The sequence below is a fragment of the Heliconius melpomene genome, chromosome 10, assembly GCF_056956725.1.
Source record: "Heliconius melpomene rosina isolate 202511_hmr_F chromosome 10, ASM5695672v1, whole genome shotgun sequence".
Lineage (NCBI taxonomy): Eukaryota > Metazoa > Arthropoda > Insecta > Lepidoptera > Nymphalidae > Heliconius > Heliconius melpomene.
Window position 1 is genome coordinate 12,717,062 of NC_140398.1, and position 68,944 is coordinate 12,786,005.

Sequence of the window (68,944 nt, forward strand, 5' to 3'; positions counted from 1 at the left end):
CCAATTTTGGCTCGTAGGTAAGATACGAATAAGTATACTTTGTATACAATTTTGCGTAGGTTGCGGATGTAATATAAAATATTTTAAGATTCACACTTCAAACTAAACATGAACGATTAATACCAAATATAAGTAGGCCCAGGATAGATTAGTTATATCAAAATTTTATTAAATATCGTTAAATACTAATATCTGTCTACTTAATTCTAAAATTTTAAGCATACTAAAGTAGTCTGGGTACCAAAGTGCCCGGATATGGTTTACATAGACCTTTCGGGTTTCGTCAAATCGATTTTTTGACGAATGTCTTACATTCGTAATTAGATTGTGTTGCAATAACATACATAACATTACTTTCCATCTTTTTTCTAACTTGCTTATAGGACAAAATAGACATAGGGCACTGTCATCATACTCGGAGGTTTTTCTATGGAAAACATCCCCGTTTATTTTGATGAGTAACATAATCTAACATTATTCAGCAGTATAAATATTCTATATTCTAAATAACTAAAATCAAAAACACCAAAATTACACAATATTGAGTTGGCTTTAACAGTAGCTAACACAAACTCTATCTAGGTACTTCATGAAATTTTGTTTTAATTTATTAAATTAAGCTGCTATTCAAAAAACGTAGTTCATAGAATATATTCAGGTAAATGTACCTACTACTTATTTTATACAAAGCCTGGCATTCATGAAATGAAAACCTTCTAACTTTGGAGAGAAAATGTGAACTCAAAGTTATTTGCTCAATTAATTTCTGCAGGGTTATATTTATATGTAAATGTTCTATGGCACAGGGTTAAAAATCAAGGGTTAAGTAAATGCCTTTAAACCATTTTTCATTTGTTTTTTTTCTGTTTTTTGTTTAAGTTAATTTATGTTTGTTTTTTCGTTTTATGTTTTAGTTAATTAATATCAATTATGGTGTAATAAAGTATTAAATAAATAAATAAATAAATGATTAATTGAATGTTCTGTATCGACATTTGGAATACATTAGAAACATATAGACGATATGTGTTCTCTAAAATGTTTGCGACAGTTAATTATAAGATAAGTTACACTATTATAAATTGTTTTTAAAAATGCTATTATGATTTTAATACTTGTAATAATTTTGTATCTTTGTCTAATTTTTTTCTTAAAGACACCTACTATTCATTAAAAATGAGTGATTGCATTTTTTATGTTATATAATTTTATAGTTTTTACGTGTAAACTATTGGCTTTTATTATCAACCTAACGAGGTACAACTAAGTAGCATTACAGCATTTAGTTTACTCCGCCCCACCGGAGTTCATCTTGCATCAACATCTCAAAATGAACTCTGGACTCCAACATTCAGAATGCAGGTAACGTCAACCATTTACAGAAACAATGTTTTAATTCGTACATTAAACACATGGTGTGCATGACACTAGCGGGTGACGTAATCGTCACGATTGTGAGTTTGGGCTCATTCGATTCTTCTTAACATATTTTGTTAATTTCTCTTTAAAACGAGGATCTCACAATGGACTGGAAGGTGGCTGACGGAACCTTGAACTGCCTTCTAATAAACATATGGAGTTTGGGCTCATTCGGTTCGTATCTAAGGTATCTAATTTAACCATCTTCCAAAGATTGTAGCGTCATGAAAATTGACAGCTATATATATAGTTCTGATGACAATATAATTAAATATTGTCTTCTTGTACTTCATAATAGAACATCGTACCATAGGCGCGTTTGGACTTATTAAAAAAGTCTTATATAAGTATATTAAAAAAGTCTTATATAAGTATACTAGCGGACCCGGACGCGGCTACGCCTGCTTGAAATATAAGAATATAATTTCTATAGAAATTTAATTTCAATCTAGATGAAATGCTAAAAGTGACTATTATATTTATTTTCATAAGGATGAATATCAAAATGACGCGGTAACGAACGCGGTCGCGTAGCGACGACGGTTGTTATTAACATAATAACTTGCATGTCAAATTAGAAAGTATTTTAATTTATTAGTATATATGTGTAATGTAATATTATATAGCCTATAGCACTTCTGAAGAATGCAGCTTTCATACAAAACAAAAACAAAGTAAATCGATCCAGTAGATCCAGAGATCTTAGCGTTCAAACAAACAAACAAACAAACAAACAAACAAACTCTTCCGCTTTATTATATTAGTATAGATAGTATAGATAAGTATAAAGAACTTTGACCACGATTAGATTTCAAGATCTTATGATGAAGCCGGAAGACAGGAACTGGCATTCCATGATAGAATATCGTATAATAGTCGTGTTTGCATTTGTGAGAAAGATCATGTAATGGACTTTGAATACGATCAGGTTTCAACGTTATAACAAACCTATTATTATACAAACCTATTATACAAACCTATTATTATATATATTGACTTGTAAATATTAAGTGTAAACAGTATAAATATTGACATAGATGAGTAAATAAAATGTATATAGACCTATACATGGACAGTGAAAAATAGTATAATATTGATATATTTATATACGAAATAGATTGACATGTAAATAAGGTAGTAGGTTGTTAAAGATCCCTTCCAAGCCAAGGTGAGAAACGTGCCGAGGGCTGAAAGGCATGCATGGCAGGGTGGTTTATAATAACATGTCGCTAGCATCACCTCAGGGAATCGGGCGAAACCCTATTGTAAGTAGCCTTGCCCCTCTACACGGTCCTCTGGGTGGGGTCGACCGTTTAATTGTTCACTACTCATGAGAATAATATGGAAAAAACTAAAAAATAAATTAATAGTTAAAGTAACACTAGACACACACACTATGGATCGTTCGGGCTAGTCTCCAAAGGGTTACAAAGGGAACTAAAGATATCTCGTCCTCGAACAAGAACTACATTTTTCCACTGTTGACGCATTATCCTGACGCATGACGCATAGCCGAAAAGAATAGGCGTTTAAAATGTGGGTGAATGTCTCCTAGCTGCTTGCGCACGTTTTGTCTGAGTTGAACAAACTGGTACTTTGAACAGACTGTTGTTGTTTTCTGCAACTCCAGTTAGAGTGCCTTAACTTCATTTCTCAGCAAGTTATACAAAAAATCTTTCCTGTTGAACATCTTATTTTTCATTTTATAGGCTAGGTGGTAATGGTACCTACCACTTAAATTATAATTCAGTACAATAACTATAACTTAAAGTAAAACCATAGATCTTTACATTCATCATCGAAAATTAACCATAACAGGTAGGTTGATACCTACCTGTTATGCCTATTATGTTATTCCTTGACTTATACACATTTAAGATAAGCCCATACGATTAATTCAACAACATTAGCATCATCGTCACCATCACCGTCAACATCGCAAGGATTTCACTTTAGCACCAAAGGAATTCCAGCTGTTATAATTGGATGTCCTATACAAAGAAAAGCAGAGAATTCCACAGCACACCGACGATGAAGAAACATTAACTGAAAATTATGAGGAACAACAAAGGATGACAGCGATGGATTCAATGTAATGATGAATTTATTTTTGACGACGACGACGCTGCGCGTGTCCGCTAGTATTAAATATATACAAATTTTTTTTTGTTTTTTTATAAAGATTTGATAAGTATTTTTAGATTTATACATTAAAAAAATATCAATCATAAAAAACTTGTTTAATATTTTAATTTAGACTAAACTGTAAAAAATCCAACTAACCAAAGAAAACAGCGACGCCAAAGAGTACATAACCTTTGTGTGCGAGTAGGGATAGAACCTAATCTGTATTTTTTAAGTTAAGGCTTATTACACAGTTTTACTTAATTTTTAAATATAACAAAAATAATACTACAATTACAATCTTCACCATCTTTCTCCACCTTCCAATCCTCTTTGCACGGCAGCGATTTTTATCGAACTTGAGGTTAATACTGCTATGTGTGTGTGTGTTATGGGGAGAAAAGGGTGCTTTGTCCCTGAAAAAGTGCAAACACTACGCTACGTGGCTGATAGAAGAATATATCGTTCGCTGCTGAGGCGTCACTTACGGAACTCGAACTTAGCATTGCGGCCTTCAATCGGGCTGGATTTTTTTTTGTAAAGTTTCAAAGATATCTAAGTATATGAATCTTCAATAGTGTGTTTTAGACATACGCCTATTTCGGCACAGCGATATCTAATAATAAAATTCGGAAACATTATGGCCCAGGCCTGGCGTATCTCGCGTAAACTTCCAAATTACATGCTATAAAAGGCAAAGCTTAACTTAAATTTTTTTGATGATAGAATAACTTTTGCTCCTAAGTTTCAATATGCCAAAAAAGGCCAAAATATCAGTTTGTCACAAGATTCCTTATTGTGGACTTATAAGAGACATATACGGTGTCGCCAACTTTTTTTAGAATTAATATAATAATATTGAATGTTTCTGTAATTTAATATTTTTGCAGCACACGCGGTTAAAGCAATTCAATGGCGTTAATTATTACTGTATTTCGTTATTTAAGGCTAGCTAAGAACTACACTGTGACGTTATATAGCCTATAGCACTCCTGAGCATGTCGCTTTTAATTTAAAAAAATGTAAACCCAACAAGTAGTTCAAGAGATCTTAGCGTTTAAACAAACTAACAAATAAACTCTTCTGCTTAGTATATTAATATAGATTAGTATATTAACATATAGCATACTAAATATATGCTTAATTAAAGCTTTGAGTATTTTGATGTTTTTGTTAACTTATTTTATATCGCGAAGCATGTGGGTGACATTGAGAGCAGGTAAGTTGATGCAATCTTAGCTGCCAACGATATTGTATACATATTACCTAAGAACGACTTGTAGTAAATCGCAGATAAAGCTTAACAGCTCAAGCGACAACTCGTTCGAAACTGTAATAGTTTATTTTTAAACTACTTTGTTTAGTATTTTTTATATGAAAATGTTTTTACGATTGACAATTGTCTTAGGCTTAACGGCTGCCTGTTTAGGGTCTGTGGACGTCGGTAAGTTGTACTATTTACATATTTTTCTTAATTTAAATTGAACGGTTATCAATATTGTCTCCATTAAATAAAAAAATCTTAAAATATATCATTATAATTATTTTTTTCATTAGATACCAATATTTAAATCGTTTGATAATATTAGATTTCCATAAATAAGATTTTTTTAATAGATTTACTATTTACTAAATACCTACTTTTAATTCTTAATTTATTTTTTTGGGACAAATTTTACGACAAGAAAAGATGTAATTTTTACTAGTTTAATATATTGAGGTTAGTAGTGGCGCAGGAGCACAAGTGTGATTGTAAACGAGCCTGGATGTGGGTTCGAGGAATATTTATGTAGATTCCCTCTGCCTACCTTGCTGCATCCCTTGTTCTCTCTGCTTACAAGGCCAAGGAAATGAAGATATACATGTCGCGTATACAATCGCATGCTTGTGCCTCTACGCCCCGACTGGTATCGTAGTAGGTGGCTGCATTCAAATGTGAATTAAATCAGAAAAAATAATTAAGCCCATAATTTATTGATGTCAGTATTATATTAATAATTATTATTTATTTTTCAGAAAACTATTTGAAAGTTTGTCATAGGAACTCTCCCGACGTAAACGACTGTCTCGTGGAAGCTGTCCAAAGCGGTATTGCTGCTATGGCCGACGGTATACAAGAACTCGGTGTACCGCCAATTGATCCTTACTTACAAAAAGAACAACGTTTTGATTATAAGAATAACCAGGTAAGTAGGTTTTTATAAGTTAGAATGTGGACGGTCTCTAAGAAGCGCGGGTTCATATCTCGCGTCATATAATAGTTTAAGGTAGAGTGTATTTATCAATCGATGAAACTCAATCCAATCAATTTTTACATGGTGAGTATAATATTGTTAACAAAAAAATTTAGGAATGACCTATGAAATAAATAAAAAATAGATATAAATTATAAAGTTACTTTTTCATACATATTATTTAAAAATAATACTAAGTATATTTAGTAATTTAGTTGAATATTTAATTTAAAGAAATCCTTGTAATATAACATTGCATTCTCGCCTTATCACCCAGTTTGAGGTCACACGCGTTGAATACTAGAAAAAAGATATAGACATTGCCTCAAATTGTATCGAACCTATTGTACACCATAGTCAGACACTTACCGATATTTGGACTGCACCATGATGGTGTCGGTAACTAAGTAAAAGTCTTATATCTTGATTCATCTTTTATTTTATTTAAATCAATTGAAGTTTAAATTCATATTTTTATTTTGTTTTTCTCCAATGCAAATAGAAAGGTTTTATAAGTTTGACGTGTGTATATGTGTATCTGTGGCATGGCAGCCCCCAAAGGGAATAACCGATTTTGATCTAGTTAAAAAAATCCAAGCCAAACAAATATTGCAGACAGAATGTAGTCGGTGCATAATAAAATATATAAAAACGTACGTAGCTACTTGTGTAATGGTAATATGAGAAATAGAATATAATCTATTAAGCGTAGGTTCATGTATATAAATTATACAGTAGTAACAGTATAAGGTTGTAACGTGTGATGATTGACTTACATTCATATATATGTACACCTTTCATATACTATCAAGCTTCATTTTTCCTGTGACTTTACGCTCGTGGTCAAATGGGAATAGCCTAGAGATGCGTATGTCTTATGAGTCTCTCGAGTGACATCGAAGTGATTGCCGTGATGTAATATGGCTTTACGCCTCCCTCAGCAAATGGACATTATAAAGTCATTTTGTCAATTCGGAGTACTAGTTTCTAAGGTTAGAGCGTTCAATCAAACAAACTCATAAGCTTTATAATCTTAGTGTAGTGTAGTGTGATGATATTTAATATTATTGTTAACCATTCATATTTAAAATATGAACTCTCCACTTTAAATATTGTATTAGGATATAAGGAAAATTATGTGTTTTATTTGCAAATATTTCACAGCCTTGAAATATTGAATATAATATTTGTTGTACTATGTATATTAAGATTTTTGTAATGACCAATACAAGCGCAGGATAATTTATAATCTAACGAAACTTTTAACTTTCTGCCTAATTTTCAATATATTTCTTATAATAAATATAACTCATTTCCACTGGTTCTAATCACACCCACAGCCATTGTGTATTACGTTATATAGAATTACTAGCGGACGCGCGCAGCTTCGCTTACTTATTTAGGGGTGAATTCTAAGAAACCACGAAACATGTGTTCAATGAAATATTTTTAAGAGTCTAAATTTCAAATTTTATAATAATCGGTGGCATTTTTAAGATTTTTCCATACAAACTTTCAACCCCTTATTTGCACTCTTAGGGGAAGAATTCTAGAAAACTATGAAATAGGTATTCAATTAAATAATTAAAAAAATCTAAATTTCAAATTTTATAAATATCGGTGCTGATTTAAAAAAAATTCCATACAAACTTTCAACCCCTATTTCACCCCTTTAGGGTTAAAATTTTTCAAAATCCCTTCTTAGTGGATGTCCAGATTACGAAAGTAAACTTTTGTCCAAATTTGACGTTTCTACCATCAGCGGTTACGGCTGTGCGTGCGTCTTACCTCAGTCAGTGAGGACAAGTCCTTTTATATATATAGATAGATTATTAAATTTTTATTAACCTTTTTAAATTATATCTAATGATTATTACATAAAAAATTGTCATTCATTTGATAATTTGGCATCAATTACTAAGTTTATTAAGAGTGACTTAATTTATTTTTCAATGCCTGTGGAGGTAAACTAGTTAATAAATATATTATTATCACAAATTCTTATTGTTACAAATAATTTGAGTCAATTGTGAAATGTGTTGTTTCATATCCGGTAAGTTTTCCCGTTGGCTCGGACTCATTAATGCTATAGAATTAAAAATTCTCTTGTCATATCACTGATTATTAGTTAGGAAGCTACTTGATTTTTTTTATACTTTCAAAGACTTTTGTTGTATAAACTAAAAGCGACGGTTGTAGAATCAATCACTTAATACTTAAAATATAAAAAAAAAATAAAAATCAGCTTCACGCTGTATCCCGCACACAGCAGGGTAGGCAGAGGAAACCTAGTGTTAAGTTCCCCACTTTCCGCCGAATTCTGGAGGCATTGCGTGTTGAGTGGCGGAACTCATCGCCGCACGTTTCCTCGTTACCAGAGCGAAGAAACAGAAATATAAATTTAAATAAATATTTAATTTCTCCGAGTTGGGATCGAACCCACAACCGAGTGGCCTTAAAACTGACCTTGGAAAGTTGGAACTTTAAATATTTCATACCTAAATATGCATTTAGAGTGCATTGATTTCGTCTCTCAAAAAGTAATATTTTGAAGTTGAAAAGAAGAAGAATGAAATATATTAACACTAGATTCCGCCTAAATTTCAATTCGACTGGAATTTAAAACAATATTAATTTTATAAAATTAACAAGTACTTATACGTTACCAAGTGCAAAAAATTTATAGCACTCAATCTACAGTATTTTTTTAATAGTAATTTTTATAATTTGACGGATTTCTGGTGTCCATGTATAATTATTTCCGCTAATAATTAAAAGTTTAACTGCTTATATGAAAAAAATAATTGTTAGGTACTTATTAAAGTATACTTCATTCTTATGTACGAAACTTCTTACATTGATTTTTTTTTAATTACGTAATTCTTTTGTATAAATATAATTAAGTTTACTCAGGTAGTAAAAAAACCAAGGTTATTTTACCTTTTTATTCGTTATATAGCTAACTAGGAAAAATCATAAGCCATAAGTCAAGATATATTTTTCAATTACAGAATAAGTCAATATAATAACCACTTTTAACCTTAGAAATCTACCTTAGAAACCGTACCCTTGACTTGCGACTTGTACTCGAAGATATCATCTTTCAAATAGAGCAAACTGCATACGTTAAATATAATTGAGTAAATAAATTATGATCATTAAAAGAACGGCAACGTTTAAATTCTTGATAAAAATAGGTACTTACTAGAGGTTAGAGACAGAAGTTCCTGCAAACCTAGTGTTAAAACACTATCGTTTCTCACTTTCCGTCGAATTCTTGAGGAATTGGCGTGTTGATTGGCGGCACTCAAAGCCGCGCTTTGCCTCGCTACCAGAACGAGATGATGAAATTGAGGCCACCGTGGCGCAGCGGGCACAAGGCTGTGACGCTGATTTAATTTGCGTGAAGCTGATTTAAACGTAAATAAATATTTTACTTCCTCGATTGGGGATTTGGGGACGAACCCACAACCGTCGAGTTACAGTCACACCCTTGTGCCGCTACGCCACGATTGCCTCACGACGGCCTAGTTTTAGTTACCTCTATCTTTGAAATTAACATAATACATTTTTTTTACAGATACAAGCTAAGATGGTGGCCAGAGATATTCTCGTAAGTGGTTTGAAAAAAGCTACTGTTCGTGATGCAAGGTATCCCACAGAGAATATACTTACTAAGTGAACATTAAAATAATATTCACTTATATACATATTTTTATTAGTTTCTATATTTATATAATTATGTAAATTGAATGCAACCGTTGTATATTCTATGTAAAATAAACTTTAATTATTCGCCTATTTAGGTACATCTCTATTATTGCTTTATATATAAATAAAAGCTTTTATTTCTTTTAACGCTTTATAAAAATATATTTGCAACATTTTACAGTTTGATAAGGGATAATGATTATTTCAGACGCAGAAATATAAAATAATAGTCTGTTTATTTGTTAGATTGCGGGCTGACGAAGATAACTTTCACTTAGAAGTGGATATGTTTAGTCCTGGCATTCTAGTTACTGGTAAATACGAAGGTAGTGGTGGTTACAACTCTTTGAACATCTCTGCGCATGGAACATTCGTTACAAATATGAGTAAGTTGGACTTTACACGAAATTTCCTTATTACAACATAAATAGAGGCCAGTCACAAGAGTGCAATTGTAATTGCGTCACGATGTGGGTTCGATTCCCACTCGAGGAAATGAAATATTTAATATTATCATTTCCTTGCACTGGTAACGAGGCAACGACGCGGTGTTGAGTTCCCTACTCGACACACAACGCCTCCAAACACGCGTCCTCCAAAAATAATTAACACTAGAATAACTTTTTACTTTGTAACTTTTATAGCTGATCTTGTATACACTTGGAAATTGAGCGGAAAGCCAGAGATAATTAATGACGAAGAATTTATAAGAATTAAATCTTTCTACATGAGACCTGATGTTAGCAATATGCAAATTCGTCTCACTAACGAATCAGATGATAGCAAAAGCTTAAGTAAGTGTATAAAAAAAATATTTTTTATGAACACATTTTGTGCTATAGATATTTATTCTATTAAATACGTTTATTTATTGCAAACATTACAATTATTATCACCATTTTTTTTTAACAATATAACTAAACATGGTTAAGCTAGCAGTCAATAAGACACCTAATTTTATATTGCTTACTTACATAAATGTGAATCGACTATAATTTAATGATAATTAAATTGCTATTTTATTTAATTTTTCAGCTGATCTTGGAGTAAAAATTGTGAATGACAATTGGAGGCTGTTATATAAAGAATTGTTACCTATTGCCCAGGCGAATTGGAACAAAATTGGTACTAAAGTAGCCAACAAAGTGTTTCTGAAAGTGCCTTACCACAAATTATTCCCTGTTTAAAGATTTTCTTAAAATAAGTATAAATACAAAACACAAAAAACATATTACCTACGTAAATTGTAGACATGTTTGATTATTATCATTGTAGGTATTTTGGGAAATGAGTTAAAGCATTGTTTTGTTAAAAATATATATTATGTACCCTAGTCAATTTACAATAAAATTTGAAAAATTAATAAGATATTTCAATTTCATCCCTATAAATAAGTACATTTTGCTAAAAGTTATATATGAAGGTTTTTTATACACGACAACCTTACTAGTATATTCATTTTAGTTAAATTGTAAGCTCTTCATTTTTTTAGCTTCATGCAATTCCACATATAGCAGAATAAGGTACCCTAAAGGAGGAAACCTAATGTTATGACTTAGGACACACTGTCTTAAAATTCTACTCTAAAAATTGTAATACTACAGTAAAAGCCATAAAATAAATATAGACTCGATGTAATCGATTTACACAAACACAAAAACTTAACACAGTTTTTTAGAATAAAACACTAAAATATACTCTAAGCTTTATAATTAAAATAATAAATCGGACTGGAGAATTTATAATGTATAAAAATAAATGTTTTTTTTTTCATTCAAATACGAGTTAAGTTTTAAAAATATTGTGGTAGCGCTAAACCCTTGACATGACATGTTTTTGCCTTAAAAGGCGTCTTGTCATATGTAACCATAGATAATAAATACTATAGTCTATAATTATGTGTGTATTCAATATAGTATACTCTGTAGTTTTACGTCTTGTCTTTAATTTGTCAAATTGTTTAAACTATCATAAAAATGTGTATTTACATTTTACATGTATTCTTCGAATTATACTCAAAGTAGAAAAATATGTATATATGTGTTATGTGTTTTTAAGTAGATGTAATTTATGCATTTGGAAATGGCGTTAATACTAAGATATTTTATAGCTGGTTTAGTGAGATACTGGCTTATGCATACTGATTACTGGTATACGATAGCAAATAGAGTTGAAATAGCAACGCCGCTTAATTCCTGGAAGAGATTAATTGAGGGAATCTATTTGTACGATCATGGGATAAATCCTTACGAAGGAGATTCCTTTCATGAGTCTCCTATCATGCTTATCTTATTTTATTTTCTGTTAAAAAAAGTACCATTTTTGTTACCAGTATTATTTACTTGCGTAGATGTTCTTACTGCACATATACTTTACAAAACCTCAAAGGCATTTATTAATATATTTAAAGAAACTCAAGATAAGAACAAAGAAATATCTGAAGAATCAAAAACATTGATTTTAAATGAATGTCAGTTGAATGAAGTGCCAGATTATGTGTTATCAATTTATTTATTCAATCCATACTCAGTTTTAAATTGTGTTGGGATGACTAGCACAGTAATTCAAAATTTGTTACTAGCTATGTCTTTATGGGGAGCATCAAATGGAAAAAGAATACTTGGTTGTGTTTTTATTGCCCTTGCCACCCACCAAGCATTATACCCTATCCTGATGGTTGTACCAATGTCCATATTATTAGCAAATGTGAACAAGGGATGTAACAAATGTTCTTACATTAAAACACTTCTAGTTTTTGTGTTATGCTGGGGGTTTTTAATATACATATCTGCATATATTATGGAAGGTTCCTACAATTATATCTATAACACATATGGATTTATGTAAGTGAAAAGACACAATGTAGTAAATTTACAATTTTTATTAAATTTTTCTATATTTATAAGCATCCAACAGTAAATATAATGGATATATCAATCCTTACTCAAGAGAAGGAATTATTTTTATTTTCCACTTCAGGTAAAGATAATGTGTAGTTGAGTTCTGCTGTTCAATACATCCATGGAATTCTTGACACCAGATTTTCTGCCTATGTTGCTACATGTGGGATACAGCTCAAGTTCTATCCCACATATAGCAGGCACTTTCATAAATGATAAAAATTACATTATAATAGTTTTTCTTTTGTTACAGATTGACGGTGCCAGATTTAAAGCCAAACATTGGCCTATTTTGGTATTTCTTTACAGAAATGTTTGAACATTTCCGATTACTCTTTGTCTGTGCATTTCAAATAAATGCTTTAGCTCTTTATGTGGTGCCACTAACTCTGCGATTCCATAAAGAACCAATATTACTAGCTACTGTTTTAATTGCACTTTCTACAATATTCCGATCATATCCTTGTGTGGGTGATGTGGGGTTTTATTTAGCCCTCCTACCTATGTGGAAACATTTATTTTCATGTATGTATTTATTTTGTATATTATATTGTTTCTCATATACTTTATTGTACCATTTATTATTTCAGTGACTTACATATACAAATTGTTTATCTACAATTACAATTAGCATCTAATTGTATATACAATGGTTGTGGATTTGATTCCTACCTTACCCCCTGGGTAATTAATTATTTTTAGTTCTTCTTTCTGGTAACAAGAAATACCATAGTGCTGAATTCGTCCACTCAACTCACAATGTTGTGTAATAAATATAATATATAAATAGAAATAGGAAAGTTTCCCTTACCTGGCTATTTGTGGAGTAGGCAGAAAAAATATATGGATATATTTACAGACATTAATATTACTAAATTTGTTTTTATTTTCAGTTATGCAACAGAAGTTTATAGTGGGATGTGCTTTTATTATAACATCGGCTCTTGGACCAACTGTTTGGCATCTTTGGATATATTCTGGTTCGGCAAATGCTAATTTCTTCTTTGGTGTTACTTTGTCTTTTGCAACGGCACAAATATTCCTTATAACTGATCTTTTATTTGCATATATAAAAAGGGAATTCACTTTGAAACATGGATCATCACGTCAGATTGATGGAAAACCTGCTAAGTTAGTGTTAAGATAATTGAATTTTAGTGAAATGCAAATATCTTAACACTAATTATTAGTTAATTATTTAATAATTTTGTGTGTATAAATTATGTTTCTTTCTATAAAAAATAATGTAAAAGTATTTTTTATATATATGGAATTAATAATGTATATTTAAATTAAAGATGTTACTGTAGGATACTTTTAAAAATTTTGTAAGTTACTGGGTTGTATTTTGAAAAAAAAATCTATTCTATTCTAAAATTATTATTAAAATAATTTTACGAACTGTACATGTAAATATGTAATGAATTAAAACTGCTTAATTTAATTGCCTATGTTTAATATATTATATAACATGCATTTGCCTATATTTAATAACATGCATTTGTACTTTGTCATTTCAAGTAAATGTAGTGAATATTTTATTTTCATTTATATATGTGTAAGCTTTGTTATATACATATACCAAAGTAACAAAACAAAAAAACAAAAATGATTTTATTGGATTAAGAGTCAGTCTGTGTTGGGTTACATGAACAAATTAGTCATATGAAATGAAAGCACCAAAAACTAGCATTTCTTATTCCTTTGTAAAAAATTAACTATGCTAGATTTTGTGTATAATTTTAATAAATAAATAAATTGTTTATATTTTTTTATTTAATTACCTATTTTTCATAGCATGTACCTGTTAATCATTGAGCACTATCGCCCTACTTGCACAGTGAACCACTATCTTATCACCACTGATTGCAGAGTGTGTCGTACACACCCTAACGTGAAACAAGTTATTTTGATATTGTCATAATGTAACAATAATAATTTAAAGGATGAAGAAAATGCTTTTAGTAGTGTTATTATTTACAGTATTTACTTGTGAGTTTGTCAATGTTATGTTTTTTAAAATATAAGTTGTCAATTGAAATACAATCTGTGCGCTCAGTATAATTAAATAATTATTGAGTTGTTATATTTTTTGTTCACAGCAGTAAAAAAAGTCACTCTTTTTCAATATATTTTAGTTTTTTTCTCTGAACTAAGTATAAGTTAATATGAAATAAAAAGTGTACACTTTTATGGTTCACTTCTTTTGCACTCATGTTTATTATACATAAGTAAGTATACGACTTTTAACTATACCTACCCATATTTCTATTGCATATTTAGCCTCGGAAGAAGAAGTATTATCAAGCATACCGTCGCATCTTATAGAATGCTACCAAAACAGAGGTCCTACACTGACTGCTCCTCGAAGACTTGATGTATTTCTTTCGTTATTAAGACGACTGGAATTTGACTCCCGTCTCGACATGAGACTGTTAAGTACAGCTCTATTAAGGAGGTATTTTCTTATTTAAATTATGACTATATAATATAAGATAATATCATAGTTTATAACGTAATACACTTCTCTAAATTCTATTCACAGTGTTCGCCTCGATGGTATTGAAGAAGCAGCCAACTCCGTAGAATCAGAGTTCGTTTTGCCGTACAGAGCTTCTGCATTTCAATTTCATAGATATAAACTTTTAATGGAATTGTTTTTACCCAGCCAATCGAATATCTTGAATGTAGATGACGCCCTTAATAAAATAGAAAAATGTTTACTGCATAAAATGCTCAGCTCAACCGTCAGGCCTTGGGAGAGAGGCGATGAAAGTGTTGTTTGTCCTTTAACTATACAAAATCGTCAACTTATGGAGCAAAGTGCAAATAGGTAAGATTAACGGAATTAGCTATTTTGAAAAATACCATGCCATGTTTACTATATGAGCATAATAAGCCGCTCCCTGATCCCGATTGTATGGTTCCGATTCCAAATGACCTGTAAACAACTACAATATACCTACCTCCATGATTAATCATAAATAATTTGTTTTACTTTTAAACTGACCCAAGGGTCACATATTACTTAGACACCCAAAAGTAAAAAACATAACCAACCTATTAGGTCATGTACCTACATATCGAAGCTCAATATTTTACAGAGTGTATAGCAGATGTCCTATAGAAGACGGAGTGATTGAAACTGACTGGGGCACAATATCACCAGGACATCTCGTGGCAGCTTTAGCTTCCTCTTTGGAGGCTCAGAGAGTAAGCATTAGTGATATTTTAAATGCTAATATATTCAAAGAAGAAATATCACAAGCTTTGTTAGATTCAGCAATAGAGGACTGGCATACAAAAACTAAATCGTTTGACATTGATGAACAAGACATTGAGACTTCCGACATTAGTAATATATGGGTTGCGACATTAGCAGGTAACAATAACAACGCTTAAACGATTCAGTCATGATTTGTAATTGTAACAAGATTAAAAAAACATAATTGCAGATATACAATACATGACCGTAAATTACAGTTAGGTTTTTTTATAATTATACACTCGATTAAGAACTCCTTGAATTAAAAAAACTAAATCAAAATCGGTTCATCCTTTTGTGAACTAAGTACGATACCACATGTTAACACATACAGATACACCCAATACACAAACACATCCAACTAATAAGAACCCTCGTTTTCGTCGGATATTGCAAATAAAATAAATAAATAAAAATAAATGCCCTCATTTTAGGAGATTTAGCAGAAGTAATAGTAAATCAAGGACCAAGAGTTGGAGCGTCCTCGCAACGCATTTTAGTGGGGAGTAGTAACAGATGGAACGATACTCTTCTTCCACGCGATTATTATATATTTCCACCTAATGAAACCCTGCCCAATTGGCATTTTACTGACGCAGAAATTTTAGCTGGTATTGACGGTCAGTATTAAAATACAATTGTTTATTTTTGTATTTTTTTTATGTAGACATAATCAAGTACTTCAATAAGATTAATAGTCTAATACTACTTTATAAATTTTTTTATAGTATAATAATTTTTATATTCAAATTTAGACTGTAATGTTTTTTAATAAAAATTTTAGTTTGTTAAAAATATATGGTTACCACTTTTTCCAAATAACTATTTAAATATAACAATATTTTTTTCAGGACTTATATTAGCCAATTATTTACCAACATGGGTCGCGCAGAGACGAAGTTTGCGGTTATCACAAGTAATAGAGATGTACTATTCAAATGAAGGGGTCTCTTTTGAACCTACTGTCCGTGCATGTAACAGACACGCGTTATTCTCTCAAATAGTTAATAGTTCACAATTATCGATAGAAACTTCTAGATTCGCTCATATGCTATCTCTACAACAAATAACCGTTTATATTCCAAAGGAGGAAATGTTAAGGTTCACGGAGGCAGCGGTCACGGCATTTATGAATTATGTTCGTAAGTGGTTAATAAAATATTTATATTAAGTTATTATTAAGCTTTACCTGCGAATTTCCATAACGTTTAAAAATATTCTTTGGCATTTTCCTATGTACTTTTATATAGAAATCCAGTCTGGTCACATTCTAATTAAACAAAAAAGAAACGAGGATATGAAAAAAAACTAATGTTACGGAGTCTTACCTTCTTTCATTTTATTTTTACTTGTGATATTTTAGCAACGCTATTGAGACTGAACCATCGAGAATGCCGAGTCAGTTATAATTTTCCGGTAATAGATTTAATTGTAGCTACTGATGGAAGCTGGAAAGGATACGAAGTGGAGCAGTTTATGTCGTTAGTAGAAACAAATTATTATAATTTTGATATTTATCCATTATATTTAATATGGAATTAAAATTTTAGTAGGATATGAACATTCAGCTTCAATTGAGATATCTTTTATTTGAGACAATTGGACTTGTTAGTAAAGAGATACTTACAGGTTCAAATCCGAAAAAATTAAAAATTTATATACTTTTCTATTTATATGGGTATTCTTGGACCTGGTTATATTAGGATTCTTACATCATTATTTAAATGTGATTAATATGAAATTTCATAATTCTATAAAGTTGGATAGGTGGTGCTCTAGAAGTGGAGGCACAACGCAGTACCATAGGCTTACTGCATGGTAACACGGGCAGATGGATCGTCCCCCCTGCAAATAACCTAACATCATTGTTTACTACCATTTCAAATGCATCCATTGATTGTAAGTAGAAAGTATATCAAAAGTTAATTTAGCATTTTTTTTAATTTCATGCTTCTTTTGCTGCTTCATTTATACTTTTAGCATATAGTGGGCATATAGAGATAAATTAGTGGTTTGGCACTCCGGAATCTATTTACCGCTAAAATTAGGAACACAACATGATGACTGTAACTGAAATCCAACACTTCGTTTTGTCTTACTCCGTGTGCTCGTGCTCTGGGATGATTTCATCATTGTAATGTCCATTTATAGACTTTCCTATTTCCAAACAATGGGATAGGTATTATGGTATGGACAATGGACATGGTTTTGTAATTATAGATTAATTACTTTTTGTGTCAATCTTTTCATCATAATTATATTCAAATATTAGTTGTGCCTATATTAATTTATTCTAATTCTACGTCTGGTGTATTTATTAAAAAAATATAGGATAAAAATGTAGGAAGAATAATAGCGAATAAAATTATGATAGATCAAAAACTGAATAAGATATAAGGCTTGTTAATATCCACAACACCAAGAAATTATATAATATGTAACATAACTTCAGGGCCAAACCGTCTGAATCTGCCTAATGTGATATCAAGAATAATTCAGCATAGTCGAAACCAAACTTTAAAAGAGATACATAACAACAGTAGCGCTGGCCACAACACGGTGGTTCTTATCGTAAGTCCCACAGATCAACCCTCGGCAGATGAGCTAGAAAGGTCTAGAGTTCTAATGAACTCTCTGCGTAGTACTTTCTACGATATCTATTTTGCTTACACGGCACAGGACATGAGCAGCTTTCAGAATATCAATAATGCTTACCTTGATTATTCCGAATTATTTTTGACGGTGAGTGGTTTGACAATGTCTCCCAATTTTTAATCGACTTCTGTAAAAAAAGGAGGTTATCAATTCGATTGGTTTTTTTTTTGGATTGTAAAATATATATTTTAAGTGTTTTAGGTAAATTCAAAAACCGTTACGGATGTTATTAGTGCAGTGAACATGAATCTAGTAAAAAGTGTTATTCCATCTAGAATATTCGGTGCTCAATGCACAGTCAACGGCTCTGAGTTCCACCAGATGCCGTACGAGGACTTCGCGATACCGGGCCGAGAACAAGACTATCGTATTCATCCATATTACTTGAGAAAACAAGCATTAATACATATGCAAGTAAGTATATCTTTTTAGTTTTATGTACCTGTTCCGCGTATAGTGGAGTAAGCAGAGAGTATTTAGTTTTAAAATCTTTTTTTCTCCACATTATCTTCTATAATAAAACAATTTTGTACGTTACTGCCATCTGTGAGGCATGTTTGGAACTATAAATTTAATAGCCTTTTCAATTTACCGCTAGATGACGCTAGTTTCTAATTATTTTATATTCTCAATTAGCTTACATGTGTAAGTTTGAACTTACCATAAAAAACACCAATATGATTTTTTTAAGCATACAATTACCAGAATAAAGGAAGTAGGAAGGAGACAGCTATAATTACAATATTATTAGATCTCTTTTAACAAAAAATGTAGATACAATTATTATTTTATTTTTTATCTATCAATATTTTTAATTTAAAAAAATATAAAATATCATAGGACACTCGTGGCGCAAGAGCACAAGCACAAGCACACTGTAAACGCGACAGGTTATGGGTTAGATACCGTCGAGGAAATAAAATATTTATTATTTTAATTTCTTTTCTCTGGTGTCAAGACAAGGCGCGGCGTTGAAATCCGCCATAGAACACGCAACACCTTTAGAATTCATCTCCTCCATCTTGTCTAGAAAATTTTCAGAGTCACTATAGAAAGCTGAGAGTGAAACTGGGAATAAAAATAATCGTTATTTTATGTCCGTTTTAGTTCCGCAATGATGGCCAAGGACAAATACTAGTTTGCATGTGGCGTGGTGCTGAAATATCCCGTAGCTGCCAGACGTTGAATGAAAGGGAAACTTACATATTCAACCTCACGCAGCCGTGTCCTTCACCAGAATTTTGCCCGCCGGCTCACTTCGCTGTAACAGTATTGCAAACAAAAAATCTCTGTGCCCGTAAGATATATATAAATTTAAATTCAAAATAAATAAAATAAAAATATAAAAATGAGCAAAAGGACGAAACGGTCTCCACAAGGCCCCGGGGGGATTCGAACCCCCGATCTCCTGTTTACTAGACAGGCGCTTTAACCAACTAAGCCACGGCGCCGATGAATAAAATTGTGAAATTACCATATATATGCATAAATCTGATTAAATTACGAAATCAATACATTATATTAATTATAATTTTATATATACATACTACGTACGTAAATATTACAACTATTTTTATTTCAAAAATGTAAGCATCATTCCAGATCATCAAAAAAAGTACCAACACATAGAGAATTATTGAAATTACAATTTAACCATTTACCAACATATCACATACACCTATGTAGTAGGTACATACATATTCGTATACAACAACTTTCTCTCACTTTCAAGAAATGTTTTTATGAACAAATCTCATTGACACTTATGGCATTATTATGGCTCATATAGATTATAGTTCAGGTTATTTGCCTTCGATCGCAGATAGCGAGTGCCGCCTGCCTCACCAAGTGGGTTACTACCTGCAGCATTCTGGTTTGCGGTGCCTGCCGCTGCTAAGCACCGCGGCCGCGTCCACGCCGCTTTGGAAAGTGCATGTCGGACTTTCTCTCGTGATCTCATTCTTATATTCGTTTTATTAAAAGTACATCAATTTATATTGCAGTTTTATTTATTTATTGAAGATTTGGATTTTGTATATGAACTGTAAATACCAAATATGTACACTGTTTTTAGAAACTGATGTTATTTTGTTTGTTTAAATAAAAGTAAATTAGACGTATTGTATTTGTAGTTAAAGGTATTCTGATACTTTGCATTTTAAATAAATGTTAATATTAATAATTAAAAGAATATAGTTATCTTATACTTTTTTCTAAAACTTTTAAAAATACAAAACAATAGTGTACCCCTGGTGGGACTCGAACCCACAATCCCCGGCTTAGGAGGCCGATGCCTTATCCATTAGGCCACAGGGGCGGATGATACGAAGATGCAAATTATAATACAATAACAATTAATATTTTTATATCTTTATTATAACTATATTTTAATACACATTTATAATAACACAAATAAGGTACCGTAGTCACATGTAATTTTGTAAATCATATATCGATAGATCATTGAGACGCAAAATTTGTGATACATCATAATTTTTCTTCAAAAACAACGAATATTTAAATGAAAGACGAATGAAATTACAAATTAATTGAACATTAAACAATTTAAATGTGAAATTTATTAGAGAATATGTCAGATTGCCATCTAGTTTCCTCAAATATGATAAACTACCTGAATGGAAGTAGTAAGACATGTATGATCTGAAAAAGTTCCGCAACTAGATAATAGAGCGCGCTGATGTCAGTGTTAAGTGTAGAGTCATTTGTAAATTTAATTTTTATACTGTTTACAATGGTTATGTGCTTATTTATTTACTATAATAGAAAATATTACATATTTTTTAAATATATATCTATTACTCCCAGTATATATACAACTATTTCAAATATATTAACACAGACTCCGTGGCGCAACGGTAGCGCGTCTGACTCCAGATCAGAAGGTTGCGTGTTCAAATCACGTCGGGGTCAATTTGTCTCTTTGACTTTATTTTTTTTCATATTTTAAAGCAAAATATTTCCTCGAAAAAAATCCTTACTAATTACACAGTTCTCATTTTTTTAATTAGTATTAAAAAAATGAGAACTGCTTACTTTAGAATAACAAAAATCTATCAAATACCAAATACTAATGCAATATACAATAGTCGATAATATTAAAACAAAAAATATGACAGTTGTATATAAAATTATAATTATAATTTATAATTTATAAATTTTAATGGATCCGTAAGAACCTATTGATTTGTTATTGTGTTTATTTTCTTTTCATATTATGTTTATTTTATTAATATTCTTTACTTTACACACTTAAATATTCATATGTCAAGGATAGAAAAATAACTCATGACATTGTAAAACTGTGGTGTTTACCTATAATATACAATATATTGAATTATTTAGACATTTTCCTTTAATATGACGATAAGCATAAAATATCATATAGAATATCATATAGACATAGAAATCTAATTATTTAAATTAATTAAAATGTTCTCTAAGCAAGTGTGTTAACTGAAACTGGTACAAACTCCCGCAAATAATTTCCGCTTCAAGCCAGAAATTGACTGACCACAGAATTGAGTATCTACAAAGTACAAATTGTTAATACAAATTAGTGTTATTTTATGGACTGTTTGCACTTTAAATTAGTATTAGTAACGATATGGGGGGAATATGTATGTACTGATGTATGTCTGCGCATATAGACACACAAATGCATTTATGTATTGTGTACATGAGTATGTAGTTATGCTAAGAAATAATATTTTAGAAGAAGCTACAAGTTAAACATAAGTACTATAATCAGTTACAATAAATAATGTGCTGTATCGTTTGTTTTAATAAAGCAACTGAAATACCGCGAACGTCATGACATTATAAATTTACTGGATATTCATCATATATTAGTTAGCGTCCTACTCGAAACAGCAATTTAGTTTTAATTCCCTTGTCACTGAAACGCTATAAAGCTTATTATTCATTGAAATGTTTTTTATATATTGCCGTTTTAGTTACTGTACTTCGAGGTCGAGATGGTCAGGTGACTGGCATACGTGTCTGCTGGCGCCTTCGTAAACGAATCGCATTCTTGGAGCAACGCACACACGCAAATATGTTAGTGTGCTCTCCTGCATAGCAATACATAATTACGTGCATGTATATGAACACGCCTTCAAATGTTTGTGTGTGGGTGTTTGAATTGTGCATGGGTGTGTACTGGAGGTCGTGCTGTGATCTTAAGTGGAAAAATATTTTTTTTATCAGTTTTACACGTTTCTTTGTTTAACGCTTATGAAAACGCTTTTTTGATTGTAAACGTGATAAATTATCATGATTTATTTTCAGAGATGATGCACGGTTAGGTAGAAAACTAATTTTTAACGAAAAAGAAAAGGAAAAAACACTGTTTTGCTGATATTGGTGGAATTAAAGATAGTGCAGATATCACCTGAAGTATATATGACCTAAATAAATTGTATGAATCACCGGAATATTTGAAAGCATCGATGTAACATAAATATACCAAAATTTTATAAAAATGACGCTTTTCTATGGTAGGGACCTAACTACATATCTAGACAAAACGGATACCTACCGGCTTTTGTTGTAGGACCTATTTATATACCTACAAATAACAATAATTTAAAGAAACCTAAATCATTTTTATTATTACGATTGAGAAATATAACCCGTAGAATATTAATTAAACAACAATGAGCTTTAATTAAATCTCTTTTTAACCTTGGAAACTTATACTGCATCAATGATTGGTAAGTCAATGACGTCAAAACAGTTGACGCAGATCGTCTAATGTATATTAATAATTCTTTATTATAGTCAGTTAAGTTTTCGTGAACTTTTCGGACCAATTGACCCCAGTTCTGAGCGGCGCGCGTGAGCGCGGTCACACCCCACATCGGCACATTCTGCTTGGTTCAATGCAAATACCTACATTCATAGTTCCGCGTACTCACAGATTAAATAAATGTTTTTTTATTTGCACATCCTCAATTTTTTTTAAATACAAATTTTATCCTCTTATAAATGTTAATATATTACGATATTATAGATTATAAATGTAAAATTTTGTGAGAATGGATGTTTGTTCAAATGAACAGATCTAGATGAAAAACAACTCATAGCCTATAATTATGATTAAAATTTTCTAAAATTATAAAATTCGCTATAATATAATAAAAAAAAAATGTGACGGTGACGGTGAGGCCGCGTTTTTGTCGTTAGTAATTTCATATTTTCATATGTTGTACAAAGACATTCGTTTGCGTCATACCTTTTGTTATATTGTAATGAAAAATACTTAAAGATTAATTGATGTTTTTATGCCTTTAAAATAGTTAAAATTTAACTTATAGCTAGCTGTATTGGCTTTTTATATATAAAGCCGTTTAGGTAGTTAGCTACTTATTTACTTACGTAATTATACCCACGCAGAGCAGACCAGGAAGAGAAGTTTTTGTTCAGTATTAAAATTATTTTAACAACTTTAATAAAGTAACATAATAAAATGTAGGTATTAAAATTTTATGTAAATTTGCAATAAAAACTAAAATAGGTAGGTAAATAAAAAAAAACGATTTTATTATAATTCTTATTTTATATTCCTAATTATTTTACTTTATACAGATACATATATATATGATTATTATAATAAATAGTTAATGATATCTTTATCACTCACAAATTAAATAGATACATATTAATTAACAGGTTTATTATATAACTTAATCCATTAATTGAACTGTACGAAGTGGTATTTTTTTAAATTCACGAAATTTTATCTATTTATTAGTTAGTGAGTGTTGCCTCGAATGTTACATTGAAGGCCAGACGTTCACGTGTGCACTCTTATCTAGGTACATTTAATTAATTGCGCATGTATTTTGAATGATTGCAAATGATTGTGAGGCCAGTCGTGGCGCAGAGGCACAAGGATATGACTGTAAATGCGACAGGTTGTGAGTTCGATTCCCTATCGAGGAAATAAAATATTTAATATTTTCAATTCTTTGACATGATGGCGAGATACTCAACATGTGTGTTGAGTATACCTCCAGATTCTGGCGAAAAGTGGGGAGCGGAGTGTCTTAACACTGAGCTCCCTCTTTCTACCCTGCTACATGTGGAAGAAGAAGATGCAGGGTGACGCTGAAACAAAAAAAATGTGGATGGTTAAAACGCTGAAATTTATTAAAAATAATAAGTAATAAACGAATCCTTATTAAATAATAATTACTTGCATAGTATTGTTAATTGATATAAAAAGAATCGACGTTCCTAATCTAAGTAAAATATTTAGATCATTTTTAAAATGATCAAAATATTTTATTTTAAATATTGTGTGTGACAAATAATTTAAAAATATTGCATAATATAATTTTTTGTATTAATTCTCTGTTGAATTTACTAAGTAAGCTTATAGTATAGTATATTATATATAACGTTAAAATTTTTCCCATTTACACAATAATTATTGTGGCAACAAATAATGAAATATAGCATGACGTGCGGGGGCTTGGTAGAGCGCGCCAATCAGCGCGCGACACCGGACACGCTCGTCACAAACGGAAAACAGTGTAATTCTTATACAATATGCACCTAAATCGAAACAAACAACGTACCAAGACGAACGGGAAAGCCAAATTTGATATGGCGTATAGGTATACATATACAAAATAATAATAACATTTAGCAAATGTGTAACTCTTTAGACACGTGTACGTATACGAATACTATTTTTGTATTGCTGATGCAATAATATGCCTTTTGGTGATATTACAAACGTGAGTTGGTTATCGCTTCGCTCGATAACGCCAGAGAGCGTACGTGCCAGACGCGGCCACACCCCCCACAGCTGTAGACTGCAAATCACTTTCTAAACTAACGTCACTGACCCTCGAGTCCTTAGGACTTACTCAACAAGGTGAAATAAATAATTGTATTTAGTATTTGCTGTACTTGGGTGTGACTCAAAATTAAGATTAAGTCGTGAATCACCTAAAGGTATCTCTAAAACCTAGATAAAATGTTTGTTATTTCAAATATTATATAAGTATAAATAATATATTAATTGTGCGCAGTCCAGATAATGCAAGTATGCAAGTAATGTATAAATAATGCATTCAGGTAATTCAATATTCAACGTCATCAGAAAGTGTTTGTAATGCTGAATAATATTTCTTAAGACGTTATATTCATATCAATCAAGCTAGGCTATTTGTCTGGGTTGCATCTTTAGCTTTACGCTGTTACCCACATACCAGGTTAGGCAGAGGGAACCTAAAAACCTAGTGTTAAGGCAGTCAGCTTAGAATACCTTCGTCGAATTGTGGATGCATTGAGTGTTGAGTGGCGACTTGTTGCCATAAAAATATGAAATATTTCATTTCCGCGAGTAGAATTCGAACCCACAACTGGTCGCATTTACAGTAGCATTTCGCATTCATATATTGGATTCACTGAAACATAATATATTTAGTATTCACTAAAAAGTATTTCTGGGCGATAAATATTTTAAAACATATTATATAGTCAACGCTAGTAATAGGTAAGGGAGGTATGTTGCCCATGGGCTATATACGAAGTACCAAGTCCGATACTTTAGTTAATTCTTGCATACATTTCCACGAAATTGACGCTAAATTATAAAGCTTCACTTCGACGCAGCTGGTCCTGGAATTGTGGGGCGCCAGCCAACATCTAGATTGAAATAATTGTCACCGATTAACAGTGGAATTTTCCGATCGCCTTCAAACTGGAACGAATTAATATTATGGATGTATTCATACACTTTGTTATGGATATTCTTATTGTTTATTCGAAATGGATGTTAACTAGATGCCATACTAATTAATGCCTAGGAAGTCAACACATACAATAAACATGAAATTAAATGACTTAAAATTATACTTGGACCTGTATTTTTAATTTGTTTTGTTGTTTGTCTTATACAAGCACTTGTATTCTTCGCAGTTAGAACAACTTTAGCTATTAAAATTACTTATAAATTATTTACAATTACGTAAATTGTCGACAATTATATAAAATAAGCATTTTAATTTGTTTTTCTCAATAATATTCTTGTACATAATATAGTATAGTAATTGACTTCAGCTTCAGCTTCACGCTGTATCCCGCAAATAGCAGGGTAGGCAGAAGGAGCCTCGCGTTAACACTAAATAAGCCATCACCAAGATTTCATATTAACACTTGACAAAAAACGAGCAGGCAAAATCATTTTTTAAATATATTTCTATTTAATATACATACGTAAATAATTAAAAACCTCAGTTCCAAAGTACCTAGAGTATTGGAGGACAACCCGTAACTAAAACTAGGTACTGTTTTCAAACAGTACCTACTAATGTGATATGTATGTAGTGTATTTGAACTGATGTACTATTCTGATATCATACTTATCCATATCACGTACTGGTTTATAGCATTGATATTATATCATAAGTACTACGCACAATTGCTTGCAAATATTTAAATTGCATTAGATTAGAATAGTATGAGTTAGAGTGCATTATAATAATAACGACGCCAGATATCTACGGTACAGCATTTCTAGATTATTTTGGTTATAAGTAGTGAAAAGTAGAAATGACGTCAAAGTGTCAAATCTATAAGAAAATTTATAGGCCTAAGGTGTAATATTCAACAGACTGTTGGCTGCGAATTTAACGTCGTTAACCATATCAAAAACCAATCAAGTGCAAATAGGCTCGCCCAACTAACAAGTCTGAAGTTTGCAAGCAGGTGCATTAATTGTACCTAATGTAAAACTTGTTACACGCTAGGTATAAAATTATAATTTCCTATTATAATTTTATTTTTTATAATTAATTATAATTTTTAATTATTAGGTAATATCACAATACGCAGTAAAAGTGAACGATTGTGCATTTGTGATTTTGACTGCACTGACTTAAAATATTTTTTTTCTGTGGTGCAACCCTTGCAAGAGACTGTTGATCACGTGATTTTGAGAAAAATGGTGGACAGACCGACATATATAGACAATAAGGCTTCCGTTTTTTCTTTTAAGATACGGGCTCCTTAAAGATAATTAAACTTTAATTGTAAACTGTTTAAAAAACTCATTTTCACACATTATAGTTATTTAGAATGCGAGACAATATTTTATGAAGTCGATAGTGATCTGTAGAGTCAACATACAATTCGCAGTAATTGAAGTTTATTAGTGAGTTAACTAAACATTGCAACGCTATTGCAGTAACAAGTACATGCACACGTCTATAGCAACGTATGTTTTATTATTGGTGTGCAAAGGAATTCGGGGATGTGTATCTTTTTAATTAAATTCTAGGTATCCTTTGTATCTTTTTAATTAACGTCGTGGTGCAAGAGCACAAGGGTGTGACTGTAACGCGGCGGTGGTGGGTTCGATCCCCACTCGAGGGAATGAATTATTATTTCTTAATATTTTTATTTTAATTTCTCGAAAAATTCGGCAGAAAGTGGGGGACGGAGTGTCTTAGCACTAGGTTCCCTCTGCCTACCATGTTGTGTGCTTGATTTCTGGTATCCATAATTCAAATATTTTTATATTGCGTTGTCGTGGAGAATTTTCTAGTGACAGTATGAGTCTCACGTTGCATTCGACGAACATCTGTTTTCATAGCATACTATTTCATAAACAATGTTGTATAACGTAGTGTTTCGAACACCACGGAAAATTACTGCAGGAATATAAAAATGAGGCCAGTAGTGGCACAAATATGTGACTGTAACAGGACAGGTTTTAGGTTCAATTCCCATTTGAAGAAATGAAATATTTAATACTTTCATTTCTCCGCTGTGGTGTAGAGGCAAATCGTGTTGAATTCCGCCACCATACGCAAGGCTTCTAGATTTTGGCAGAAAGTGGCGAGCGGAGTCTCTTAACATTGTGCTCCCTTTACCAAAATTAAAATGAATTAGGTTTATAAGAACAGTAAAAATAATATTTTAAAACAATAAAAATGATATGGCAATTATAATTGTTTGATTGTAACAGCTATCCAATTATATTTTTGGATAATATATTAAGTTTATTTCCCAGTTCTGATAAAAAAAACTGTGGCAATCGGTCTTACCGACTGATGAGATATTCAACATGTAATATATAGAATTCGGGCGAACAGCGAAGAAAAGAGTATTTCAAACTCTCCACACTATGTTCCCTCTGTCTACTATAAATAGAAAAATTTAAACTGTAAATCAAAGATTCATGCATGCGTTTTGTAAAATTACTAAGTATTTATGTATAGGTGGCATTTGTATAAATAATTATTAACATTGCAAATTTATAAATATAATTGCATACGTTATGTTAACTATAATATATTTTACAATTGAAGTTTATAAAGATATTAATAATATTTTTATAAGAGTAACTAATACATTTATCCAAAAGGGATTTTTTAAATGGATTTCTATAACACGTCATTCGACAACCAATACATATGTGTGTGTCTACATATTGTACGTATCATATGAAACAAATAATTCGAAGAAATATCATAATTCAGTAGTGGCTGACGCAATCATTGTATCCAAGCCCCAAGGTTGAACGAAGTCTAATGCATTGAAAGTCGTTACTGATTACAGTTCGCGTTGGAGCCTCGTGATTGGACGGCGAGGGAGGCCTGGCCGGGTGTGGCGAAACAGGTCGCGGCTTGGATACCTACAGTGTACTGACTTGAAAATACTACTTGCATTTCTAGGTATTATTAATACACAAAACCAGGAAAATAAATTATTTGAAATGTCAAACCAGTATGTGGTCGGTCTGCCACGTTTCCTTAGTAACTATTAATTTTATACTTTTCAAGAATAAAGTTTGTTATATTTCAGTTTTTTATATGTGATGGTGTTCATTAAAAAGCAAGGAAAATCCCTAGAAAATAATGGTTAAGTTGTCGAGGTTGCATAATTAATAATAATTAATGTCGTGTCCTTTTGCAATAGCGACGTATAAAAGAACAATAAATGTTTAATTTCGTACTTATAAATTGCAGGGTTTAGAAAGGTTTTTCAATATATTTTTTTGTTAATAAACTGATTAATATATAAAATACATAATATGTTGTTATTTTAAATCTTTTTATCAGGCCGTGCGTCAGTGGTGGGTTCGATTCCCACTTCGGGTAAGCGCGGATTGACCATTGAGTCCCGCACTCAATACACAATGCCTCAAGAATCCGACAGAAAGTGGGGAACGGCAGTGTCTTAGTGGGAATGGAGACAGTCTTAACGCTAGGTTCCCAGGTTCCCCCTGCGGCTATGTGCGGGATACAGCATAAAGCTAAAAGAAATGCTATTAAAAATATAGAGACACCTATGTACATATAGAACAGACTTCATGCAATCTAAAATTAAAATTAGAAACTATATTTCTAGAAACTAATACATACTGATAGGAATGTTAAAAAAATCATTACAGCATTATTGTGTTAATTTTTATTCTAATATGTATGTAGTTGTAACTATAATACGCGTGTGTGTTCTTTTTAACTATTTTATAAACGATACTATATTATTAAGGATAATATAGTACTAATATAGTTAAAAATATATGGATTTAATATCAATTGAATGTCATACATGATAACTAGCTGCCAGTCTATGTAATAATAAATTTTTACCGATGACATTGAAAAAAGTAACTGTTGAGTTTTTTGCCGGCTCTCCTCAGCAGAATTGCCGTCCGGTGGTAGTTTTATGTTCATTCGATGATTCCAAACTGCTTACAAAAGTTTATTTGAATAAAGAATATTTTAAATTTGGATAAAAAAAAGTTGTTTAAATGTCAGTGTTATATATAAGACTAGCGGACCCGGACGCGGCTACGCCTGCTTGAAATATAAGAATATAATTTCTATAGAAATATAATTTCAATCTAGATGAAATGCTAAAAGTGACTATTATATTTATTTTCATAAGGATGAATATCAAAATGACGCGGTAACGATCGCGGTCGCGTAGCGACGACGGTTGTTATTAACATGGCAGAATAAATTGCATGTCAAATTAGAAAATATTTTAATTTATTAGTATATATGTGTAATGTAATATTATATAGCCTATAGCACTTCTGAAGAATGCAGCTTTCATACAAAACAAAAACAAAGTAAATCGATCCAGTACATCCGGAGATCTTAGCGTTCAAACAAACAAACAAACAAACAAACAAACTCTTCCGCTTTATTATATTAGTATAGATTGTGGCAAAGAAATATGTCTGTGAAAGTTTGCCATCTGACACTAATCATTACTGAAATTTGTGGACTCTATTTTAATACTAAATTCTCTTTGTCTAGCTTGTACGAGGATGTAGAATTCTAAACGTTCTTGATACATTAAAAAGTGATAATATAAGTATGAGAAAAATAAAACTATTTTGGAGTGGGACATCTAAGAATAATAATCACAAGGATTAACATTTTTTCGATATTACAATTTTATAGTGTTTGATGACAAACCCATATTTATGTTTTCAACATGATATCTACTGATAAGATTTAGTAGATATATGCATATATGATGTAGAGTTCAGTATTTGAATCATGGCAATTAAGGGATTTATATTCAGAGATAAGATTTGAAGTTGTCGCGTTGTAACTTAGTAGCGTAGCGCGTGACTGTAAACGTGACGGGTGTTGAATCAATTTTTCTAGTAACAAGACAAAGTGCGGCGTTAAGTTCCGCCACTCAACAAGCAATGTCTCTAAAATTCGGTGGAAATATAATAAGCAAAGTAAGTAGCTTCAAAGGATCTATTAAGTGGCGATTGATCAACGATAGATAACTATACTAAAAACATACATATGTTAAGAAATGATGTAATAGTTGTAGGCATAGCGTAATTTCATAGATGATTTCACATGTAACAAATCATGAAAATCATAGATAATGAGACAAGGTGAAAGATTCCGAACTATATTTAAAAATTACACATAAAGATATGTATTTTTTTATAGGTGTGTACAATTACAGAATTTACACACGAAAAGTGTCTGTACTACAAAAGATTTAATATAAATTCTAGAGTTTTGCGATAAAATACGTGTATGTATAATTGTATACACATATACATGTGACCAAATTGTATTATTTTAAGCACGATAAATAAATATTTCCGCGAGTGATATTCAAGCTTTCAATAATAGCATACACTATACAACAATGATAGGATACCCATATCACGAAATCCCCCCTCCCCCCCAATTTTATTAAGTCAGAAAACAATTCTTATACAATAGTTTTTAAGCAATCGAATTAAAACTCTTGATTAAAAAATGTTTGACACAGACAAGTAGGTAAGTATATAATTAGAATTCTAAGTCACTCTTTATAGACCTCGTGACTAGATAATTGTGCGAATGATTTAATTAGATTTAGAATACTCATGTTAAAAAACAAGTAACACAATTAGTTAGTGTCTAGCTGATTTATTTATACCTACTTTTATACATATATATATATATACAGAGTGGAAGCGGCAGCTCTCCTTTTACGGGAACAGCGCATATGGTAAAATATTTCAAACCCATACCTAAAGAAATTAATCAAGATACCTCAACAGTTTAGAGGTAGGTTTTTTTTTATTTCATGATGTTAATCCGTACTACGATAATGTAGAACAAGATAGGTATACTACCTCCTGGACGCCCAAGGAAGCGCTGGTTGGATGTCGTGATGCAGGACATGAGAGGCAATTGTCTTACCACACGGGACGTTACACATCGTGCAAAGTGGAGTACGTTAAGCAGGAAGGTAGACCCTGGCAACATACGCCGGGATTAATGCCAGGAGGAAGAAGAAAAAGATAGGTACACTATCTTTTTTCAGCTTCTCTTAACTTTTATATCCCAACATAGGGTAGAGAGAATCTGCTAATACATTTGGGTCTCTATTTTGAGCTCCTTATCGAAGCATTGCGTTTTGAATGGCGGAACTCTCCATCTTAAGGCCACATAGCACCCACGCCTAAGGCCTGACAGGGGCTTGACTTGTAATTAATTTCAAAATAATCTATTATAATAATTATGTTTTTTTTTACTCTAGATACCATACTCACATTATTGAAGGATAATAATGAATATAAACAAGTTATTGTAGCTCTCCTAGTGGATGCTTAATATTCTAAATGTAAAGTGACGTTGTTATATTAAGATAGTAAATATACTGCGCAGTTTCTCCGGAGTAAATCTTGATTCCTGGTTATTAGCATTCCACGTGCTAATTCAAACTACCTATACGAATATAATAATATACCTACGATATATTGAAGGTAATCTTTTTTATCTGTCTAATATATGTCATATATTTTTCCTACTTTCTTTTTTATTGCATTCATCGCAGTCTAGAAACGATTGGTTTGAATAATTTAAAAGTAATTGACTCGAAAACAACGTGTACTTTAATAGATATGTATGCATATTTTGATCACCACGTCACCTTTTATACGCATCCCTATATTTAACTGAAGTCTGTAAGGAGGGGGTTATCAATTCGACTTTATTTTTTTTTACCTTTTGTTGTTGTTAGCTGAGAAGTTATAAGAAAGCTGGTGCTTCCCATTTGGTCCAATTCTGACAATGGTATCTGAGGAAATCTCATAAGTCTGTGGGTTGGGTATGTGCGCGTAAAAACTGTAATTATGTATTAAAAATGAAGTTAATTATGAATGAAATTAATTATGTATTATAACTAAGTATTAAAAATGAAGTCGTTCCATCGAAAATAATTATACAAATAAGATATAACCAATGTTGATAAGTAACATTTTATATTGAAAAGCATTATCACATTAATTAATATTTTTCTAAATACCACACTAGAGAAATAGTCTGAAAATTTCTGAAGCTTACATAAAACGCGTCTAAATATAACAATGTTACATAACTGTAAATTTCCATAGGTATAAAATCCCAGTCGTTTGTCGACGGTTGACACATTTACCATGCATTCAATTATGTGAATACAAACACGCAGACGCAAAACTATATATAGATACTCTGCAATCGTGATGTATGGGTGTTTGAAATCATGTGATAAATGAGTCGTACGTATATTTGATGGGCCAATATATTAAGATTACTTTCTGTCGTTTATTATAAATTTTATCAGCAATAAGAAAGTTAGAACAAGCTTTAATCGGTTACTTAGGAATGTTGAACGATACTCGGAGCAGCATAATTTCCATATATTACAATAGTCCACAAGGTTCGAGTATGTATTTACTCATAAATATAAATGAACCCACAGAAATGGGACATATGTCAAATAATATTTATCTATATTTAAATAACCCGTCACAAGGGTATGACTGTAACAAGAAGATTGTGGGTCCGATCCCCACTCGGGTGAATGAATTATTATTTATTAATATTTTCATTTCGCTCTTAAATCAAGCTCTGCGTTAAGTTCTACCACTCAACACACAATGCCTGAAAAACTTTGAAGGAAAGTGGGGAATGGAATGTCTAAACATTAGGTTCCCTGTGCCTTATGAGCAGCGTTCATTCTACACACCTACCATCGAAACCTGTAAACGAATTTCACGAAAGTTAAATATTTACACATATTCTAAACTATATATTACCTAAAAACTGTTACAATAATATACCGGCATGATCCATATTATCATTATGCTTTTCTTGATACCGATAAAGTAAAGCCACCTTTAAGTGTAATAACAATGTTATATGCCTTTTAAAGATTTTAAAATAAATAATAATAATTATTATTATTATTTGTTGACTAACATATCATACAGAATAATGCTCTAGTAACATAATGTTCTTATATAAAATGCAGCAAGAAAAAATTGGCTCTAACTTAACATATTCATATAGTCAGAGCGAACGGAGGGCCAAACGCTACGGTCTCTACTTACCTCTTGCGCCTTGTCCACTGTCATCAACCTCTTCATACATGCCCTCCGGGCTCCTCATGCTTTTTACGTGACCTTCTTCCAGTATCATTGATATTGTGTTTTCGAAGGTCAATCGAGGTCTCCCCCATATTTTTATTTACATTAAATTAACAATGTTGACGTGCCTGAAAGTTGCACTTCTATATTGCATACCACGTGTAATAATAAACTTGTTATTAATAGAATCGTATGACCCACATTTCTCGTCTCGAACGACGATTGCTATAGAGTAGTATTAAGTTTACCATTAATTTTTCGGATGATTTCTCGTTTTACTTACTACTTACATACTCGTAGAGAGACAGATAATGCCACATATGGTACCTATTTTACTATTTTTTACAGATTATTCCCAATTAAAAATTTACAAAATAAATTTTGGCACATTTTAAATGGGTGTAGAAATGAATTTTATATGATTATTAATTCTATTTCTACTCGTAATTATCAAGTGCATTTGCGACAAAACCAATATACGAATATATTATACAAATGTGAAATGTTTTTAAATATTTGGACCCATGAATTTAGTAATTTTGGGGGTTTACCTAGATAACACAGATTTCTTAGTCTATTTACTGATATGTTCGATATGTTTGTAATCACAATATTATAAATGTGCAAGTTTATGTAGTAGTTAGTTACTTAGTTTAGTCCGCTTTCACACAGAAAGTACTAAATCAATATAGATAAAAATTTACAATACTGTAGCTTATACATCAGAATACTAAGACTACAATATAAGACTTTGTATAATTTGGCTATAATATAGCAGTAACTTTAAGCAGGCGAAGCCGCGTTTGGGTCGCTAATGAGAAATCTACTTATATCAAAATAACTCATATGTTAATGAAACGTGACTTATATTTTAATAATAGTACTTTATTTTCCTCTAATGACATTTTAAATGAAGTTGAGACAAAAAAATGTATAATATCACATTTTATAATATAAATATGAAATACCAATATCTAGTAGCAGGTTTATAAAATAAGTATGATTATTTGCCCATTCGTTGAATAGACCACTCTTGCTGGCACAACGGGCATCGATTATTCTGTTTAACCCAAAGGGACATGCAGCAAAAATGGAAGCTGTGGTTGCACTCGCCCCACACCACTACGCAGTCTTGCTTGCCGTAGGAGTCCTTCTTGCTCTCCCCCTGGCAACGTAGACAAGCATCTGTGAACAAAAATAAATCGATATGAATACGAATATATATAAAAGTATTACCGCTTCCTTACAAAGAAGTCATAAATATCTGTATTGACGTCGAAACATAAATATTTACTGCTTGCATCAGATCGTAACGACATCGTATTTTACTGACATTTTAATACTATATTATGTAAATTACGGAGGAAGTTTAAACATGTTTTTGTTTCTAAGCATTCCACTTCCGCAGGAAAATCATCACTGTGTTCGAATTAAGAAAAATATAATAACATGAAGAATAACATGGAATTTTAACGTAGAGTATAAAATACGAATGTTTGAATTTATAACTGCATATTTATACTTGGAAAATAAATAATGCTATACGCAGTAGCAGGTACACATTATGTTAGTTAGCTTATTAAATAACATTATCATAAATATGTCTGTACATAAATAATTATAGATTTCTTGATTACAACCTAAGAACGTTATTACGTAATATTTTTGTGTAAATTTTCAATTTTAGTGCCAATTATCAACATGGCGTTAATCTGTATTTTTATATAGACTCTGTGGTATACTGCAAACTAGTAAAGTAGTTTCCAAATCTGGTACTAGTATACCAGAATCTTTAAAATAAATTACGGCGTAGATCCTGCTCAGAATTAATACAACGATGTGCAAGTACAAATAGGCACGTTTAATAAAATCATACATTTCTATGCTATTACTATTTATTCATTTCCCAGAAAATATTTTTCAGGCACACCAAAAAGTTGGTTTATACTGTAGAGCAATAAAAGAAAACTTCATCATATTTGTTTTAATATGCGCTTATTTAAAACGTACAAAAATAATAAATTAAAAGCCACCAATGCCGCAAAGACTAAATTTAGTATGGCCCATAAACCGTAACCGATAAAGGTACATTTTTTATAAAAGGAAAGGCAAATAAGGGTGATGGTAAGTGATCCCCAAAGACGCTTCAGGTGCGTTGCCAACCTCTAACCTGAAGATATCGTAACCTAACCTTCAAAAGTAAAATTAGTTTTAATCGTCGTCCGTATACGTAGTTAGCATGCGGGTACAGAATTAAAATAGATTAGTACGAGGATGTATTTTTTATTATACTCTATTTTTAAACTAAAGATTAAGAACTCGTATAACAACTCTTTTTAGGTAATTACAGCCGCTACTGCTACCGCTTAAATAATTTAGCAAATCAAATTAATCATAGTTATAAATACACCTGCTTCGTCAAAAAAAATACGTTTTTAGTTAATTGGTCAACCGTCAACCTCAAACTCAATACACACTTGACACTTTTGTTATGGTCGATTTTAGGTATATTTTAAGCAACCACATTATGTTATAAGTTATGCAAATTGCAACTGCGCCACAAATTGTATACTTCTACAATAGCAAGTAGCAAAATACGTGTCATGGAAATTAATACAATTTATACTTGAAATATTTAAATATTTAAGCACAATACAATTAAATTTCTGCTAATAAAAATAATTGTTCGTATGAATATAACATAAAAATATATAGCTTAAATATTATACCTGTTTTTAGGCAAATGTACATATAAGCACTATATAAATGAAAAATAATATTTTAGTCGTATAATAAATTCAATTTGAAATCCCTAGTAATGGGTCACCATTGAAATTCCCGGTCCAATTGCTAATTTAATTTACATAAATACGGCTCTTCACTAAAGCTAAGTATAAACATAAGAAATACTCGGATCTAAGTACTTCGCAAATAATATATCAAAGCAAATTGACTGTGTCTATAACACCGAAGTGCTTATTTAGAACTGTTTGTACAAACGAAGTTATCTGGTTGTGATATATTCCAACAACTTAGAATGTAATACTGGTAAATTGTAATTTAAAACTTATAATATAATAGAAAGCTATAAATATATAGTTAGTATCTAAAAATGTATTATATGATTAACAAATTTGCCGACCTGGGTGGCTTTGCCCGCTTGAAAAATACAAATATTTATTATATTATTCTCAAGAAATGCTTCAATATATTTAAAAGCTATAACGCTTCAATATATTTAATAAGACAAACCTTATACTTAAACGAAAAAAAGCGGGCTCGAATTCCTCTTGCAATTTATAGTATGCGTAATACAGAATTAGTCGAATTTAGTAATTTAGTAATTAGTAGAATTTAGTCTGATTAAACAAAATGCTGAATTAGATTTAAATACACAAGGAAACTTTATGAAGGTCAAGTAATTTAAAAAAATATATTGCGACAAAATATTAGCTTTTTTTCTGGATCTGGATCCGTTTATAATATTCTACAAAATTTACTGCTTCACATTTTTCGATTTTTCGTGTTTTCACATACGTGACACTTTAAGATTATTTGTGCATGTCATCGCAAAATCAGGTCAATAAAAAACCTTTTTTAACAAAACTCTTTGTCTATATTTTTAATTCATTTTTGTATATAAAATTCCGCTAAAATAAAGTTATATTTTAATAATATTCTTCATTTATTCATCGAAAGTTTTGAAACAATAAATAGAAAATGATTTCCATTGTTATAATATATAATACTTTACAATCTTTCTTCAAAATAAGTTTAGATGTATTAAATAGAATACAAAATCTGTTTTCTCAATTTTACTTGCGTGTACCTACTTTTAATTTTACTATATTATTAAAGAAACAGCGTAACTAACATTTTAATAATTTAATTATTGTTATTTATGCATATAATGTGTTATCCGTATTCCGTACTGCGCACAATCGTAACAAGTTTGTTTGTACATAATAAATATTTACATATACATATAGTAACGTAAATACCGCATGTTGAAGATGTTATTTTACTTTTAAATGAAGAACATTGTACGATCATACAAAAATTGGAATTTGTACGTACGTTTAGGGAAGAGAGACTTAAGAAGACTTTTTTGCTGTTTATAAACATAGAGACGGCAAAACCCTTAAAACACACAGCTTCGTAAATCAAATATGATTTCAAAAAATATTTACTATTTTACAATTATCATTATTATATTATGTTAATTTTTCTTACCATATATTATAGTAGGTAGAGACATACTGACATTAAAGACACAGTTGTCTACATTATACCATTTTTGTGTCATTATTGCTTGTTTATGTTTTCGTATATATTTCCGCAAAAGTTGTTTATTACTTGAACAAAATTGAAATTCACTTCATAAGCATTTATAATCATCATAATAATAAAAATTAATTTTAATACAGAGCTGTTTTATCTTTTACAATATTTCAAGACCAAAAGAAATATTTAATTTTTTGTGTAGTCGAGTAAGTTCATTTTATAAAAGAATGGTTATTGCAAATATTTACTTAATCAAATTCTTTTCCTTTACAATTTTTTTCTTTTTTATTATGATTTAATACTTAATTGTATATTTAATAACAGATAACTTTTAATGTTTTAGTTTGTATAATATAATCGATACAATATAAGACCGTAGCATTAAAAATATTAATAGGTACGTATAGTTTGCGATGAATTCAGTGTATGCTAATAAAAATAAGCCTTGACCGAGCGGAGAGCTGTGTAAGCGTTAAACTCAGTAGGTAGTAGGTACCTAAATAAATAAAGGTAAAGCTGACAACAAGTAAACTTATCTTAAAATAAAGTATGTGCTATATATAAAATAAGAAATGAAGTATGTGCTATATATATAATAAAAAATTAAATCCATGAATTGAATATATTTTTTTCTTATGGGAAACGTATAATTCCATTATTATGTGTGGTGAGGATCTAAGTTTTAATTTTAATACTTACTTAGACAATATCTAAGTTATACATTTTATAGTTATTTATTTTATACCTGCACGTAGCAAGATAGACAAAAGGTGTATGGAAATTTAGTGTTAAGACACTCAGGTTCCTATTAAGACACTTCCTTTCCCCAATTAGTGCCTCATTCTCCAGGGACTGGATGTTGAATGTTGGAAATCAACACCGCGCTTCCCGCGCAGGAAATGTGAATATTAAATAACTTATTCCCCGAGTGAGAATCGAACCCAGAGCGCAACGACAGCCTCATAACAATAATAAAAATAACACGATATCAAAGGAATTAAAGTATTGATGAAGTGTTACTACTTCAAGTAATATATATTATCAAATGTATGAAGCAAGTATATATTTAAACAAAATTCAATATTTTTTATTACTGTATTTTTATTTATTACTTTTAAAACACTTTGTTCTCTGAATTTCAAGTCAATAAACTTAAAAGTATTGTTTTTTTTTATCTTCTCTTAATTATATACCTGACAGACAAAGCTTAATGATATCCTCAATATTTTTATTATTTTTATCTCTTGCCAAGCGTTCTATGGAAAACATTTTTAAGGTAAAAGCAATGTTGTAACTTTCATTGCACCGGTGGAAATTTTTAATCAATTTATTATCTATTGTTAACTGATAAGATAAGGCACTCCCGTATAAGCGAGACGCGTGACACACAAGCATCTGTATACTAAATATCATAATAAATTATCTTTTATCGCAGCGTCTCGGAAATAAACCACAAATGTGTCAATTTCATTTTTGAAACTCATCTTAAGTAATTTTCCTTTTCCGCAAATTTGTTGGACGCATAAAAAAAAATACTAAAGGCTTATCCTTGTCACATACCAAGTAAAGCTGTATAAAATATGAAGACCATTTATTATGTTTCCACAAGGCAGCAAACTAGATGACAACTTTTAAAGAGTTTATTGTTTTTTAGTAAAACTATAATAACAAAATAGTTTTATTTATAGTGGAACATCAGGAACATTATATGGAAGAACATTCGAGAAAGCCGACGGGACCCGCCTGCAGCCGCTAGTAATATTCCATTGGGTTTTTGGATCTGCATGTGTGTGTAAGTCGGTGAATGCACGCCCGGTAAGTATGCGTGTGTGTTTTCTGTTTCGACGCCTTTGCCAATGCCAGTCACTTGTGACGCAACTAACGGACGTGTCCATAAATATTCCACAGAAAAGTTTGTATAGGCGGCAATCGCGTCTATTGAACATAAAAGAAATTTAGAGAATATACAAGTTTCGACATAGTTAACAGCAAAGCTGTAAGGTACTAGGTTAATTTTATTCTGTAATTCTTATTAAAGAATAACATTGCGTAAAATTTTCAAATAGTCAACTTTGTATACAACAAAGATTTGAGAATAGAATAGAATAGAATAGAATAGAATAGTCTTTATTGGTGTTACTGCTCTAAGAAATCTCTAAAAAACAACGATTTTATATCAAATCTACAATATAAATCTATGTTCAAGTACGTTAAAGTTAAGCCTTATTTAGTATGCGTAGCAATAGCAGGCGGGGCAGGTTGACGCAGTCATTTTTTCGTGTCGCATGTATCCCTATGCGTCTAGCGAACGTGACTGTGGGCACGCACCGCGTGTCTATTTTCGAAGAGACGTCATAAGGTACCAAAATTATACTTAACTAAAAGAAAAAAAATCATATTCATAATGGATACTTTTGTATTTAGCTGATTTCTTTAGTAATTTTAAAGCTGATGTAAATATGACATAAACAGTTGTACAATTTCCTTATTAGCTCAGTTTCAGTTTATAGACATTTATTCTCAATAAGACCTAAGCCACTTACTTGAGAACGATACTTTAACACAATAGTTAAATTGTCGTTGTCAATTATTACATTTACAAATACAAACTTATAATAATTTAAGATTAAGTTGCTGTGACAAAAATAGTAAATTTTGTACTTACTTAACACATTGTTAATAATTATCGCGAACATATTTAGCCAATTGAAATTTGAATGTGTTAAATGAGTTAACATTTTTTATAAGTGATGGTACTTTATTGTAAAATTGCGCTCCTTCGAAAGTTATCATTTTTTTACCGTAATTGGTCCTTGTTCTGGGCAGCACCAATAAACTAGCTCGGCATTCACGAACTGAGCGTCCACTAACATCTTGTATTTTAGTAAAGGATATATTACTATGTACGGTTTTATTAAGTATTTTTCGTATATAGATACAGATGTTGTAGACGTGCAGTTGGCGAATTGTCATTATTTTTGTGTTTTCATAAATTTTTGTTGTTGATGCTAATCGTGGATAATTAAATATCAGTTTAATGCATTTGTTTTGAGCTCTTTGTATGTTTGATAATTTAGTTTTGGCGGCACTACCCCAAACCTCTACCAGATACAGCAAATGGGGTTTGACTAGCGTATTATAAATGACGTAGCGCATTTTACACGGTATACACCTTACAATGTTACGCAGTGATCCCAGCAGCGTCGAGAGTTTGTTTGATATGTGATTTAAGTGCTATTAGTGCTATTAGCTATTATCATCAGTAGGAAGACAGTCGCATGCGTTGCATCTTAGAGAATTATATTTAATTACAATTCTCCCTTGTATTCTCTTCCTGATAATACAAAAAGTGCAGGAAATACTACAGTACTAGTCTTTCGTTTGCATATATTTTAGGTATGCGTACGACTTAACCATCATCTTATAAAGTATAATGTAGAGATTTTTAATATAAGATTTATCACAAAAGATGAATATTTTAAGAATTTGAATATTGTTGAAATATAATAAAACGGGTTTACAAGTATTAAATATAACAAATAATAGTAACAGGAAAGACCAGACTTCTCGGTCTTCAGAAAAACAACTCCCGACTATGACGTGTTCGTATATTATGACGTAGAGTCCCGCCCACTTAACAAATGTAGTATAATATTATGCATTTGAAAATGGCTGTTGTAAAATTACATGCCAAATAATGATTAATAGGAAAATTTTATCTATAAATATAACATCAATTGATAATTTATATTTAGTTGTTATCATATTTATTATTTAGGTACTCATGACTCCAGAATACAAGCTTTTTTCTTTGAATTATTTACGGTTTTTTTTTTAGTTTTTTTAGTGTGTTTTTTACACTAAAAAATACTGATATATAATATATTTCTTTTCAATTCTTATATGATTTTCATTCTTGTGTATAAACACACACACACACACACACAAATAATCACTCTTAAAGTATAATTTTACGCATATTTCAAACAATCTACGTAACTATAATTAACGTAGATATGTATGTCAATTACATACTAACAGCAATCGCAATTGTTTTGGGTTCAATCTCTGCTAAGGGAAATGATGGTATACAAATTATATTTTTCCGCCCCTGTAGCGCCGTTACTTAACACGAAACGTCTTGAAAATGATGAAGAAAGTGAGGTACAGAACGTTTCAACACTCAGTTCTCTCTGCTTACGCTGCTTTGCGAGAAAAAAAAGTAAACTGCTTTTTTAAACTATAGGCAATTTGCATAATTATATGCGTTGCAACATAATGGAACTGTGCAACGCAAATAAGCAATTAATTATACAATATTTTAAACTTCATATTTACTACCTTATGTATATTTCTAATATAGAATAATAATTTTTATTTATTAATATGTACAATTTAGATTCAAATTTTATTTTCTATTTGAATTATTAATTTACAGGTGCACATGTACCCACGTACAAACAACAGTATTTTCCTTAAAATAAATACTAATAATAGTATTGGAATATGAAAAATAACTAGGGTACAGCTTATTACACAAATATTAATTAAAATTAAAAATAGATACCAAGGGGGTATACTTACGACGTGACTTACTGCACGCGACGGTTGTTACTTCAATTAATGAACGAAAGTATTTACTAACTTTTCTCTGTTTCAAGATGTATGTTCTCTCTTAAAATTAGCTTTTCTTTATAACGTACGAACTGTACAAGATATTATGAAAAAAATATATTTATGTTAGGTAAAATTCAACATAGACAAGGAACTAGCAAATTTAAACTACCTTCACATAACAATCTACTATAATTACAGTGATAATAACTTATTAGAATTTTTATAGTTTTTGATATCCAATTTCAAATGTAACTTATCAAAGCAATTCAGGTACAGGCTTCGACGTATACGTGAGTGAGTGCACACACACTGAAAACATTTCACCCACACTGAAAGCAGTTACGACGCGTGGGGGATGGGGGAGGGGAGCGAGCGGGGCAAGGGAAGCGGCAGCCGACGCCGTACGCCACCAACCTTCTATAAATGTCTGCGCTGCCATCTGCAAGTTTCAATAGATAACTTGAACTCTGAAGAATAAAGTGCCGCGCTGCCAACATACTTACTGAACTTACTGAATGTTGTGCACCCTTCAAGGATAGAGGCGCGAAATATATTTTGAATGAAAACAATTGGACTTTATAATCTGTTTATTTTATAGTTATATATAACGTAAGTAACGTCAAAGTAAAAACGCTTGTCGTTATCTTTTGTTACAACAAAATATATTCCAATTTCCGATCAGTGATGTGTCTGTTTTACGTGAAATAAGCATAAGAGACAAGTGTTAAAAAAAACTTTTGTATAGCGTCTCGGGACGTTTATTGACGTTTTAATAACAATTGAAGTGAAATTATCAAGATGAGTTTCAACAAGAATAACCCCAATGCAGTGGGGAAGATAATGGGATACCTGAAACAGCTTTCCACTGAAATGGTAAGTCGTAATAAAAACCATACTATTATTTATACTTTTATAAAGATTATGTAAAAGTTATTTTTTCATTAATATGGATTTTTATGGAAAATTTTAAATAAATTTTCATAAAATGTACTGGCATAAAGTATATATTTGACAGAAAGCTCTGGAAAATTATGTGCGCTGTTCCGTAGCGCACACTGATTTCGTGTCATCTTAACTGGCGGCGGTCGGTCCCTGCCGTTGCCCGGCAACGAATGTTACCAAAAGATCACTCTCAACTCTCAATTAATACAATATTACTAAAGTTATTTAAAAAATATTCCTAATTAACTTTTTATACAAATATTATGAATATCTAATTATTTTAATTTTAAAAGGCAAAGTCATAGTAACCTTGTAAGTCAGTTTATTGAAAGTAGTTTATAATATTTTATTTCATGGTAATATATGCATCAAATGCAAATAGTACAAAAAATGTTAATCAAGGTCGCAAACCTTATAAATGAAATGTCACCTAGTAAGCGATTATTCAGACTTTATTATGTTCAGAAGAACTAAGTATATTAGAATACTAAATAAATTGCACAGTAAATTCAAATAGTCCTTTTAGTTACATAATATGAATAAATGTTAAAATTGCTTATATAAAATAATTTTATTAAATAAGCAATAATTAAATTGCAACGAGCGCTCTCTATCGGGAATAAAGAAACTACAACCGAAGCAAGTTATTACAGACAAACCTTAGCTTGTACATTTCAGTTTTATATCAGACTACACTAGATGGCTCTGAACTTAAATAGTAGCATAAAATAACTTAAAAATTTACACTCCGCGATAGGCCTTATCGATGTTATTAATCGATAAATGTTTTAAATAGTACATTTACAAGTTTGTTTATATTTAAAGACGGGTATTTCATATTAATATTAAAATAATATCAAGCACAATTTGCAAGAAAAATATAATATTTTCCAAATCTAATTTTTAAATTATTATTGATATTGGTGGATGTTATTAAACATTTTTCTACTTTTCCTGCCCAATGCCATGGTCATGCATAACTAGCAATATATTGCTAACTATTTGTACTATGATTTATTTATTAAAAGGATGAATTTTAGCCTCGACCTTGATATTTTATTCATCACTAGACAGCCTCATGTCAAGAATAACATGTGATACCTACTCGTACTTTTACTGACCCTATGTGTAAGGTTCACCAACATTGCTCTCAATCCCGATAAATATAATTAAATACCATCATCATCGGAAAATTAAACCAAGGAAAATTTATTAAATATAAAACTATATTATAAGTATTATTTTATTTACAACAATATGGAGGATGAATTAGTGAATCATAAACTAAATAAATAGTATTTGAACATTTTTAGATAACAATATTTTGTAGTAATTTGACCTAATGCGATACGACATTTTTATAAATTTTAATGTCATATCTTAAAGAAGTAGAGAAGAAGAATTGCATTACTTGAAAAAATAATTATTCAATGTAAATTGTTTATGTAAATTCAATGTTTATTGGAATGTTTTCATTAAAACAAGTATGTAGGTCTAGCAAAATAGGGCTAGTCGAAATACAAAAAAAATATATATTTCTTAAACGAAAATGTTATTTCTTATTATTGTAACAATAAAACATTTGAAGAAATTGTTTACGCTAAAGTGAAGACAAGCACCATTATAAGTCAACGTCTTGACATGTACCTGATATATATCTATATATCAAAGGGATCTATAATGAATTTATTATTTGAACCTCAGTGTGTGGCTAGCCAGTGCTTGCACGGTATACGTAAAGACATGTAGTAATTGTTATATTTCATTAACGTCTAAAAAGGTGATGGGGTCAGGGTGGTCTCTAAATGTACCAGTGGGTTATCTAAAACATGCTTAAGGCATATGCACACTTAAAGTGGTCATAAGCAAATGTTTTCTCTGTCTGACCCGAGACTCCACGAGGTCACAACTCTTATCGTTATTGCTGTCTTACGCACATAAGATAGTGAACATAATAAATGGGAGTTGTTTGCGGATGCCTCCTACATTATTGATTGTTAAGTTACACATTTGATATTGTCCAAAGTATTGTTGAGTTCTTGGAAGGTACGGATGTACCGTAAAGCTTTTAAATAAGTAAAGTAATGTGTGTAAAATAATAAAAGTAATTATAACTCTATGTTTCCTTTCGCAGGGTGGGACCGACCAGGGCCGCCGTGGCCAACAGGACGAGGAACGCTTATACCGTTCTCGTGGACCAAAATATGCTAGAGTTCCCTCGCGGGCAACGTTGTCAGCATCAACAACTTGTACGTCTCTAGCAACATCCTGCGGGTCTCAAGGGACTCTTGTACCAAACTACGCAGCAATACCTGAAGTCGCTTCTACAGAAAGCAGTAGTGAAGACGAGCAGGATTCCTTTGAAAAGACCCGTCGTCATTTTCAACAATTACGTCAAATTAGTCTGGGAAACGAATTCAAATACAAAATGGAAATGGAGATAAAAAGTGCTAAGGAAGAAAATTTGCGCAATTCTGTACCATTCGTGAAACAATTAAGCAAAGATAGTATCAAAGTCAAAACTGATTATGCAATTAATGGAGATGCTCAACCTTATGGACCAACGACACAAAGGCTATTTTTATGGACACAGGTCAGTGACAGATTTTTTTTTCTTTTAAATGGGGAATTTTATTTGATATAATTGGTAAATGAGTTTTTTTTCCATACATAATAAAAATTCAAAGCGTCCATCATCACAACAATACGCTTGTATATTTAATTTCATTATATTTCTTTCTAAATATTTCTCAGCATTTCAAATTAAAATATATATAATTAAATTAAATATGAAGCGTCCATTGTTATAATTTAGTTATAATATATAATTTATTTTAGAATATATAATTTTCATACGTAAAATAAATTATACAATCTTTGTAAAGTCAAATGAGAAAAAAAACTGTATTTTCTTATATTCACTTATTAAGACTTGCAAATGCAACATTGAATAAGTAAATGTTCCATGTAATTGCTTTGTTTGTTCAAGGGCTAGGTTTTAGGGTTAGGTTAGTCAAACTACAAACAAAATAATTCTGTTTGCATTTGGTATACTTCTTTCATAAAAGTTCGATTCGAGCTGGCTTAACTTCAGAACTTTCCGGGTTAGAGTCATGTTACTTCATATATTTCTGACGTAAATAATTAAAACGTCAAATATGAAAGGACCTCAGGTATTTGTAGGTTTGTAATTATAAGTAGTATATTTGTAAAATTAATATTTAAATACTTTTATTTTTTGCAGATCTACGCAGCATTCGCTGTATCAATGGGTTCTCTCATGGTAGGATTTTCGACTGGTTATACATCACCAGCTTTACCCAGCATGAATCAAACGTTGAGCATCACACACGAAGAGGTAAGAAAATCATTTAAAACCTACTAAATTTAATGACAGTTGGACCTTATGGGTTTTACTATTATTGTTATTACAATACTTTTCCCTCAGATATGAAGACGTATCTTTGTATAGTTCTCTTATTATCTCGTCTTTAATGCGGATGTCTAAACGCAAACAAAAATGTGTTATAATTTCAAATCAAAACTAAATTATTTGTTTTTATTATTACAGAATAGCTGGATTGGTGGTCTCATGCCTTTAGCTGCTCTTGTAGGTGGTATTATCGGAGGTCCCCTAATAGAATATTTTGGACGAAAAGCAACAATTATGGGCACATCGATACCATTCTTCATCGGATGGATGCTTATTGGGAATGCAGTTAATGTTATTATGATATTTATTGGAAGAGCTTTATGTGGAATGTGCGTGGGCGTAGTGAGTCTTGCTTTCCCTGTTTACGTCGGTGAGACTATACAACCAGAAGTGCGTGGAGCACTAGGATTATTACCAACAGCATTTGGTAACACAGGAATACTTCTAGCATATTTAGCGGGAACTTATCTTAACTGGTCAAATCTTGCCTTCGTCGGTGCAGCACTTCCGGTACCTTTCTTTTTATTGATGCTTATCTCTCCCGAGACGCCTAGATGGTACATTACTAAAGGCCGTCATCAAGATGCCCAAAAAGCTTTACAATGGTTACGAGGAAGAAATGTGAATATTGAAAAAGAAATGGGTGAACTCACTCAATCGCAAGCCGAATCAGACCTTGCGGATGGTGGTAATGCGTTTAGACAATTATTTTCTAGAAAATGCCTCCCAGCTGTTTTGATATCTTTAGGCCTGATGTTATTCCAACAACTGAGTGGTATCAATGCTGTGATATTTTACGCCGCGAAAATATTTAAGATGGCTGGAAGTTCTGTTGATGAAAATTTATGCAGCGTCATCATCGGAATTGTTAACTTTGTATCAACCTTCATCGCTACTTCTATAATAGATCGGCTAGGAAGGAAAATGTTACTTTACATTTCATTAGTTTCTATGATCATAACCCTGGTAGCTCTCGGTGCATACTTTTACATCAGAGAAGTCGTGAAATCCGATGTCAGTAGTTACGGATGGTTGCCATTAGCGTGTCTAATTATCTACGTCTTAGGATTCTCTATTGGATTTGGACCAATTCCATGGTTGATGTTGGGTGAAATTCTACCATCGAGGATACGTGGCACAGCAGCATCTTTAGCGACCGGTTTCAACTGGGCGTGTACATTTATCGTCACAAAATCATTTGACAACGTAATAGCCTTAATCAGTATGTACGGCACCTTGTGGCTTTATTCAGTAATATGCGTAATTGGTATATTATTTGTTATATTTTTTGTACCTGAAACTCGTGGCATAAGTTTGGAAGAAATCGAAAGAAAATTGACCGGTGGTTCACGACGAGTGCAGACAATTAGTAGAAATAATAAGCCAGTACAGAACGGCTGCTAAAACCAACGTGCAGGTGTCTCACATATTCCAGCAAGAGCACCAAAGAGTAAATGTTTGCTTGGTGTATATTACATGAACACAATATAGGATAGTGATTAGTGTGGCGCGCAAAGAACTTAATGTGCACTTTGAAGACTGATTTGGATTGTATTGTTAGTATGTGAAATTTGTAAATATAGGAAATTAAAATTGTATAAGACATTGAATAGTTCCTTTAATTCTACATTATAAGTGAGCAAAATGGTGTTGATATAAATTTATTTAACCGGCCCAGTACTTTTTGGTACATGTAGGATAAAAAATATTGAGAATTTTTCTCATTACCTATTAATAAAGTAGATAATTATAATTATTTATAATAAATATGATAACCTATTTTTGAAATATGTGATCTGTACTAATAAATTATAATAAATCATGACAAAATATATTTAAAATATTACAATGGATTTATTATTGTGATTTAGAAATGTAAGAATTAAATTGTAGTAAATCTTAGAATAAGAATAGAAAATTTACATGTGATTCCGTATATTACGGAACGTACGTATATTTATTATATGTTTATTTTTAATAAAAATATACAACTAACAAATAAATTTTGTGCTTTAAGTTCTTTTTGTGAATCCTATTTAGAATTTATTTTTTTATATTTATTTAGCTTTTCGCTGTAATAAGCCCCGCATAAAGCAGAGGATAGGTAGAGGGAACAGAGGGAACCTGTGAACCTAGTGTTAAGACACTCCGTTTCCATTAGGACTCTTCCGCTCCATTATAGATCAGTTGTGATGTTGTTACTTTTCTGAATTTAGTTTATCCATACCTATATTATAAATTCGAAAGTAACTCTGTCTGTCTGTCTGTCTGTCCTTTACGCAATCAGGGCCAAACCGCTAATTAAATTGTGATAAAATACTCATATAGAGATACTTGAGGGTCCCGGGATGAACATAGGATACTTTTTTTTTTCTCATATTTGTAATATTTTCGATATATACCAATATATTAAAATAATTAATTTGACAAGCAATTTATTCCGCCATGTTAATAACAATCGTCGCTACGCGTTGCTAAGCAACGGCTTGCAAAGTTTGTTGTTTTAAGAAAACGTCACCCAAAGTGAGTTTGCTTAATGCATACATGGCGCGCGCCGATATAGATTTGTATACATTAACAAAAATTAGATGATTTCTATAATTTCATATTCATCCTTATGAAAATAAATATAATGGTCACTTTTAGCATTTCAACTAGATTGAAATTATAGTTTACTGTATAACATTGTAATAAATAATTAAGGAGATGTCACTGATTCCAAATGACCTAGCCTACGAGTGGTATAGTATGACCGACGCGAACGGGCAGATGACTTTGAAATAAAATAAATAAATTTTTATATATTTTCGAATTACTACTATTTTTTATGTAATTATTTGCTGCTTATAATTTATTTATCTCAGTTCGGTTATCCATACCGATGTTATAGACTTAAAATAATGTAATTTAAATCATTTGGGATATTATTTAATATTGTTCGCAAAAATTAATAATTATTTAATATAGAAAAATGTTTAGGACGCGCGCACGGCAAACTTTAGGTACTTTTACTTCTTTTGTTTGTTCATTTCGGTTACTCAGATATTTTTTTTTAATAATAAATCTCCACTTATTATTTTTTAATTTATTTTAGTTATTTAGGCTTATATTTTCGCGGGTGTAGCCGCGTCCGGGCCCACTAGTTTTAAATAAAAAATTGTTTTATTATTGATTGACATAATTACTTATACCTATAACAACCCTTTTTGGTGTATTGGACAACTAGAAATTATTTTATGCAGCCGGCCCTCAGACAGGAGTGGTCCTGGATGTAACCCCACAGACCGCAATGTGCGTTCGAAATGTCGATGTTCAAACGTGTCCTGCAGTTCACACTATGACGCGCAGTTAACTGCGTTCTTCATCGACTAAAAAATAATACTTCAGCTTCACGCTGTATCCCGCACAGCAGGGTAGGCAGAGGAGCGCAGGAGAGGAGGCAGAGGAAACCAACATACAACAGGTGTTGAGACACCCCGTTCTCATTTACCGAATTCGGAAGTCAACGCCGCCCTTTGCCTCTACTACAGAGTGAAGAAACGGAAATATAAGTTTTAAATAAATATTTCATTTCCTCGAGTGGGGATCGAACCCATAACCAGTCGGTTTACAGTCACACTTTGTGCTCCTGCGCCACGACTGGCCTCAAGAATAATAATATTTACACTTTGTTATTTTACTTTATTTGTAATAATATAATATACATACAAATAAGAAGAATAACATTTATTAGAATATTTAATATTAAAAATTACGTACAATTAAAAATATAAAATTCTAGGTAATTATTTTTTTTTAATTATTCTATGTAGAGTTCTGACAAAAAATACTGTCTTGTAATAATTTGTGGAATAATTTTAACTATAGATTAGTTAAAATTATTGCACAAATTATTACAAGCCAGTATTTTTTGCAGAAAGATAATGAGTGACGAAATAAAATATTTAAACCTTATCTTATACACAGCGCACGCGTCACTATATAAAAAATAATTCGACTGTATAAAAAGTAAACATAAAACAATATTTTATTGGAATTAACAGTCGGAACCCATTTAAACTTTAATTGGTTGAAGTAGAAGTCCCACAGTTATTAAGCTTGAAATTCAGGTTTTTTGTTTTTAGGTTTTTTTTTATTTCACACTTTTTGGTTACGATATATTATGATCGGCCGTCATTCATAGGAAATAACCCTAAGATCGAAAAAATGGCAATATTATTATTTCAGTACACAAGTTAATATCGTTGGGATTTGAACCCGCTTTCACTATCCACTAACAGAACGCTTCCACTGCTACTATACCGCGTAATGTCGGTAGACTCTTAAGAATATTATGAAGTGTTGACAAAATTTCGTAACGACTTTTAATTAAAATTTAGACGCAGTAAAATCTACCTATAAGTATGTTCGTTTAGATTAGATTAACGCGTAATTCGCAAATGATTTCCAGGATTTATTTTTTGCCTTATATACTTGTAGTTAATATTGGGCATGATTTAAGCAAAAGAACTAAATTTTATTGGTAAGGATATTCTTTGCTACTTATAAAATGTTTAATTATTATAAGCTATATAGTTTAATTTGTAGGATTGCAATTAAAAGTAAAGAACAAAATATAAGCATTCCAATTGAGAATAGAATGAGGGTCGTATTGGTTTTTACATATTTCCCAAATATTATTTCTTTATTAACAAAGCTAATTATGAATATATAATAAATACGTAACCTTTGTATATAAATTTTGTCTATTCAACGATCTTGACCCACAACTGATAGAGTTGATCTTTATTTCCATATTCTATCTATACTAATATAATAAAGCGGAAGAGTTTGTTTGTTTGTTTGAACGCTAAGATCTCTGGATCTACTGGATCGATTTACTTTATTTTTGTTTTGTATGAAAGCTGCATTCTTCAGAAGTGCTATAGGCTATATAATATTACATTACACATATATACTAATAAATTAAAATACTTTCTAATTTGACATGCAATTTATTCTGCCATGTTAATAACAACCGTCGTCGCTACGCGACCGCGTTCGTTACCGCGTCATTTTGATATTCATCCTTATGAAAATTAATATAATAGTCACTTTTAGCATTTCATCTAGATTGAAATTATATTTCTATAGAAATTATATTCTTATATTTCAAGCAGGCGTAGCCGCGTCCGGGTCCGCTAGTGATTAATATTATAAAAGGATATTATCTAAAAATTAACCGGTCACATATGAAAGACCAATTAAAAAAAAATCTGTTCTTATAGCCTGGGTGTATACTTCCAAGTAAGAAAATATTAGAATGAGTATTAAATATTTAATCAGATTTAGGTACTATCGCTTTCGCACTTTTCGTAGTTTTGTTTTGTAATAAATCACCCTGCTGCACAGAGACGCCGCTTTTACAAAGTGAACGTTATCAGTGATGAAATAAAAAAGTAAACTAGGATATTTTATAGGACGGTCAACGAGTCGTGGTCTCACTAAAGTTAGCTATAAAAAGCTGCGCAATTTGATTTCACAATTTTCTTAACGGCAACGACTCGTTGAACGTACTGTACGGTGAATGCGGATCAAATTTATTACTATGTTATAAATCAATAAACATGAAAATTAACATTTTACATACGCCATTTAATATTGTATTAAAAGATAAGTATAGCATAAAATATTTAAAAAGGTGTTATTAGATGATATTTTTATATGTAAATTTTATTTATTTTTAGATAACATTTTACTATAAGTACTATCCTAAGTACTAAGAGGAGATGTTGATTTTGTCTTTAAAAATACTAAGAAACCTACACAGAAGTAAGAATTTTATCAGCCCCCAATAAAAGCGCAGCCCTTATAAGTATATGTTTAAAATTATTATTGTTGAGCATTATCAATAATTACAATTTAAATATTCGAATACATTTTTTCACTTGGCACTTGTTTTTTTCTACTTGTTAAACAAACGATGTTTATCCATAATTTTTGTTTACAGAGAGCCATAACGTTCTATAAACAACATACACATGCTATTGCAGAATTTCTAGGTAGCAAGCACATTGCGATAAACATGACTAATAATAAAACTATGTTATATAAAATCAAGACTGTTGTTATAACAACATAATATTTATATTACAATCTGATTATTTTTTTACCTCGACATGTTAAGTTTTAAAATATTTTTGTGCGTAATATATCTAAAAGCTTTTACGAAGCTCGATTTTAATTACGTATTTTCGTACTTTCTTCTATTATATTTTTTTGATCATCATTTATCCTTATAAAATATTGTAAATATATTATAAAGCATATTGTGACCTAATTTTGAACTGGCCTCAGGTGTACAATAAAATGGAAATTATATTATTTAGAATATAAATAATTATTTACATATTTATTAGTTCTTTTAGGTGGAAGCCTTTGAATAACGCAACCTCGAAAGTCAATCAGTTTTGTCAATCAATTAGTTCTCATATAAATCGTTGAGACCGCGCCGAGAGATGGTCATTTCTTCAGTGGTACATGTACGCAATACATTGTTTCAGTGTTCACAAATATTTAAATCAATTGTATTTTAAATATATTAAGGAATAAGCAATTAATTGAATAAAATGAAGATATTAATGAGAGCAGATACACATTACAGTATAGTAGTGAGTGGTAGTGATTATGAAAAACCAAAATATACATTTTCGCAGGTATGTACCTAAATAGTCCTTAGCAAACTCTAGATAAAATAGTAGTTTACCATCGTGCTTCTTCCAAGCCTTGTAATAGTTTTATATTGAAACACGCTTTAGTGGAAGATTAATGTTATATGTACAATTTCTGTTTTTTATGAGTGGAAGTTAATATTATATTATAAGTCTCCAATAGATCAAATATTACTCACACAGCCCAATTTGAAAAAGAGAGATTATTTTTGGGACAACCCCTTAAAGAACTACACTAAGGTTCCGTCCTTCTGCCATGCTCCTAAGGTTGTTTCGGTCAATAAATATTATTGTATTTAAAAATAATTTATTTTTAAAAGATTAACAAGAAAATGTTCTAAAATAAATAATAATAAGCAATTTGGAATGCATACAGATAATGTAATTAATGCAAATTTAATAAGTAATGAAAATTAAAAATAAATCTAGATGCACCTAATAATTTGATTTATTGATAAAAAAATAAAAAAAAAACAAATTAAGAACAAATAAATAATAATAATATTAGGGCTGTTTTAGTTTTTATCATTAAGAGAATAATATATTTATTAGAAAATTAACTAGACGTAATTGTCGGATACATAATGTATTTTAAACATTCTAAATTATATTAAATTAACATTATAGGTGAGATATTTTAATATTAATACCTTATACAAATATTTTCATTCATGCATATATTTTTCATTTGCTATGGCTAGTTACTTTATCAATTTGAAAAATTGCTATGGAACTCAACAAATGCGTAGTTTGTTACGGTTCTCCAATATCGCAATATTATTTTTTAATATATGGTAAATACATAGAAGTCGCTCATATACGTTGTAGGTAATATAATCGATTACGTGAAGTGATTTAACGGTACTCACGTAATTGGAGACAATCATTGTTGATGATTGCTTAAATTGGTTGTAGGCGGTTCGTACACACCTCCCTACAAAATATTATTAAACATAGTAATATAGTTCATATAAACAACCGACCGAATATGAACATGAATGAATGAATATGACCGAGCAACTCTTATAATGGCACTTCTTCTCACGGGAGAAGAACACCTAATAAAGGAGTTTAGTATTTTTCAATGTTATGATTACTTGATTTTAGGTCTTAGCAGCAGTAGCAGTATCAATGGGATCAATGATAGTTGGATTCTCATCGGCTTACACATCACCAGCACTTGTTACTATGCAAAATAGTACAAGGATATCTGTTTCCGAAGAAGAGGTTTGAACAGATTACATTTTAATTAATTAAAACGTAATGAAATTTAAAAGCAAAAATATGCTCAAATAGAAATATTTGAGCTGGTTTATATTTCTTGATATTGGAATATTTCAAATTTCGATAATAAATATTATTTTAATTATATTACTTAAATAATTGAATATTTTGTTAACAGGCAAGCTGGGTCGGCGGCTTAATGCCACTGGCTGCGCTAGCTGGAGGAGTGCTTGGCGGGCCCTTAGTGGATTACATCGGCCGACGTCGAACAATCCTCGTCACAGCAGTGCCTTTCTTTATTGGATGGATATTAATAGCTACAGCTAAAATTGTTCACTTAGTATTAGCGGGGCGAGCTATATGCGGTTTATGCGTTGGTATTGGCTCCTTAGCTTTTCCTGTTTATCTTGGTGAAACGATTCAACCGGAAGTTCGTGGTACTTTAGGATTGTTCCCTACAGCTATTGGAAATATTGGTATTCTTATATGCTACGTCGCTGGGAAATATCTTGACTGGTCCCAATTAGCTTATCTTGGAGCTGCTCTACCTATACCTTTTTTATTGTTGATGTTTATGATTCCGGAAACTCCCCGCTGGTATATATCTCGCGGTCGAAACGAAGACGCGCGTAAAGCTTTACAATGGCTTCGGGGCGCTAACGCAAAAATTGATAATGAAATGCGTGATATAGCCCTGACTGACGCAGAGATCGAAAATGAATCTTCAATTAAAGAACTGTTTAGTATGAAATACATGAAGGCAATCTTAATATCCTTAGGACTTATGCTTTTTCAACAATTGTCGGGTATAAATGCAGTTATATTTTACACAGTTAAAATTTTTAAAATGTCCGGCAGTTCAGTTGATGAAAATTTGTCGACAATAATAGTCGGTGTTGTTAATTTTATTTCAACATTTTTTGCAACGGCACTTATAGATAGAACGGGACGCAAAATTTTACTCTATATTTCGTCAGTTACTATGACTATCACATTAGTCGTTTTAGGTACATTTTTTTATATTCGTGATGATATGCACATGGATGTTTCTAAATTAGGTTGGCTACCCCTTACTAGTCTTATGATATATTTACTCGGATTCTCTTTAGCCTTCGGTCCAATACCTTGGCTGATGATGGGAGAAATATTACCGGCCAAGATACGTGGTGGAGCGGCATCAATCTGTACAGCTTTTAACTGGCTATGCACATTTATTGTAACCAAAACTTTTCATAACATTTTAGTAGCTATAGGACCAGCAGGTACATTTTGGTTATTTGGTTGCATTTGTTTTATAGGTTTATTCTTTGTAGTTGTTTGTGTACCCGAGACTAGAGGTAAAAGTCTAGAACAGATTGAAAATAAATTAACTGGTAGAAAAGCTAGAACTCGTAGAATGAGTTCAATTGCTAATATAAAACCACTTCCAAGTGGGTGTTAAGAGTATATTACAAAAAAATTCAAATGAAAGTATTGGAATCATTTTATTTATTTTTACTATTTATTACAATCAATACATCAATAATTTTGTAAAGCATATTGTTGTAAAGTGTTATTAGGTATTTACAAATCATAAGGAATAGTCAGTAGAAAATAATTCAACAATTAATAATTTAAATATAATAGAAACCCACTTAACTAGAATAATTATTGTGCTTAATCATTCCTATGGATCATATATCCATTCATTGAAAGTTATTGAATGTGAAAAAAATAGGTTGGAAAAATCACTGGGCTTAGATGATGACCATCATACTTATGTATACCACATGTACATGTCAATCAATCTAGTTCCGATTTATCACATCAGTATTTATCAAGGCCTAGTAAATATCAACTGTACTTATATAAGTATTTATATATTAGTTTTAGTTTTAAGTTAACTTTATATCTCATAATCATAATGAATTAAGACCAACAATTCATCTCATCACACACAATAAAACTTATATAAATAGTTTTGACAAATTATTATAAACTATTAATTATAAATAATCTGTACAATTTTTTTTTTCAAGTATTAAATTAACACTAAGCATGGAAAAATATTTTAGAAAATGTATAAAATTTTAAATAGCAGGACTGGACTGGTCTGTGACCATTAATGATGATAAGAAAATATGACTTAGTGGTCCAAGTGCTCAAACGGTCTCTTAGAGGGATGCGTTTGGGTTCCGCTCTTTACATTGAAATGTTTATAGCTTTTCTAAAATATTTTTAGTCTATATATTATATTCTTACCATAAAACAGACAAGAAATTGTTTTGTTTGTTGACTAATTTATTTGCTGTATTATTTAAAAATCTATTATACCTGTTGTTATATATGTTTATAGGGTAAATATTAAATTGCATAAATTAGATTCTATTACATATAGTAGTTGTGTTGATATTTTGAGCTGGGTTAGCCATATTAATTCCCTTTCTTGTTTCTTTATAACATCTTATTTAGCATATTAGAAATATGATGGTTGTAACAAATTAGGCTTAGGAAAATAGATTGATCTATTAGTGTAAAACACATTTTCTATGTATTTTTTGGATAAAAGAATAAAGGAATTGACAGAAATTATATTATTATTCTTGAAGTCTCCAATTAGTTACAAAAGCGCAAGGAACAAAAAGGGCAAAGTACATCATTTTAAATACTTAGCGAAATTATGTTGTTAATCATTTTTGGTTTATTAGTCTTCAATTTTATTGAAATGCAGGAATTACATTATATGGTAAGAAATTAAATTTTCTTTAAGAGCAATGGTATAAATATTGTTTATCTGGATAAACAATATAACAATTGCTGACTCGTTACTAAGTTTTTATATAAAAAGTTTTAAATTCTAAATATGAAAATTTAAAAAATGAATATCAAGACTTACCCATTACTTGAACGCGGCAAATTGCACAAGTATCACACTCCACATCCCAACTCCACATAGCCACCGCATTCCACTTTTTAAGGGTAAACATCTTATCTGGTTTTTGACTATCATTATCTCCACGATCTAAAGACTCGCAGTCCTCTCCAGACATTGTATATATAAAAATTTAAAATTGTTATTTTTTCAAAGCCTAACAAAGTAATTCAATTTGACGTTTATATTTGACATCTGTTTATTCGGAATGTTATGACATTTGTAATACAGATTATACAGATTCATAAAGTAAGTTATCGTTTACCGCAGATATTAACATAGCGTAAAATGAGATAGACACGAATCCTTTTTTCAAGTTGCATTTTATCAATGAAGAACTATCAGAACTTTAAAATGGAAGTAATTTCTATTTAGACTGAATGTAGGGTCAATAGAGACGTCGTAGAAAAATGTAGGTGTTGCTACTGTTTTAATATGATATATTGTAGATTATGTTAGTGAATATTACGATTTGTGAAATAAAACTAAATTTTAATCAAAGTCAACCCTTATAGTGTGTATTACTTTTTGGGATTTAACTCCAAATCTGTAGTTTTAAGATTTTTCCTCAACAAGTATTACCTTGCTGCCAAATTTTATAATTCTATGTTAACCGGAAGTACCAAATGAATTTTGATTCCCTTCATAGTTTCTAAATATGCTTTTTTTGCGATAAAAACGGCCATATCTTTTTTCTAAGTAAATATAGAAATATGTATTTTATCAGGAAATCATGGGGCCATAGATCGGAGTATATAGTTTGAATTTCAACTCGATATCTTCAAGCGTTCCTGAGATAAAGGGTCGTGGCAGACAGATGGACGGACGGATAGACAGACGGATAACGGAGTGATCTTATAAGAATTCCTCTTTTCTTTAAAAAGTAGGGAACCCTTAAAATAAAATCTGTTACATGAGAAATGAATATTGGATTTAGCTTATAATAAAATAATAACCAATTATTTATTTAATAATTTAATATAAAAAAACAATCGAATACTTATGTTAAATGTAGAATTTTATAAAAATAATTCTATAGTCAATAGGTAGATTAGTATGAAAGTAATATGACTACAACAATATTAATTTATTATAATAGCTTTTCATAATAATATAAATCATGAAACGGTGGGTTTACATAATAAGTTTATGAAAAAGGGCATTCTGCTTGTGACTGTCCACTTACTTGAGCTATTTGAAATAAATAAAGAAATTACCTATATTTACTTATTTTATATGCTTATATAAGTATAATGTATAATGTCCATTGTCCAGTAAAATTAGGTATCAAGTATATTTAAAATATTTGTTTTATTCTTAGATACTTATCGTCATATTTAATATTCCATTTGAAATAATATATTTGATTTTTTTTTTTAAATAAACGTAACTTTCAGTACATTACACACGAATTACGCAAATATATTTATTATTAACGTCTAATTTATAGCCTAATCTTAACTAGGCAGTACCTACTATTTATATTTACTATATTAGAATGTAGAAAATATTATAAGATAAAAAATAAATTCGTCAAACACAATTCATTCACCCAATTTTTTTTAAAGAATGTATAATATAAACGTGCAAATCAGAAGAAAACTACTAAGAATGATCTGGCTACAACCGCTGTAACATCCAAACTCCTCTATTTGTATTTGGTATCTTAAGCTATATGGGAATCGGCATGTACTCTCTGAAACAAAAAAACAATATTATCTAAACGTATCAGGCTTAGCTATTCATCGATAAGTATAAAAAAATTAAAAAAATGAAATCAGTTTCACGCTGTATCCTGCCAGCAGCATGTTAGGCAGGGAGCATCGTGTTAAGACACTCCGTTCTCCAGTTGCGTGTTGAGTGGCGGAACTCAATGTCGGCATTTTGCCAGAGTGTTGAGGGATCGAACCCACAACTGTCGCATTAAAGCCACCTTGTACCACTGCGCCACGACGGCCTGTATAAAAATGTTTTTTTTATTTGTTTAATCTTAAATATGAATTACCTGTGCAAAATGCTGATAACGCTGTAGAAGTATTTGGAATATTTGATTGTACAGACAAATGGAAGAACGGACAAGAATTAATACTCCAGTAATCATTGCATGCACCTTGCATGTTGATTTCTATATTTCCAGTAGTGGCTATAGTCTGACATGTAACATCATTTTGATCTTGTCCTAACACTGAAGAGTTTTGCCTAATAGAAAAATATTTTAAATTAAAATTTAAAAAAATAATTAAAATGAAATAAATTATATTAATAACGGGTAACCAAATCTTACACTCTCTACACTTTTTTCACGCGAAATATTACAATTTCAGATAAGATAGAGCAGAGCATTCAATAATTAATAATGCTGTTAGATATATTTCAAAATGTCATATTTCATTTTGGTTCGTGTGTTTCTTAATTAAGTTATGGTTTTTGTGAAAAAAACATAAATGGGACTGTCAGTAGAATTGACCTCCTCCTCATCAATGTAAATTAGATGTTATGGTATTTGAAGAGTCCTTCCAAATGTCATTTTCTGTGTTTAAACAATACTGCTCTCCTCCGTGTCGATGTTAGTGGTCGATGATTGAGGTGCAGTTAGATTAGGTTTGTAAAATCATGATATCTTTAATTTAGTTATAATTTATGAGGATATGTCCTAAATCACAATCAATTTTACCTTGGTTGAACTACAACTCGAGAGTGACATATTACTAGGCTTCCAATACCAGCATTGGATCTTGTCACACGAATTCTTCTGTTGCCACTGTCACCATAGAAGTAATTAGGACTTATTGAATAAAAGTTTATATATCCTGGATCCACGTAGTCATCGAATTGCCTAGATCCAGATGAACCGTCAGGATACAACGATCCACAATTTGGATTTATAATTCTTCGCCCAACTGAAATTTTTCAATAAGTTCATTTTTATATAAGTATTTCTGGCTAAACTATACAAAATAATATAAGTTAAAAAGTAACGTTCTAATCATCAAATTTACTAAAAATAAACATTTTATAAGGAATACCTCGTTCAATGCTACTTAAAACAGGACTCATCGTGAGCTCTACATTTGTGCCGTCTGAGCTTAATGAAATTGTTTTAATATCATTGTGCATATCTCTCACCAGATTCCATACATTGTCGAATTGGTTAGTGGACGTGGCAAACAATATTCGTAAATCTGTAATAAATATTTTTCTTGTAATAAGTATTAATAATTATTTTCCTGTAACTTATCGTGTATTTAATTTTATATAATAGTCAATATTAGCTCACCTGGCACAGTTTCATTTAAAATTCTTGCCTGTTCCCAAACAAATTGACTGTTCTGCACAGCGGTACTTAATAAAAAGAGTAAGACCGTAGAGTTACCGCCGACGTAATTGGATGTCTTTTCATTTTCAAGTTCACTATGCATCATAACTCTAATGTTTGTCAAAGCTGATTCCAGATTGACACCAGCCAACACTAAAAGAAATGTATTTTGTTAATTTATCACTATTTCTACGTCTCTAATAATAGACAAAAAAATGACTTACTTGCTTGGTGTGTGGACATCGTATATGCAATGTGAAAGTCTGCTAACGAAAACGTTTTATTTAATATTATACTTCCATCGAATGCACTTAATAAGGTGACACTTGATCCAAATTTGCCGACTTCCAAATTATCCAGAAGATATGAAATAGCTGGATAGACAGCTTGGTACTGCCACGCTGCATCCACCACCAAGTACAGGTTCGTTTTAGGGCGAAAATCATTTGAAGTGGTTTCAGTTGTAACGCAGTTTAAATCATTCATACTGCTACCTTTAAATAAAATAAAAAAAGATTAAATATATCATGTACCTATAAATAATATCGGTCTCCAAGTCATTCGTTATTTACTTTTTATTATTTAGAATATTATTTATTATTCAGAATATTTATACTTACTGACATAAGTCTGAAAGTTAGTTACGGCACTGCTTACAGGTTGTTGAAGTCCACCTATTATTGTACCTCTTAAAGGCATATTGGTATCTAAAGCAGCCGCAAAAGCGTATGTTTCCGCGATGAGTTCAGTATTTAATATGAGCTCTTGACTTAAATTTCTACGATTACATGCTCTGCGTGTTCGATCATTTACACCGTTCTAAAAAAATTACAGTTTATTAATATCAATAAAAAAATATTATATTTTAAATAACTAGTTATTTATTCTAAGCTTACCCTCGGGCTGTAATACATGTCTAAAATTTGTGACAATTTAAGTGAACTTGAGCCTGCTACAGAAGATCTCAAAAGGCTGCCTAAAATAAAACCATCGATATCACCACGGATTTCTGGATCCGTCATTTCTACATTAATTCTACTGTGTAACATATAGAATCTAGGCGCCTGTGTCGAATTCCAGTTACCCGCTGTACCAATTGAAATCGTGGGATTCCCTCGTTCTGTATTTTGAATGAGTACAGCTTCAGCTAAATCACCTAAAACAAACTGCATTATAAAGTTACGTCCTTCTTATTAGTTTTTATAATATTAATATTCCTTTACAATTTTTTTATCATTTAGTAGTTTAACAAAATGGTCGATTGAACTACAAAAACTTCGCACCTGACAATGTCGTAGGATATAAGGATGATACAAATTGTTGTATGTTCGGATCGTTAATAATTGAACCTTTGGCTAACTCGAGAATAGGTATATTTTGGAATTGTGCCCCGCCTGCTATTCCAGCAAGTAAATGTCCAGCAGATACGGCACCCCATCTTGTAAAGACGACTCCATCTAAAATTGGACACTGGCTCTCTCCTAGTACCTGGCGTTCAGATTTCAAACCATTTAAGTTCGTATATTCAACATCGTCTTTAGGATTAAATTGTCTCATTTGTCCTATTTTATTGTATGAATTCCTGTAAATAAAAATAAATTATCACTTAAGGTATGTAAATAATACATAATATTTTAAAGATAATTATCAAAGTTATTATACTTACAAGGAATTTACATCAAAAATTTCAACGTCATCGTCTTTTCTAATTTTTTTAGCAACATCACGAATAGTTCTTAATACACGGTATTGGGCAAGGGAATTACAACTATTTTCATCACCACGAACCCTTGCATCCACAGTTGTTGAGAGCATATGGTGAAGAGCACACTGTAATTAGAAAGTAATTAAAATATTTAAACAATCTGTTTTTTTTTATTTATTTATATTTCGGCATTTAAAGAAGTATTACCTTGAAATTAGAATTAACTGTATTATTAGCTAAAACTTGTAGATTTCCAGGAATAATCTTTGTTAAAAGTAGCTTATTACGATGAAAAGAGTGAAACGTTGGTGCGTAAGGTAAGACGGTTGACGACGCTCCCATGTTACCTTCAGGTTGATGAAATTCTATGCCGTCTTGTCTATAACTAAAATATTTGTAAATAAAACATATTAATAATATAAAATGTATGTTTAATTGTTAATTATTTAAGTAACGCAATATTTACTTACGTTTGCAGTAACAGAACTACTAGTTGCCTCAAATCCATATTTACATTTGCGTTGTCTTCTATTTTACGGATGATATCAATTAAAATTGCCATGGTTGTAGGAGGTAAATTATTTCTATTTATTAATACAGGATTAGTATAACATTCTCTAAGTTCTGGGGCTACACTTGGTTGTGCAGTTAACTGAGTGTGTGCAGGGCGTGTTGCCGCCAGCATCGTAACAACAAATCCAAATATTAATCTGTAATTAGGTAATATTATTTTATAGTAAACATTGTAGAAAGTTTGGTTTTAGTCTTATTGATGCATTATATATGTTAAATTATATATAATAATCTAGCTATATGGCCAAATGTGGGTATGGTTTTATTATTGACAACAAAATTTAAATGATGACAACAGCACTAAAGCATTTGAATGACTGTACACCGATATCCGTATCTGTAGCGTATCAATATATTACATTTTATCAGTAAAATATATACATAAAAAGATTTAAAATATATTTAACAAAGTGCAGAATTTAAAATGTGTTAAATATTGCACCTATAATATTTTTTTATTATGACGAATAATCATTTGTCTTTTTCCGAATGATACAACTTAGGCTTCTACGTAAATACCAGTTGATATAAAACGAATAAAAATAGCATAATTAAATTATATATTTTAAACTCCTGCTCCTCTGGGCTGTTAAAATAATAACATGTTCCATAAATCTATACAAACGGAAACTTAACTAAACTATTTTCTCACTTGACAATTTCAATAACAATTTGAGCGTAGCAGGTACCAATCCAAAGAAATATAACTATTTTAAACTGTCTCCGTTCTTTTCATGAACAACGGTATTTTCACATTAATCAGCTTTCATAGGTATTTTTGATGAAAACTTAGGAAGAGAATAGCTTAACACTACTTCTTACACCAGTAAAAATCTTTACTTAAAGTATCTAATTCTTATAAGATTGGAATGTTTAAAATGTTTATTTAAATAATAAGATTCTATTGTAGCGCGTTTAGGAAACATGTGGTTGTAAACCTAACGACTGTAGGTTCGATCGCCATTGGAGATAGTAATATTAGATTAAAACAGGTTTTTTTTTAATTATCGGATATCTTAAATAGTTTATTCACTTAAGTACCAAGAGAATAGAAAATATAATAATATTAAGATCAATATCCACATTGTGGAAATTAGAATATGAATAATTACCTAACCATAACTATTCTTATATAGTGCATAATAAATATAGGTAGGTACTTACAGCGTCATAATTGCTTTCTTATTTCACAATATAATTTAAATAAAATCTAAATATATTACTTTTCACTACACTTTGCAATCATATAGATATATACATGTTCGTCACTAAAATTTACCGTATTTTTATATAGAATAAAAGAACAATGTGTGAATTGATATTATTCGGGCACACCTAGCGCATACCGAGTAAAGACTTGTAAAATAAAGGGCAGTATTACTCGATAAGATAATGAAAGCAGGTCTAGATAAATTCGTAGCTCATGATAGCCGTACTGTACGCGCTTATCTATCTATATCTATTTTTGCTGGCGATTACAAAGATAACATTGATTATGGTGAAACCTGTTATTTTTTTATTATGCTGATTTTTATTTAGGCTTGACTCTTGACCTATTTTTTTTATTTGCTTCTTATAATGGGACGAAAGTATAATAATGTTTATTGTAAGGTTTATGATTATTTATGTGAAGGCGAGTCGTGCTCGTGACACATGGTGCAGGAGCAAAGGGAAGGCAGGGAGGCAGCACAAGGTTCCCTCTGCGTACCAAGGCATGTGCGGAATATAACATGAAGATGAAAAACATCTATTCTTCATCAATTACTATTGTGAGGCTAAGTTAACATAAATTAAATGTTGAGTTAGATAGTTGCAAGGTACAGAAAAGTATAAGTGACAAAATATTAGTAACTAATAAGAAATTAAATAAAATAGAATTCATAATTTTACAGAGGTCTCAAAGACAAAAAATATCGACGAGGATGGGATTCGAACCCACGCGTGCAGAGCACATTGGATTAGCAGTCCAACGCCTTAACCACTCGGCCACCTCGTCTCATGGTAATCTTGACATATTTTATTATAACTAGATTTGATAACTTCTAAACTTGTTATAAATTTATTATTATTATATATTTAAAATATATCCATATATTTACATTATTAAAATTAATTATTAATGACGAAAATGTCTATTGGTATGTTTAAAATGTCATTATAGATTCAATGTAAGTTATCGTTTTTTTATTGTAATGAAAAATAATTTAAATATTTATTAAATGACCAATTATAGGTTAAGGCACATAAACTGCGTAAATACTTTTACATATTACAGAAAATTATTAATATTGAAATACACACCAGTGCCATCTATAAACATTTGATGAACTCAGTTAAATATCACTTTTTTTCGTCTAATAAGATTTTTTATTAATTAATATAAATTATGTCTTATCAATTAATTGATACTTTACTACTTATTAAGTAAATTATAAAAATAAAAACAGTTGTTTATTTTATGAATTTATGATAGTAATTTATAGCACAGCGCCATCTATTTATTAGCAGTTAAAGTATCATGTTACTTCCTAAACTTAGTTCCAATGCGTTTCCTAGATGTCGCTTTAAAACTATAATAAATTTAAAAGATAATTAATTACTGTCATTCTATATCTTAATAAATATAGATTACTAGCGGACCCGGACGCGGCTACGCCTGCTTGAAATATAAGAATATAATTTCTATAGAAATATAATTTCAATCTAGATGAAATGCTAAAAGTGACTATTATATTTTTCATAAGGATGAATATCAAAATGACGCGGTAACGAACGCGGTCGCGTAGTGACGACGGTTGTTATTAACATGGCAGAATAAATTGCATGTCAAATTAGAAAGTATTTTAATATATTAGTATATATGTGTAATGTAATGTTATATAGCCTATAGCACTTCTGAAGAATGCAGCTTTCATACAAAACAAAAACATAGTAAATCGGACCAGTAGATCCAGAGATCTTAGCGTTCAAACAAACAAACTCTTCCGCTTTATTATATTACTAGTGGACCCGGACGCGGCTACGCCTGCTTAAACTATAAGAATATTTATTAAATATTATATAATATATTTAATTTTATAAGGATGAATATCAAAATATAAGTTCATTTTGGGTGACGTTTTCTTAAAACAACAAAGAAACTTTGCAAACCGGTGCTTAGCAACGACGGTTGTTATTAACATGGCAGAATAAATTGCATGTCAAATAAGAAAGTATTTAAATTTATTAGTACATATGTGTAATGTAATATTATATAGCCTATAGCACTTCTGAAGAATGCAGCTTTCGTACAAAACAAAAACAAAGTAAATCGGACCAGTAAATCCAGAGATCTTAGCGTTCAAACAAACAAACAAACAAACAAACAAACAAACAAACAAACAAACAAACTCTTCCGCTTTATTATATTAGTATAGACTAGTGGACCCGGACGCGGCTACGCCTGCTTCAACTATAAGATTAAAGAGATTAAATATATTCATTAAATTATTTTCAATTCTCAATGGAATTAGTAAGAAAATATAAGCTGAAATAATCAAAAAGAATAATAAGTAGATACACATTATTAGAAAAAAATATCTGAGTTATTGAAATAAACTAACAAAAGGATTAAAAGTAACTAAAAGATAGGTATTCTTAATATTAGAAAAAGTACCTAAAGTTTTCCGTACGTGCGTACATAGATATCGACTCTACGAAATAACTAAACATTTCTCTCTATTAAGTAGGATAATTTTAGCGGGCAATATCAAATAAAATAAGAAGAGAATCAAAGTGTATTTTAAATTAATTATAAACAACAAATAGAGTTCGAAAATGTATGAAAATTTATAAAACCGTCAACGTCATCTGCCCGTTCGCGTGGTCATACTGTGCCGCCCGCTAGGTGGCTAGGTCATTTCGAATCAGTGACATCTCCTTAGTTATTTATTAGTATGTTATACAGTAAACTATAATTTCAATCTAGATAAAATGTTAAAAGTGACTATTATATTTATTTTCATAAGGATGAATATCAAAACGTCGCGGTAGCGGTCGCGTAGCGACGACGGTTGTTATTAACATGGCAGAATAAATTGCATGTCAAATTAGAATGTACTTTAAAATATATTAGTATATATGTGTAATGTAATGTTATATAGCCTATAGCACTTCTGAAGAATGCAGCTTTCATACAAAACAAAAACAATGAAAATCGGACCAGTAGATCCAGAGATCTTAGCGTTCAAACAAACAAACAAACAAACAAACAAACAAACTCTTCCGCTTTATTATATTAGTATAGATTAACAGTTGTATTCTGATATAAGTTTTAAAATAAATTATGATTTATGCTAGAAATTATTCAGTCTAGCCAAAAAGTTGAGCCCCAGATTGGCTCGGCTTTGTCGGCTTGGCTTCCTAAAGCAAAAGAAACGTCTTTGGATTTTCTTTTTTATTCACTTATGCACTTACACAAGTGACGACTTGGTTTATTTTTTTATAACATGAAATATTATTATGCAGGGACTAACACCACGGTAAAACTTATACAAATTCAACTTATAATATGTACTGTATGTATTATTAATTATTATTATGTAATTTTAATTTGAGTTATATAAATATGTATGGTAAGTCATATTTAATATTTTTTTATGCTTTGATAGTATAAAAACGAATAAATTTTTTAAATCAAAAAATCAGCTTCACACTGTATCCCACACACAACAAGGTAAGCAGATGGAAACCTAGTGTTAAGACGCTGCGTTCCCCACTTTCCGCCGAATTCTAGAGGCACTGCGTGTTGAGTGGCGGAACTCAACGCCGTCCTGTACCTCGACACCAGAGCGAAGACATGGAAATATATATTTGATTCCCTCGATTGGAAAACGCACCTACCACCAGTCGGTTTACAGTCACGATTGGCCTCTATTAGTAAGTACTATTAAGGTACAATTATTGTTAGTAACATAAAGAAATAATAAAAATAATAATATATAATATAAAGAAAAGT

General features: G+C 30.9%; 7 protein-coding genes, 4 non-coding genes and 1 pseudogene across 12 annotated transcripts; 6 read left to right on the forward strand and 6 right to left on the reverse strand.

Moving 5' to 3' along the window:
• Positions 1 to 4,819: 4,819 nt before the first annotated feature.
• LOC146535723 (circadian clock-controlled protein daywake-like) lies at positions 4,820 to 10,851 on the forward strand. Its single transcript, XM_085190592.1, has 6 exons — positions 4,820 to 4,987; positions 5,560 to 5,729; positions 9,358 to 9,428; positions 9,735 to 9,874; positions 10,133 to 10,282; positions 10,524 to 10,851. Exons 1-6 carry the CDS (start codon positions 4,918 to 4,920, stop codon positions 10,673 to 10,675), a joined length of 753 nt encoding a protein of 250 aa, XP_085046718.1. The 5' UTR covers positions 4,820 to 4,917; the 3' UTR covers positions 10,676 to 10,851.
• A 537-nt stretch (positions 10,852 to 11,388) lies between these two features.
• Positions 11,389 to 14,151, forward strand: PIG-U (phosphatidylinositol glycan anchor biosynthesis class U). The gene is made up of 3 exons (XM_085190595.1): positions 11,389 to 12,331; positions 12,642 to 12,913; positions 13,282 to 14,151. Exons 1-3 carry the CDS (start codon positions 11,559 to 11,561, stop codon positions 13,533 to 13,535), a joined length of 1,299 nt encoding a protein of 432 aa, XP_085046721.1. The 5' UTR covers positions 11,389 to 11,558; the 3' UTR covers positions 13,536 to 14,151.
• A 70-nt stretch (positions 14,152 to 14,221) lies between these two features.
• Positions 14,222 to 20,303, forward strand: LOC146535725 (uncharacterized). The gene is made up of 12 exons (XM_085190594.1): positions 14,222 to 14,380; positions 14,672 to 14,846; positions 14,934 to 15,221; positions 15,493 to 15,770; positions 16,088 to 16,273; positions 16,505 to 16,795; positions 17,017 to 17,134; positions 17,413 to 17,552; positions 18,106 to 18,395; positions 18,510 to 18,722; positions 19,416 to 19,605; positions 20,131 to 20,303. The coding sequence occupies exons 1-12, from the start codon at positions 14,335 to 14,337 to the stop codon at positions 20,286 to 20,288; spliced, it is 2,373 nt and encodes a 790-aa protein (XP_085046720.1). The 5' UTR covers positions 14,222 to 14,334; the 3' UTR covers positions 20,289 to 20,303.
• Positions 19,686 to 19,759, reverse strand: TRNAT-AGU (transfer RNA threonine (anticodon AGU)). Its single transcript has one exon. It is a non-coding gene; the product is annotated as a tRNA-Thr (tRNA).
• A 249-nt stretch (positions 20,304 to 20,552) lies between the features above and the next one.
• Positions 20,553 to 20,625, reverse strand: TRNAR-CCU (transfer RNA arginine (anticodon CCU)). Its single transcript has one exon. It is a non-coding gene; the product is annotated as a tRNA-Arg (tRNA).
• A 542-nt stretch (positions 20,626 to 21,167) lies between these two features.
• TRNAW-CCA (transfer RNA tryptophan (anticodon CCA)) lies at positions 21,168 to 21,239 on the forward strand. The gene has a single exon. It is a non-coding gene; the product is annotated as a tRNA-Trp (tRNA).
• A 13,858-nt stretch (positions 21,240 to 35,097) lies between these two features.
• Positions 35,098 to 58,561, reverse strand: Roc2 (Regulator of cullins 2). The gene is made up of 2 exons (XM_085190676.1): positions 58,319 to 58,561; positions 35,098 to 35,418 (listed from the first exon to the last, which is right to left on the reverse strand). Exons 1-2 carry the CDS (start codon positions 58,470 to 58,472, stop codon positions 35,237 to 35,239), a joined length of 336 nt encoding a protein of 111 aa, XP_085046802.1. The 5' UTR covers positions 58,473 to 58,561; the 3' UTR covers positions 35,098 to 35,236.
• Positions 43,571 to 49,512, forward strand: LOC146535730 (facilitated trehalose transporter Tret1-like). Of its 2 annotated transcripts, none has more exons than XM_085190958.1 (4): positions 43,571 to 44,007; positions 46,211 to 46,669; positions 47,321 to 47,434; positions 47,648 to 49,512. In XM_085190958.1, the coding sequence occupies exons 1-4, from the start codon at positions 43,933 to 43,935 to the stop codon at positions 48,911 to 48,913; spliced, it is 1,914 nt and encodes a 637-aa protein (XP_085047084.1). In that variant the 5' UTR covers positions 43,571 to 43,932; the 3' UTR covers positions 48,914 to 49,512. The 2 variants fall into 2 exon arrangements, with proteins under 2 accessions (XP_085047084.1, XP_085047085.1); XM_085190959.1 differs by lacking the exon at positions 43,571 to 44,007 and adding an exon at positions 45,983 to 46,122.
• Positions 50,753 to 50,905, reverse strand: LOC146535731 (5.8S ribosomal RNA; annotated as a pseudogene).
• LOC146535732 (facilitated trehalose transporter Tret1-like) lies at positions 53,991 to 58,011 on the forward strand. The gene is made up of 3 exons (XM_085190675.1): positions 53,991 to 54,204; positions 55,327 to 55,446; positions 55,622 to 58,011. The coding sequence occupies exons 1-3, from the start codon at positions 54,118 to 54,120 to the stop codon at positions 56,882 to 56,884; spliced, it is 1,470 nt and encodes a 489-aa protein (XP_085046801.1). The 5' UTR covers positions 53,991 to 54,117; the 3' UTR covers positions 56,885 to 58,011.
• Positions 58,562 to 59,313: 752 nt separating the features above from the next.
• Positions 59,314 to 65,318, reverse strand: LOC146535733 (uncharacterized). The gene is made up of 13 exons (XM_085190674.1): positions 65,113 to 65,318; positions 63,846 to 64,085; positions 63,583 to 63,760; positions 63,337 to 63,500; positions 62,954 to 63,252; positions 62,567 to 62,826; positions 62,291 to 62,489; positions 61,895 to 62,164; positions 61,632 to 61,823; positions 61,381 to 61,536; positions 61,029 to 61,254; positions 60,360 to 60,553; positions 59,314 to 60,050 (listed from the first exon to the last, which is right to left on the reverse strand). Exons 1-13 carry the CDS (start codon positions 65,118 to 65,120, stop codon positions 59,917 to 59,919), a joined length of 2,520 nt encoding a protein of 839 aa, XP_085046800.1. The 5' UTR covers positions 65,121 to 65,318; the 3' UTR covers positions 59,314 to 59,916.
• A 544-nt stretch (positions 65,319 to 65,862) lies between these two features.
• On the reverse strand, positions 65,863 to 65,944 carry TRNAS-GCU (transfer RNA serine (anticodon GCU)). Its single transcript has one exon. It is a non-coding gene; the product is annotated as a tRNA-Ser (tRNA).
• Between the last annotated feature and the right edge of the window lie 3,000 nt (positions 65,945 to 68,944).

What these genes read in the sequence shown, in the direction of transcription:
- LOC146535723 (XM_085190592.1), top strand. Translation starts at nt 4,918, where the DNA reads ATGAAAATGTTTTTACGATTGACAATTGTCTTAGGCTTAACGGCTGCC. An exon ending in GCTACTGTTCGTGATGCAAG is followed by an intron (nt 9,429 to 9,734) that starts GTATCCCACAGA and finishes TTTATTTGTTAG; the next exon opens with ATTGCGGGCTGACGAAGATA. An exon ending in AACATTCGTTACAAATATGA is followed by an intron (nt 9,875 to 10,132) that starts GTAAGTTGGACT and finishes TAACTTTTATAG; the next exon opens with CTGATCTTGTATACACTTGG.
- PIG-U (XM_085190595.1), top strand. Translation starts at nt 11,559, where the DNA reads ATGCATTTGGAAATGGCGTTAATACTAAGATATTTTATAGCTGGTTTA. An exon ending in TATAACACATATGGATTTAT is followed by an intron (nt 12,332 to 12,641) that starts GTAAGTGAAAAG and finishes CTTTTGTTACAG; the next exon opens with ATTGACGGTGCCAGATTTAA. An exon ending in GTGGAAACATTTATTTTCAT is followed by an intron (nt 12,914 to 13,281) that starts GTATGTATTTAT and finishes TTTTATTTTCAG; the next exon opens with TTATGCAACAGAAGTTTATA.
- LOC146535725 (XM_085190594.1), top strand. Translation starts at nt 14,335, where the DNA reads ATGAAGAAAATGCTTTTAGTAGTGTTATTATTTACAGTATTTACTT. An exon ending in ATGGAGCAAAGTGCAAATAG is followed by an intron (nt 15,222 to 15,492) that starts GTAAGATTAACG and finishes AATATTTTACAG; the next exon opens with AGTGTATAGCAGATGTCCTA. An exon ending in AACAAAAAATCTCTGTGCCC is followed by an intron (nt 19,606 to 20,130) that starts GTAAGATATATA and finishes CTTCGATCGCAG; the next exon opens with ATAGCGAGTGCCGCCTGCCT.
- LOC146535730 (XM_085190958.1), top strand. Translation starts at nt 43,933, where the DNA reads ATGAGTTTCAACAAGAATAACCCCAATGCAGTGGGGAAGATAATGGGA. An exon ending in AACAGCTTTCCACTGAAATG is followed by an intron (nt 44,008 to 46,210) that starts GTAAGTCGTAAT and finishes TTCCTTTCGCAG; the next exon opens with GGTGGGACCGACCAGGGCCG. An exon ending in GGCTATTTTTATGGACACAG is followed by an intron (nt 46,670 to 47,320) that starts GTCAGTGACAGA and finishes TATTTTTTGCAG; the next exon opens with ATCTACGCAGCATTCGCTGT.
- LOC146535732 (XM_085190675.1), top strand. Translation starts at nt 54,118, where the DNA reads ATGAAGATATTAATGAGAGCAGATACACATTACAGTATAGTAGTGAGT. An exon ending in CAAAATATACATTTTCGCAG is followed by an intron (nt 54,205 to 55,326) that starts GTATGTACCTAA and finishes ACTTGATTTTAG; the next exon opens with GTCTTAGCAGCAGTAGCAGT. An exon ending in TATCTGTTTCCGAAGAAGAG is followed by an intron (nt 55,447 to 55,621) that starts GTTTGAACAGAT and finishes TTTTGTTAACAG; the next exon opens with GCAAGCTGGGTCGGCGGCTT.
- Roc2 (XM_085190676.1), bottom strand. Translation starts at nt 58,472, where the DNA reads ATGTCTGGAGAGGACTGCGAGTCTTTAGATCGTGGAGATAATGATAGT. An exon ending in TTGCCGCGTTCAAGTAATGG is followed by an intron (nt 35,419 to 58,318) that starts GTAAGTCTTGAT and finishes TTTTGTTCACAG; the next exon opens with ATGCTTGTCTACGTTGCCAG.
- LOC146535733 (XM_085190674.1), bottom strand. An exon ending in GTAGTTCTGTTACTGCAAAC is followed by an intron (nt 63,761 to 63,845) that starts GTAAGTAAATAT and finishes CAAATATTTTAG; the next exon opens with TTATAGACAAGACGGCATAG. An exon ending in ACATGTATTACAGCCCGAGG is followed by an intron (nt 62,490 to 62,566) that starts GTAAGCTTAGAA and finishes TAATTTTTTTAG; the next exon opens with AACGGTGTAAATGATCGAAC.